Genomic DNA, 72,089 nt, shown 5'->3' with positions numbered 1-72,089 from the left:
TGGGTGGCGTATATAACACAGGCATATAACCCAAGGAAAAATACAAAGGAATAGCATGAACTTTTGAGAGTAAAATTCAAAATGAACTAAGGCATAGGAAAATGCCAAATAAAACAGATTTTTTTAAAAGCGTTTTCATCTGCAAAATTGAGCAAAAATTATTTTTTGTTTTATCTGCAACAAAAACTATGAATAAGAACAATGCAGTACTTGAGTCAAAATGATCTTATATGAAGATTCAAAAGGTGTTTTTCATTATATAAATTATTTATGAATTAATATATTTCTGTTACTTAAGTGAAAAATTTTACAGAATAAAAATATATTAAAATCCTTATTTGATCATTTAATTAATTAATTAATTTTTTGGCTGCATTGGGTCTTTGTTGCTGTACATGGGCTTTCTCTAGTTGCGGTGAGCGGGAGCTACTCTTCATTGTTATGCGCGGGCTCCTCATTGCAGTGGCTTTTCTTGCTGTGGAGCACAGGCTCTAGGCACATAGGCTTCAGTAGTTGTGGCACGCAGGCTCAATAGTTGTGGCTCACGGGCTCTAGAGCCCAGGCTCAATAGTTGTGGCACATGGGCTTAGTTGCTCTGTGGTGCGGCATGTGGGATCTTCCTGGAGCAGGGATCAAACCCGTGTCCCCTGCATTGGCAGGCAGATTCTTAACCACTGTGCCACCTAGGAAGGCCCCTGATCATTTATTTCTAACCCTGAGCTGAACAATGATTTGGTAAAATGTCATATCCTGAGTATGGAATTTGTGATATCCTTTCTAAATCAAAACACTCCCTTGTGTTTACATAATGTCAATCGCCAAAGTGTTCAAAGCACTTGAAAAACATTTCTCGACAAGTCTTGATGGATTTTAAAATTAAATTAAGGAAGAGCATGTCACATTGCACACACGCATGCTTATTCAATATTCATTTCTCCTTCTTGTCAGTGCCTCCTAGTCTTTTTAACATTCTTACCTTCATATTTTTAAAATTCACCCTTAGAGTATTCCTCTGATGGATAAAAATTACAACTGGATCCTAATTTTCCCAAGGTCACAGAGCTAGCAAATAGGAAAATTTAAAACACTACACAATTCTTTCAATAGCATTGAAACACATTCTCTATATCTTAGATGTATATCATGAGAGGATAGGGTGTCATGTACCTTGTAATAGCCAATGCAATATTGCCCCATCACCCTTCAAAAGAGAAACTGTGTTCCCATTCTAGGGAATCTTTCAACTTCAAAAAATGAAAAAGGTTTCATTTCTTTCATCAAGCTGTTTGCTCCTCATAAGGTTTATTAAGACAACTAGAGATGACTTTCACTGTAGTTGTTATTAAAATATCTAATTATAATAAATATTTTTAAAAGGTGCTCATCCACTGACTTCATTGCAGCTTTATTGAAACCTCAATTGTAAGAAACCTGCCAACTCATGAAACAAATATTTATCTCTCTATTTATCTCTCTGTCCATCTATTCATCCATCTATCTATACCCATTATGGGTACTTTCTCCCCATAGGAGCCTGCCAAATTAAGAAAAATTACAATCAAGTTGTCAAGAGCTGACTGTGCTTCCATTAAAATAAAATTCATCTGGGTGCCATAGTCAAATAGTTATTTTATCTTTTAAAGAGATATTTTATAGAGTTGCCATATGATCCAGCAATCCCACTCCTGGGCATATATCTGGACAAAACTATAATTCAAAGAGATACATGCACCACTATGTTCATAGCATCACTGTTCACAATAGCCAAGACATGGAAACAACCTAGATGTACACCAATAGATGAACAGATAAAGAAGATGTGGTACACATACACAATGTAATACTACTCAGCCATAAAACCAAATGAAATAATGCCATTTACAGCAACGTGGATGGACCTAGAGATTATCATATTAAGTGAAGTAAGTCAGAAAGAGAGGGACAAATACCATATGATATCACTTATATGTGGAATCTAAAATACAACACAAATGAACTTATCTACAAAACAGAAACAGATTCACAGACATAGAGGCTCTGATAATCAATGAAACATCCTGTGTTTGGTCTATGTTATGTTCCTCCTTTGTGGTTGCCAAGGGGGACAGGTGGTAGGGGAGGGGTGGATTGGGAGTAGGGAATTAGCAGATGCAAACTATTATATATAGAATGGATAAACAAGATGGTCCTACTGTATAGCACAGGGAAATATATTCAATATCCTGTAATAAATTATAATGGAAAAGAATATGAAAAAGAATGTATATATATGTATAATTAAGTCACTTTGCTTTACAGCGGAAATTAACACAACTTTGTAAATCAACTACAATAATTTTTTTAAAAAGAGATATTTTAATACAAAATTAATTGGAAATTACATAGAAAAATCAGTGATCACGTTAACCCCAAAGATATATGGATAAGCTTTACTTTAAATTTTATTTTCCCACATGCAAAGCCTTTGGAAGTTTAAGAGCATTTGAAAGTAAGTGAAAAGTTATGTACTGTACTTCTATTGTTTACAACTAAAATGATCTTAAACAGCTCTTATTAAGACCTGAAACAACACTCTTCCAAAATATATATCCAAAGCCCCACCTACAGTAAGGAACCATTTGCTGATGCCCGATATTTGGCCTCAGTCTTTCCTTTAGATTAATTCTTATCAGTATTTACTGCCTTTTAGAATTTCCTGGGAACTATTTTAAAAACTCTCATGTTCAAGCTGCCTCTCAGACCAATTCAATCAAAATCCATGAGGTGGGACTCATGTCTCAGTCTTTTTCAAAGGAGGACACTAAGTAAATCTAATGTCTATTCCATGTGGACAGAGTAAGTCTGTACCATGCATTGTCCCTTTGTATTCTCTGTGACATTTTAAGTGTCACCAAAGAGATGTACTACTTGGATTTAGCCACAGATTCTTAACCTTTTATTGGGCAATGGACCACTGTGGCAATCTGGTGAATCCCATGGATCCCTTCTAGGAATAATATTTTTTTTATAGGCAGCACTTTCTTTAACAGTGAATAGACTTGAAAATGCTCTGATAATCAACGATACATCCTGTGTTTGGTCTATGCTACGTTCCTCCTTTGTATGGGAGCAATTCACATTAATCTTCCTGTTCTGAGTAAATGTTAAAACAGTGTCATTTGAGAATTCAGGGAATGAATACACTGCAATGATCACTTGAATTAAGCTAAAAAGCAAAATATCTGAAGAGATGTCTACTGACACATAAACCCTCGTTCATGTCTTAAAGACAACCTCACAAAGCCAGAAAATACATTGAGTTCCATGTGTCTGGGTGGAGAAGGGGTGCTATTTCTAGAGGACAAAAAGATCATTTTTCAAAGTCATTTTCTGAAATGAGTATGCCTCTACTGATGGATCACATCAGAGTTATTCTTTGAAGCTTTAAGAATAAGTGAGAACTTATGTGAAAAACAGATCATGTGTGTGTGTCCGTTGTGTTGGCGATTCTTGGAAAGATTTCCCTTCCCTGCTTTCCAGAGCTCAGCTGAGCAGGTGTCCAGGATTTATCTGTTTCAGACAGTAGCTGCTATTACTCCCCCATTCCAACCTCCCAAGAGCCAGTTTTCCAGCTTCCAGATGTAAGGCCACTCCTCCCTCCCACCCACCTCACCTTCCCAAGGAAGAAAAATCTCTTGCAGAGAACTTATAGAGAATGGCGGTTTCTAAGCTCAGCCAATCCACTCACACTCCTCTATGTTGTAGTACATCTGTAAACAGCTCTTTGCAGGAAAGTGCCCTCAGCAGGAAGCCCCTTTTATTGTCACTTTAGCAAAGCTATACTGTTACTACATTTTAAACCAGGCACCCCCATGCTCTATTCATCTCTGGCCCAAGCACATCTTTCCAATCTTTTAACCACACAATACATGGCCTAACTTGTCAGTTCTTTCCATAGATCAAAGAAGTAGAAATTGTTGGGGTCCGAGCACAGGTTGGAAAAGAATTTCCAGACACAAGGCAGAATATAAAGAAAATAGAGTTTATTAGAGAGAAGGGATGCTGTAAAGACAGAGGGACAACTTCCTGGCAGACCAGGGAGAGTCGACCCTTTTGTGGGCTTGTAGCCAATTTTTATACCCTCAAGACAAAGAAAATTCTTGCTAGGAAAATGGCATTAATCGATTGGTCAGTATACCATAAGGCAAAGGGTGTCATTAGGTGATTGGTCAGGTTGCTAAATGTTGGATGCTTTACCTAGCAAGGAGTTGGGGGGCTGTTCTATTCAGCCAAGGTCTTGGGGTGGACGGGGCTGTTTGGCCAAGGTCAAGAGAGCCCTTGCTGACAGCTGCTATTGGACTTAGTCCAGAGGCTTCTTTTGTTCTGTGTCTTTGCCATAGGGCTCCACAGAAATGAAGAATAAGTAATTAACAGATGACCAGATATCTTTCCTAGCTTCCCCTTCAGTAGTCTCCTGAATAAACTGTGTGACCAAGATAACGTCTAGAAGAAGATCACAAGGAGTCCACAAGCCTTCACACAAGTCTACACACAGTGGGGGATGGTGATGACTCTGACCCCCTAACTCAATGATGAACTGAGATTACTTACTTGTTTCCCTTTAAAAGCTTTCACCACCAAGCAGAATATTTGGAGGTGGTTTTTGGGGGACACTGAGTCTACCATCTCCCCAGATTGCCAGTATTCTGATTAAAGGCACCTTTCCTTTGTATCAACTTCTGTGAGTACTAACTTTGTAAACATGGAGCAGCAGAATCCAAGTCATTCAATAACACATCTGTTCCTAATTATATGTTAATGTAAGATATCCAGCACATGGGATATCCAACAACGAGGGGGATTTGCATAGGAAACCATTCTGTTCCCTGTCTGTAGGTTTTATTATCTGGACTGTCCCTGGGTTGGCTGCCTTCACCTTTGGCATGTGTGCAGGAGGTGACTACCAGCTGTGCCGTGGACACAGGGCCAGCACACAGTGCCAAGGAGGTCCCAATGTGTCTGGGGGAAGACCTCATCCGAGGACCTTTTTAAGAAAGCCATTCTACTCGTTCGCCTAAGAGAAAAGCTTGGCCAAACCACCTGAAGGGAATTAGTGACCTACCACAAACTCAGCTCTTCTCAAAGGACTATCTCGGAGACGCTGCCCATAAGTTCCGGAGAAAGTTTGAGTTCACGTCTTCACTGCTGGCTTCTCAATGCCATTTCACATAAGGAATTTGGAAAACCAGACCTCGATGGTAAACAAGTGGTGGCTTGGGAAGTGATTCCTTAAAGAAGATGCCAACCCTCCCCCCGCCTCAAAAAAACAAAACAAAACTCCAAGCCCGATGGTTAGCTCTGTGCAGAGCCCCGTCTGGAGCTGGCTTCTACTCCTCCCCATGCGTTCTCAGGAGCAGAGGACGAGAGGACCCAGAAGAGAAGGGTGGCTAAACTAACAAAAGAAACGGTTAAGTACCTCCGAGCCACTGTCCTGACGGTGGCATTGAGGCCCACGCCGCCGCGGACGGTAGGATCCGGCCTTCTCCCTCTCCAGCCACTAGCGGGGCCAGACGGCGGCTGCGGAGAAGCAAAGGTGCCTCATTTATATAGCACCGCGCACGAGCCGCTCGCGAGAGGCCCGGTGCCCCAAAACGCCCACCCCAGGACGTTTGACTTGACCTGGAGCGGGGTACCTGACCCTCCGTGTCCACCGTGTCCCCCAACAACGCGACCTCTGGGTGGTCGCCCTGGAGAAGCCAAGCTGGACCAATCCAAGATCGAAGTCAGAGAAACAAGCACGACCCACCCACTGCGAGATGCCAGCCTGAGAAGAGACCCTCAGCTGACCCTCAAGTCGTCCCCCCATCGCCCCAGTCTCCCTGAAAGCTTTGGGAAAGCCTGGGGTTGGCTCTGGGGAGACTTTCTCTAGGACGTATTTGCTAAGCGGCCTCAGAGTAACAGGCCAGGGTGTGCAGCCCGGAGGCCAGGCAGGGTGGGGAGGGGGCGCCAGGACACAGAGGCTCCCAGGGGCGACAGCAGGAAGTTTTCCTGGGGACAAGAGAGGAGTCATTGTGCCAAAGTGTCAGACTTGTTTCAGGAGAGTGCATTTGTCCGAGTGCGTGAGAGAAAGAGAGAGCAAGAATAATATTTTAAATGCATAAAATAAAATACATGGAATGGCAATGTAAGAAATCTGTTGACATAATTATCAAAATGTTAAATATTGTCATATAGTTATATATATATAGCAATTAACTTGCTTAAAAACATAACAGTGAATCTACTATCAGAATTTTTAAGAAGTGATGAACTGACATTTTTATGGCATTTATCTGCAACAGCTATAATGAATTAGAACAATATCCTTTCTGTCACTGAGGCAATCACAGTCCTAATAATGTGTTAGACCGTTGTCAACTTTTATAATAGAAGAAAATACTGAATTTCAGTGACATTGCAGAGAAAAAGAGATGTAATTTGTTCCCACCACCCAAGTTTATGAACATTCTGAATTTTAAAATAGGTCTGTGAATCCTAAATAATAACCCCTGGTGAAAGGTGTTTTCTTTGATAAACTGCAAATGTGTCTCTGTAGATATCACAAATAACATCTTGACACAGAAACTGACATATAATTTTTAATCTAATTTGAGGTGGAGGACCTTACATCAGTGAAATATAGAAAATTACTTTTCAGCAGCAAAAATGCTTAAATTATAAAGCTTTATCCAGAACAAATAGGTATTGGGAGAAACTTTTATTGGTTGGCCTTAAGGTAGCATCAGATGATATGATGACATAAATTCACAATTGAGTGGGAAGTCAATTAGGGATAGAAAGGAAGTTGACAAGGTACTGAAAATAAACTTTTCCTGGTTTACAATTTTTGTTCCGGGTCAGACCAAGTCAAAGTGGTTTACTCTGGCAATTATGGCCTAGTGTAAAACACAGAATGGAGCTGGGTAAAAGGCGGATGTTCAGGAGAAACATTTATATTCACTCTTCCATATCAGAGGTTAGGAAAATAAAAAGATAGGTGATAAGAAGAAAAAATTAAGTATGGTAATTAAACAGAGCAGGACCCTATGGTCCTTGCCCCCTATATCCTCAGGCTGCCTTTTGTCTGTTGAAAAACTTTAACCCAAAAATTAGTTTAATCAGAGAAGTGTGAAAATGCAGAAACAAAGAAAAACAGTCAAAGGAGACCAAACAATAATAGTTTAGTCATTAAGCATAGTCAAGGACCTTTAGTTCCTTCTCAAGGGCTATAGATAATATTCTGAGCCAATCCTGTGAGCCGTCTTGTAGAGACTGAAACCCCCACCAGGTGAAAGAAGTTAACTGCATGATGACCATGCTGTAGTCATGACATAAGCTGCCACAATTCCGAGAACTGGGCTCAAAGAAATGTGTACAAAATGACCCTAGAATTGAAGGTTAGCTGTACTTACAAGATGACACTGGTCAGAACACCGCATGGCCAATTTCAAGATGACTGTCAGAGCTAACTGCTGTTTCTGCCTGTACCCCCTCCCTCTGTCTATAAAAGCTCTTCACTACGGATTGTCAGTGTTGGCGAGTCGTCCTTTGGACAGGGGTACACCCTCCCGCCCCCACTCCCAGCCCCTGACACTACCGGCATCCGAAATAAAGCAAACTTTCCTTTCTACCAACTTTGCCTCCTTATTGGTTTTCGAGCAGGGAGCTGCCAGACCCCACTGCGAAGTGGTAAGTGTAAATCTTTTGTTGCATGCTTCGAATAGCAGCTTCCTCTTAAACACGGTTTAATGTCCTCTGCAACTGTTATCTGTCTTTCTATGACTTGAGGACCAGGAGCAAAGATTCGCATCCCTGGCTTTAATATATTTCACAGATTTATGAAAAGGTCTTTTAATTAATTCACAGATTTATTAAGATCTAACAGAATTTAGAGGCTAGTTGAATAGGGACAGTCATTGCTATTCTCTAAATCTATGTTTATTTGAGTCATTTAGAGGTAAATTACCAAATTAATGATGTGTTTCTATGCAAAAATGCATGAATTACTTGTGTTTAAGCAGAAATAATGTAGGTTGGCTAGAATGATGTTGCTGATTGATCAGGGAGTAAAAGATGAGGAGCATGGTAAATGGAAATTCTAGATAAAATGGGGGTTATGTTGAATATTTTTTGGATAGCTTATTTGTAAATCCGAAAGCAACTCTTTTGCCCCTTTCCTGTTTGCCCATTTCTGTTCCCCTCTAACCTTAAAAGAACCTAATTACAGGAATGAGATCACTAAGCAATTGAAACTAACTCCTGACTTATACTCTCCTGAATGCACACCATGCCTTGTCTAACATGTTGATTCTTTTCCTAGATAAAAAAAAGTAAGAATGAAGAATTAAGCAGTTAAAAACTGACTGGCTCTCTACCCCCAACAGCCCCCCTAAGCAACCCTGCAGGCAGATCATTCAGGCAATATAACATCTGAAGAGTTGGTCAGTCTGCATGCAATGGAGAATGATACAGAACCCAACCTCCTGCCTTGATGATTCACTGAGATTCTTCCCTCTGTTTTTCCCTTTACAAGCTGTCATGGCTGAGCAGAATCTTTGGAGTTGGTCTCTGGACACGAGTCCACCATCTCCCCGGATCGCTGGTCTTCTGATTAAAGCACTTTTCTACTGACACCTGGCTCTCAAATTATTGGCACATGAGCAGCAAGCAGCCGAACCTGGGTTTGGTTACAAATCAACCTGTTTGTAAAATCACATTGAATATCAGCTTTGTGCGTTGATATTTATTTCTTCTTCCTAGTCGTCTAAACTTGTATACAACTTCTTAGAAGATATGAAATACCCATAAAGTGAGAGCAAAAAGAAAATTTGACATTTGGTGATATTCTGTTACAGTCAATGATTGCATTTCATGCCACTTTATTATCTCAGAAATGGACAGGCTACCCCAAATTCTAGAGGTATTATGTGAAAAAATGTAAATAATTGTGCAGAATTTATTGCTTTTATTAAAATGTATCATTTTAAATAAGAAAAAATCTTTATTCTGTATTTTTCATTCTAATGCACATTGGTAATTCCATATAACTTCACTGGTTAATCTACCAAATGTTTGAAGAAAAAATAAATACCAATCCTTTGGAAACTTTTTCATAAAATAGAGGAAGAGGGGATATTCCCTAATTCATTCTATGGGGCCACTAACAGTCTGATACCAAAGCTAGAGAAAGATGTCATAGGAAAAGGAAACCAAAGACCAATATCCCTTTGAATTGAAAAAATCATCAAGAAAATACTAGCAAACCAAATTGAGGGTATTAAAAAGGCTTTACACCATGACCGATGGGGATTTAACCCAAAAATGCAAAAGCGGTTCAACATACAAAGCAAAATCAATGTAATGCATTATATTAATAGAACAAATGAAAAATAATCATCTCAATAGACACACAAAAATGCATTTGACAAGATCCTACACATTTTAATTATAAACACACTTAAAATATTGGGAATATAAGGGTACTATTTTAACCTCATAAGGGGCACCTATGAAAAACTCACAGCTAACATCATACTCATTGGAGAAATACTGAAATATTTCTTCCTAAGGTCAGAAAAAAAGACAATGTCCACTTTTGCCACTTCTGGTCAATAGTTACTGAAAGTTCTAGCCAAAGCAATAAGGTAAGAACATGAAAAAGAAGATTCAGATTGGAAAGATATTCAAACTATCTTTTTACAGAGGCATGATATAGAAAACTCTGAAGATTACACACACACAATGTATTAGATATAATAAATGAGTTCAGGAAAGCTATGGTATACAGGAAGAATATACACAAATCAGTTGTATTTCTACACAATACCATTAAACAATCAGAAAGAAAAAAATTTAAACTGATATCTATTTACACTAATATTAAAAATAGAATAAAATACTTTAAAAAGTTTAAGCGCAAGAATTTTACACTGAAAACAAGGAATTTTTGAAAAAAAAGTTAAAGACCTAAATAAATGGAAAGACAGTGTATGTTCATGGGCTGGGAAATTTAATATTGTTAACATGTCAATACAGCAGAAAGCAATCTAAAAATTTATTAAAATTCCTATCTAAATGCCAATCGAACTTTTTGCAGAAACAGAATCTAATCGTAAATTCATTTGGAATTTCAAGGTCTTTTATAGCCAAAACAGTCTTGAAAAAAAAAACAAAGTTCACAGCTTCTACTTACCATTCTCCACATAGCAGCCAAAGTTATTTCTATAAAATATATACCATATTACTATTTTATACAGAAGTCTCAATGTATGACAATTTAACTCAGAATAAAACATGAACTTTATGTTTTTGTGTATAATGTGGTACATAGTCTGGTCCTCCATTACCTCTATTACCTGATCTACTGTTTACTTGACTCCAGCCACTAGCCTCCTTGAAATCCCTTGAATATACCAAGCCAGCTCCTCAGGGCCATTGTACATAATGCATTCTTTGCCTGTAATGCTTTTCCTCAGATAGCTTCAGGATTTGCTCTCTCACTTCATTCCGGTAGCTGGTCAAATGTCACCTTTTCAGAAAGGACTTCCCTATCTACTTTCTCTAAAATAGCACTCCCAATTCCCATACCTTCCATTGGCAATCCATTTCCTTTTCTCTACTTATTTTTCTCCATTATTCTCTCACATATATGAAAATATTTATTGTTTATTTATCTTCACAAAATTTAAGCTACATGAGAAAGAGGGCTTTCTTTATTTGTTTATTGTTGTATCACCAGTGCACCAGTGGTAAGTGCTCAATAAATATTTTATGAATCGATAAATGGATATTAGTAAATGAGGTGATATGTACCTCTTCATACTTTGAAAAATATTGAAATATTACATCTGCCTCTTTCCCCATCTCCTTTCTTCTCTAACTCTTTCCCATTAATTTTTTTCTTCCTTATATAAGGATAATATAGCTATGAAGTGTATATTTTAAAGATTTCTTTTAGGAATTGTAAGGAGCTTCATGTTACTGTCATTTATGATTCAAACTGAATGTTTAATATTTATTTTCTCCCATATTTGAAACATAAATGTGTATATTTTAATGATATGTATATACATACTTATATATATATGAATATATACATACAGTTGGCGCTCTGTATCTGCAGGTTCCACAATCATGGATCCAACCAACTGTCAATCAAAATATTTTTTAAAATTCCAGGAAGTTCCAAAAAACAAAACTTGCAATTGCAGTGCACCAGCAAATATTTACATAGCATTTACATTGTATTTACAACTACTTACATAGCATTTACATTGTATTAGGTATTATAAGTAATTTAGAGATGATTTAAAGTATACAGGAGGATGTGTCTAGGTTATATGCAAATACTCCACCATTTCATATGAGACTTGAGCATCCATAGATTTTGGTATCCTCGGGGAGTCCTGAAAGAATCCCCTACAGATACCAAGCAACAACTGTATATATACACAAACACACACACATATGTGTATTTATATATTCTCAGGTTATAAACTTTTTTTGCATATTGTATGATTCCATTTATATAAAATTCAAATCAATTCATGGGGAAAAAAAATAATATCAATGGCTGCCTAGGGTTGAAGGGGTAGAGAAAAGGATGAATTGCAAAAAAAAAAAAAAAAAAAAAAGGAACCTTTTGGGGATAATGTAAATGTTTTTGATAGTTGTGATGGTTTCATAGGCATACACAATTTCCAGCATTCATTAGATTATACAGTTTAAATAGATGTAGTTTGATGTATGTAAATGATCAGGTTATAGACTTGGGTACTATGGTAATGAAGCCATTTTCTCTGATTTTATGCTGAATCTTATTGGTTTACTTTGTTCAGAAAGGGGAAAAAAAGGCAAGGAAATCCCTGCTCAGCAGTTCCAGGTGGCTTACTTAACCCAGATCAGCCATCTCATGTGCTTATATTGAACAAAAGAAGCAAAAACATATGGGTAGCTTAAAAGTAAACATTCTCTCTAAGAGCCTCTCATTTACCATACCTGTAATCTCTGTAATCTCTGTTAGCCACATAATCAAAATTCACAGAACATTTTCCGACTTTGTATTATTTATTCTTGACACTTGTATGAAAAAGGAGTGATAGCCTTTTCTCTACGAGATGTCACTAATCCTAGAATATACATTAATGATATGAGATAGAATTCTGTCCTGAATTCAAATAAGCACTGACTGACCTCACTTAGCAATCGTTCATTTTCCTCTGCTCCACTTTTATTTATTCATTTATTTTTAGGTATATGACTAGGAAATCTGGCCATCTCTCTCCAATTGCAATCATAAATTCCATCGTTGAAATTCTGAGAATCTGATTTTCCAATGGACGATTTAAGGCTTTTAGAAGATCAAATATGAATCAGTGCCATGGCACAATTATGATATTCTAAAGGCAATTAGGAACCTTCTCCCATCAGCAGCTTTTCAATGTAGATCCCTTTGGTCTTCTCTTGGATGAGCTGCAGCTTTGCTCTTTAATACCGATCAGCCTCTTTTTTAAGAGAGGAGGCACTTTGAAATTGGCAACCATTTAAAATCACTGATCACAGTGTGCCATGGATTGTTTCCAACAAACTGCATCTGCATCTATGACCACTAGCTTCCAAAAGATATTTCCTAATGCAGTAGCAAAATTGGCTCTGACACTGGTCACAGGCCAACTACCCTTAGCTTTGCTCCTATGATGGTTTCTATCAAAGGCCATTGAGTGTTTTTTGATGGCACTTTGGCTTCTTCCATAACACAATGGAAGTGTCATCTTCTATAAATAACTGCATCTATTTAAAAGTACCAAGCCAACTACTTTTCAAGCCAAGCAATCCTAATATATGCATATATATCAAGCGGTCTTCCGATGTCGAAAAGTGATTCAAGAGAAAAATCACATTTTCTGGAAAGAAAATTATTTTCAAAATTAAATTAATATGTTTGTTTTTTAATTTATTGTAAGACCTATCTAGAAATCCACAAAGTTTTAAATTGTGCTTCTATTGAAATTGCGTTCCCAGATTATTGTTTATTATTTTGACCAATGACCACTATTCCATCCATATCAGTATTAAGTCAATTAACTTTTAGGAAGAACAAGTGAAAATGATATATCAATTTTCCAGAATGAGAAAGACAATCAAACAAAAATGACCCTGAAAATGTAGTCTCTAATAAGGAGAGTAAACAACCAGAGATTAAATTAAATATGTGGGAAAATGTAGGTCACTTATAGGCATATTCTACATGTCTGCTGATGCTTGATATATACTGACCAAAGTAAATACAAATAGGCATGTAGATACTCTATCACTCTGGAAAACAAATGATTAAGACACGTATTCTGTTTTTATATATATTTTAAATGAATATTGATATATTTTGAGCTCTAAGATCTCTATAGATAGCATGCAAGTAGTGTTCCACTGAAGAGTTATCCTGATTTTCAAAGTGATGGTTCATTCTAATAAAATTATTTGGAGAAGTCAATATACAAAGTAAAACCTGTCAGTAAAAATGATTTTTTAAAAATTTAACTTAACTCAAGCTTTCCTTTCAAGCTTCTAAATATCCTGTCATATTTCATCAACTGAAATGTGTATGTCAAAAGCTGTATGTTTTAAACATATGAATAAGAGAAACAATAATGAAAAGATTTGGCCTTTAGTTTTTTATGGATGGAATGTTTCCCCTCAAAATTCATATTTTGAGCCCTTAACCCACAATTTTTTGGTATCTGGAGATGGGAATTTGGGGAGGTAATTAGGGTTAGATGAAATCATAAATGTGGGGCCCTCGTGATAAGATTAGTGTCCTTTCAAGAAGAAACATCAAAGACCTAGCTTTCTCTCTCTCTCCCTCTCTTCCTCACTTCCTCTCCTCTCCTCTCTGTCTTTTCTCCTTTTTTTGCAAATAATATTTGCAAATATTTGCAAATAATGTGACTGACAATGGGTTAATCACTAAAATATATAAACAGCTCGTGCAGCTCAATATCAAAAGAATAATATAACCAGAAAATGGGCAGAAGACCTGAACATTTTTCCAAAGAAGACATACAGATGGCCAACAGGCATATGAACAGATGCTCAAAATTGCTAATTATTAGAGAAATGCAAAATCAAAACCACAATGACGTATCACCTGGCACTTGTCAGAATGGCTATTATCAAAAAGTCTACAAATAATAAATGTTGGTCAGGATGGGGAGAAAAGGGAACTTTCATACACTTTTGGTGAGAATGTAAATTGGTGGAGCCACTACGTTAAACATTATGAAGGTTCCTCAAAAAATTAAAAAAGAACTACCATATGATACAGCAATTGCACTCCTGGTATATATCCAGGATAAAAAAAAGAAGAGAAAACACTAATTGAAAAAGATGCATGCACCCCAATGTTCATAGCAACACTATTTACAATAGTCAAGACATGAAGGCAACCCAAGTGCCTATCAAGAGATGAATGGATAAAGAAGACGTGGTATGTATAGACACACACACACACAGTGGAATATTAGTCATAAAAAACAATGAAATAATGCCATTTGCAGCAATGTGGCTGGACCTAGAGAATATTATGCTTAGTGAAATGTCAGACAGAGAAACACAAACACTGCATGGTTTTACTTATATATGGAATCTAAAAAATAAAACAAATGAATGTGGGTGCAAAACAGAAACAGACTGGGGCTTCCTAGGTGGCGCAGTGGTTGAGAATCTGCCTGCCAATGCAGGGGACACGGGTTCGATCCCTGCTCCAGGAAGATCCCACATGCTGCAGAGCAACTAAGCCTGTGAGCCACAACTATTGAGCCCACATGCTGCAACTACTGAAGCCCACGCGCCTAGAGCCCGTGCTCCGCAACAAGAGAAGCCACGGCAATGAGGAGCCTGCGCACCGCAACAAAGAGTAGCCCCCACTCACTGCAACTAAAAAGAAAGCCCGCACACAGCACAAAAAAACAAACAAACAAAAAACAGAAACAAACTCACAGATATAGAAAACAAACTTGTGGTTACCAAAGGGGAAATTTGGGGGAGGGATAAATTAGGAATATGGGATTAACAGATATAAACTACCATGCATAAAATAGATAAGCAACAAGCATTTACTGTGAAGTACAGGAAATTATACCCAGTATCTTTTAATAACCTGTAATGGAATATAATTGCAAAAATACTGAATCACTATGCTGTATACCTGAAATTTACACAATATTGTAAAGCAACTATACTTCAACTTTAAAAAAAAGTAAGCCAGAATTAAAGCTCTCATCAGGAAGCAGATGGGCTGGCACCTTGATTTGGGATTTCCCAGCTTCCAGGACCGTGAGAAATAAGTTTCTGTTATTTAAAACATCCCATATATGGTATTTTGTTAGGACAGTCTGAGCTATTACAGTTTTCTGAAAAGTATAGAGGAAGAAGTAACCAGAACACCTTTTCACTTAACTGAGAAATGAGAGTTCCTATTTCTTTGTTTCCACACTCTTCACGGGGTGTTTTTGTTTTGTTTTGTTTTTTTTAAATCGATGGTAACTCCTTAAAATGCTGTTCTAAGAAAAGCCACTAATACTATTTTATTATTTCATGAAAAACACTGTAGCTTGGTGTGGTAGGAACAAAAGTGACACTTTAAAGGTAAGTATTGGATACAGATAACTTTAAGAAGCAATGGAAGAAACTGATATTAATTCCCGTTTCAGATACTGCACTCATATGTAATATATGTTTAATCCTTAAACAAACCCTGAAGATGGATATCTCCTTTCAGAGATGAGGAAACTAGAGTAGCTTGCAAAATCATAGACCTAATATATGAGAATCCAGAATACAATTTATGTTATCCATAGCCCTGTTTTCTTTCCACCACGCCATATTACCTCTCAAATCATGCAGACTATTTTTTTGTGCTCAATCTATCATACCATTGAGAGACTCTGTGGGGCTTAATGTCTTCATCTTCTCTGAAATGAACACTAGATTTAAGGTGACTTGGGATACTACTTTTCATGTTTCATTGTATTGATTCTCAATGATCCTGAGTTTATATTGTCCGAAGATATTATGAATGCCATTTAATGTAGTAGTTAAGAATAAGGCCTGATACAGACCTCCTGGGTCCAAATCTCAACTCCATCTTTATTTAAATAACATTTTATGCCTCTTGGTTCACATATGTAAAAAGCATGTAATAATAGTACATAACTCAGAGAATTTCTGTAAGGATTAAGGGAAGTAATACATCTGAAGTATTTAGAAGAGTGCCTCTTGGCACATAGTAAGCATTGATAATATATAAAAAACTAGTCATTGTCATTGTTACAAATGATGTAAAAGGTATTTCCTCTTCTTATGGAAATAAAGAAGATAACTACATGATTTAGAAATAGATGGATTTTAAATAATGAGTATTTTGATCTAAGATTCTTAGACCGGTTAGGGAAAACATAGTATTGGTAACATGAAGATTACGAGCTCATGCAACTGAACTCTTTCTTGTCAATTCAGTTATTCCATGCAATAAGAAAAGAGACTTTGTTTCACTATTTTATTTCCGGGATCTCAAACAGTGCCTACTACATCTGTATTTTTGAATGAATTTAATCCAAATGCTTGTTTTTATTACATGTAGACAATGTAGATTTGTACGTGCATGTCTGGTGAGGATAACTTGAAAATTGTTGAACACGTCTCATAAGACTTTGATTCCAAAATTGGCTCTGCTTTTTGCTTTGTGTTTGTTTTTAAGCAAGTGGTTTAACTTCTCTAAGCCTCAGTTTCCCTATATATAAAGTAGAAATAATATCCATCTCTGTTAACCATGTTTCTAGATTCTGTATTGGCTATTTGACATCAATTATTCCCAAGCTCTGCATAAATCCATTGGGTCACAGGGCCAAAGTTGTTAACATCTTCATTGCAAGGTAGCTTTCACAGAGTGAGAAAGCCATATTACAATTCCCAAACCAGTGACCTGCCTGTTTCCCCTTTACACAACACGAGACATCTCCACCTAATCACGTCCTGCCATAGTCATAAAGGCAGAATTCCAGCTCCTCTGTTTGCTTACTGACTCCTTCACGTGATAGGCTTTGTGTGGTCCTGCATGGCCTGTTGTGCCTCTCATTTCTGCAGGAACTGTTTTTAAAATCTTCTTTCAGCAGAATTAGCCTCTCTATGTCATCATTCAGTCACTTTTATAAATTAAGATCCTGGTACAATACACTATCCTCTGTTGTAAATATATCCCAGGTGGGGTGTTTACAATTAAATGAGAACTGAAAGCACTTGATAAATGGTAAACAGCTTTGTAAATGTAAGTTGCTCATCAAACACCTGTTGAACTAATTCCCCAGTCAAGAATGTATATTTTAATCTCTTTACTACATAAACAAAATTAATGACGTCTGAGAATTAACTCATTATAAATATATAAATATATATATATATATATAGCATCTGCTCAAACCTCTTCAAAATCTGGTGATAGCAACAGTTTACTACCAATAATATAATAGTAATTATTTTATTACATTTTTATATAATAAAATAAAAAAATTATATTTTTGTTATATTTTTCAAAACTCAGTTTACTGAAGTATAATTTACATATACTAAAGCTCACTCTTTTTAGATGTAGTTTTATGAATTTTGACAAACACATATAATAATGTAACCTCTACCACAGTCAAGATTTAGAACATTTTCATCATCACAAAAATGTTCTCTCTGCTACTTTGTAGTCAGCCCTCTCTTCCATCCACAACCTCCATTTCCAGCCTCTAACCAGGACTGCTCTACCTCAGGGGAAAGAATTTCTGTACCCTATGTCTCTTTTTTGGAAAGGTTTGTGTCTCTTTGGAATTCAGAACTCTTTGATAAGTTCAAGAAAATAAATCATACTTTAGATTATCTGAATGTTATCATTTTATTGTGCTAGCAATACTCCTTCTGCCTTATACATCCTACATGGAAATAAAACTATGTTACTTTTTTGGACATATATTACCATGTTGGAAAGATTTATGTGAAATAATTCAAATGCATCATTTAATCTTCAGAAACTAACTCTAATCAACCAATCTTTTCCTTTTTCTTAGTTGTCCTATTTCTATCATGCCCTCCAAGTCCAAATTTTCTTCCAACTTTGTTTACATATTGCACATATGTGTCTATTTTCTTTATAGATTTGCAGATTTAAAATTTTTTTGAGATTTAAATACACCGCATGAAAACACCAAATTTCCCTAATGATTTCAAGTTTAAAAAGATATATCAAAACTCTTTTAAAAGCCCAGTTTGGCCTAGTAAATATTCAAAAAAAAGAGAGAAAAAAGAAAGGAGAATGGGGGGAGAGAGAGAGAGAGAGAGAGAATGAGAGATTGTAGCCTGGTACCTGTTCATAAGGTGGTATATTAAAGTTATTTTTTATAGCTACCACATTTGCATGAGTTTAATCTTTTTAGAAATTCATGAATTTTTTAATGCTTATTTTAATGTCTATTTTCAAACTTGCAATGGATATGTCCTACAACTTAGAAGAATATTCTACTTTCTTTTTTTCATAGTCAATTGAGCTTGGCTTATAATTTAGAACAATATTTTACCACAACAAAAGTACTAAGAAAATTTCCACATGAAATGACTGCTCCTCCAAAATGGAATTTATTATGAGCTCTTGTATATAAACTCCATTAATTTAGGTTGTGAAGAAAAATGAACTTAAAAAGGTGTTTCCTTCAGCAAATAATAGAATTCTTTGGCAAACTGACTACTTTCCTAACATACAGCCATATGGTTCTCTTTTAATCTAGAGAATAGAATGTCTTTTATTCTCTTTTTATTCTCTGTGTATCTCTATCATTAATTAAGGCTCTGATATCATATTCTAAATATAAACACTCGACTTTTTTCTGAATATTTTTAAGGTTCATCACAGTCATCATGGGTATTGAATAAGCACTCAAAATACATTATAATTACATAATTCATGGATTTGATTTGTATTTTGTTTCCAGATAGGCCAGAGTTAAAACATAAATTTTTGTAAGCTAATTTTAAACCACATAAAATGGAAGAAAGAAATTTGTATTTTCTTTTGGAAATCTGCTATTCTGTGGAATAAAAATAAATAATAAATCCAAATGCTCCAATTATTTCCCCATTCTCTAGATGACTTTTAAAATGATTGCCCACCAGCATATCATTAATTCGCTTAATGTCCATCTTGAAAGTTATTCAATATTTTTATCTTTAAGTATACATGGAATATGGGAAAGTGTGTTTAGGTATAAAATATTAATTGTCAGTTACTTTATGATGGTGCTGTGGGACCATTCATTTAAAAACTGTTTAAGCACACCCCTATGGTTAGCTAACAGAGGTTACAATATAATTTGGATAAAATGGTATTAAATTCAGGACTTGTAATTTAGCATGTGCTTGTGAACTGTAAACATATTTTCTGGCTGGGACAATTGGAAAAGTCACTTCTTCATTAAGCCTCAGCATTTTTTTTAATCTAAAGAAAATTTGGAACTTGATTATCTCTTGAGAAACTTTCTAGCCCTAGGAGTCCTGAAACTTAATCTAAGGACTTAATTAGGTGAGTCTATCTGTAAAATTAAGCATAACATTGCTTTGCTGATTCTTCTTTATTGTTATCGATACTTGATTTTTAGGGATGATGTGTGGTGACAACAACTGCAAGAACTCTACCTGCCAGTCCTCAGTTTTATGAAAAACACTGAATTGAGGCTAGCAGCATTCCCTGAGGAAATAAAGAAGCTTGTATGACACTTTTCTGATTACTTCAAGCAAAGAAGATATTCCCTAGCTCTGTAAGAGACACATGTTTACTTCAAAACAGAACCAAAACCTTGCTTATAGGATATTTTTTCTTCAACATGGATTTAGATTGTGCTATTTCTGATGAAAAGAAAGAAAAAATGTTTTACCTTCAGAAATGTGCACATTTTATAGGCCAAATAATAAAAAGAAGTATCAGGCTAAGAATTTCCACTGTTTGGGATATTGAAAATAAAATCATTATTGAAGAACCTTAGAAAACTACTAATGCCCATCCAGCTGAAGCCATTTGAGGCTTCTGGGGTTACTATTTGCTATGGTTTGAATGTGTCCCCCAAAATTCATATACTGAAATCCTAATGCTCAATATGATGGTATTTGGAGATGGGGCCTTTGAGAGGTGATTAGGTCATGAGGGTGGACCCTCAAAATGGGATTTGTGCTCCTGTAAAAGAGGACCCTCTGAGTTCTCTAGCCCTTTCCACCATGTTAGGACACAATGACAGGTCTTGAACCTGGAAGAGGGCCCTCACCCAATTATCCTGGCACCTTGATCTCAGGTTTTCAGCCTTCAGAACTGTGAGCAATAAACTTCTGTTGTTTAAAAGCCACCCGGTCTGTGTTATTTTGTTATAGTAGCCGGAACAGAGTAAGACACTATTCAAATGTCAAACTGTAGGATTTGGTAAGGATAAGAAACAAACACTCTTTTTTACCTCTGGAAACAGGCAGAATTTTCTTAAGGATGGGGACAGTATTTCTGACTAAAATACTTGGATAAAAGAATGCTTTGAAGATATGAGTACAAAACTGAAAGGAGGAGAGCTACAGTTGGAGTGGAGAAAGTATTCATGGAAAAGCTTTCTTTGGAAAAACCTAAATTATTAGACACCTTCCCTTAAGAACTTAAAGGGAAGTTAAAGTTAGTACAATACTTTTTCATTTTTCTCCCCATCCCATCATAATGTTGATATTAAAGTTTCCTGTCTCTATACTAACAAAATGGAAATAAGGGCATTAGCCTTGTATAGGCTGAAAGGTCATTGTAGCAGATGAAAGAGGGCTTGTTTTACATTCCATTTAAGCTCCAACTGGACAGAGTAATTTCCCATAAAGTTGTTACTTAAAATTACAAGTGGTGATAGAATGTGTCAATGGTGTTAGGTAAGTCTGGATAATTCCAATTCTGAGGCACATATAAGTGATAAATCAACATAAATTAACTAAAGATTCTCCCTTAAGAGTGGAAGAAGTAGCCTCTGAATTATTATGCATTAGATTTTCTTGAGAATAGACACACTAAATGACTTTCATGATGACCAGAATTAGCAACTATAGGAAACTTCTGTCATTCTTATTGAATGCTGACAAATTCCATATATTTGGGAATGTTCCACCTTATGATGCAGAATTTTCTCTTATTACAAAGATTTTAAATGCTGGATATTCACTTTCCCAGATTGTCTTGCAGCTAGGGTGCAGGGACATGACAATATTGACAAATTATATCCACTATTTCAGATTTTGAATGGGAAACAATGGGCTAGAAGAAGCAGGGCCCAGCAGAACTGACTGTGATGATGGTACAGCAGAGGCAGTGGATACATTCAATGTCTAGAGCCTGGAGTGGCATCAGTTCTAGCAGTAGCATTAGCAGGTGTTAGTGACTGTAGCAAGCTGTGATGTCTCTGATCAGCAGCAATAGCAATGTTGTCTTTAGAAATCTAATACTGTGGCATTATTTGGAGCATATTTTCTGGCCATAGATTCTAAGCCTGATTCTCCTGTCTTTCTGGAAATCCTTTGAGCTTTCAGATATCCTCAAATGATATTTTTTGCTTAAATTAATCAGAAGTGGTTTCTGTTGCTTGAACCTAAAAATCCTGATTGATATAATAATCAAGAGGTAGGATCATCTGTTCTTAGTCCATACATACCATATTGCTGATATCTAAAAGTCTTACTATACAGTTATTTAAAAATGACTGATGGTGAATTGAGTCCTATAATGTAAACATTAATTGTAACTCTGCCTTTAACCATCCCTTATAATCTTTATTTATGAATTATCTACATGAACTGCATGTAAGATTGCACATGATAAGCTATGAGGAATGAAACCCATAATGCTTGCAAGCTTTTTGGTCTTAATACTGTTAATCCTCTCTAGATGTTCGGTAGTGAAACTTCTCAGTCAATATCTCTCTTGATCTCAATCTCTCCCCTCCCTCTTATATTCCAGATTGTCAATTTTTATCACACAAATATCAAATAATTCTATACTCTTTCAAAAGAGTTATGCTAAATATTACTAGTTCCAGGGAGCAGGGCATAGAAAGAAAAAGAAAGAAAGGAAAGAAGAAAGAAAGAAAGAAAGAAGAAAGAAAGAAAGAAAGAAAAAGAAAGAAAGAAAGAAAGAAAGAAAGAAAGAAAGAAAGAAAGAAAGAAAGAAAGAAAGAAAGAAAAGGAAGGAAGGAAGGAAGGAAGAAGGAAGGAAGGAAGGAATTTGTCTCTAGGTAAATTGTTGAAAATCACTGAAACTCAAGATAGTTTCTAATAAGGGCATACCTATGGGAACCTATCAAAAAGAGGTATAATTTCTAGAATCATAAAGTTTCTGTTATTCTTCCAGGAATTATCACTAAATTTCATTTCTTTAGTGATTTCAAAATCTTAAGAGATAGAATTCAGAATAAAATTACCATCCTTTAAAGGAAATAAAAATCTTTATTCCTAAGACATTCTTCTCTATAGCCAAAGAAACGAAACAAAATTAAAAAAAAAACATCGCAAGTTTTATTAAAAATAGTAAGAAGATATTTGATTCACCAGGATTTGATTTTGTTCACCTCACTCTCACTTTTCCGTGGCCTTCAACTTTACCTTCACAGTCCGAGGTGTCTTAATACTGGTAGGGTAGTTTGGCTTAAGCACAAACTTAATATTGCCAGTTCCATGGGTATAGAAAGGGTCTCTTCTCAAATGTAAAAGCATTAATTCTATCTGTTGGCATTGGTCTCTTCTCATCCTCTTTGTCTTACTGCACCTTCTAAAAGAGGTGTTTGTCATCTATTGTCAGGTTTTTTTTTTAAGATTTTTTTGATGTGGACCATTTTTAAAGTCTTTATTGAATTTGTTACAATATTGCTTCTGTTTTATGTTTTGGCATTGGAAGGTGAAGTCTTAACCACTGGATCACCAAGGAAGTCCCAATTCTGATTAAAGAAAAAAAAAGCTATCCTTAGCTTTCTATCAATCAATAGCATGCTCATGCTTTGGTAACATGTATTGGCTGACTACAAACCCTGACCTAGATATTTTAATGGAACAAAGAATATAACACAGAAAATCATCATGCATGTATGTACAATGATGAGGATAGCAGCAGCTGCAAATGTACTTGTATCCCAGCTGTGATATGAATGAGGATCATAATCACTCCCCTGCCACAGAAGTGCTATGAGCTGCAGGCCATGGACAGTTCTCATTTCAAAAAAAAAAAAATTAGCTCTTCTTCTAATAAGAGCTCTCCAAGGGGAAGAGTTACGGGCTTTGCATATTATGCAAAGCATAATTCTTATGCTACTCTAGGTACATGAGTACTTAGTGTATGTGAGTAACCCAAATCCCAATTCTGCTATCAATTTATTTGGTACACTCTATAAATCTCGAGTTGCCATTTCCTCATTTTCTCATTTGTCAAATGGAGATAACAAAATTTACCATATGTAAGCATAATTTCAAGGGTAAAATGATAATAGGTGTTAAAATATTCTGACATTATTGAAAGCATTATATAAATATTCTGACATTATTGAAACCATTACTATTACTAGAATCAATGAATGTACAGAGGGGAAAACGATGCTAATTTAATGCAATAAAATGAAGCTCCGCCAACCCAAAACTACATACCACGATCATATTCAGTTCATGAAAATTTGGAAAACTTCTGGCTTGGCTGTGGTAAAAAAAAAAAAAAATCAATGTACTTTAACTATTATTGGTGAGTTTTTGTTTATAGTTTCTTTGTTTAGAAGTAGCAATTTGCTAAATGCAAGTCAACACCAATCTATATAGTTTGATCCACACATACACACATGTGTGTATGGCTAATTTTTAGCCTACTACTATATACAAATTATACATTTGTGACTGTAAATTCATTCTATAACCTAAAACTTAGATTGTCCTCCTGCATACTACCATCAGCTTATTTGAATCTTAACATTTATCATATACCAATATATTGCTTGTTTATTTGTTAGCTTTCCCCACAAACCATAAGATGTGTGATTATAGGGACTATGACTGTCCTATTCACCATTAAATTTTATTGCATAGTACAATATCTGAAATATAGAAGACACAATACATTTTAATGGAATGATGAAAGAAACAAATGAGTGTCATAATGCCTTTCTGCTGAGTGAGAAATCCCATGTTCAGTTTCAAATAGAAAGTTTAAACAATTTTAGATACAAGGTTTGATTTTTTTAAAGTCATCAACTATCTTGTAGAAAATGAGGAACTATGTACATTTTTCTGCATGATCAAAAATTATAATGTTATAGTAGCATATATGACATTGATTATTGTGATTAGTGATACAAATTATTCAGTTATTATAGAAACAACGAGATAGCAATTACACTTATCCTAATATATGTTTCATGGAAGTGATGACAATTATGGTAAACTACTGGAAAAGAGAAATACTAAGAGCATGAAGTTGTGAGTAGGTAGAGAAACTACTGAAAGCTGTAAACAAAGCACAGTAGCATAATGAAGACGATACAAATAAGATTATAAATGATAGCCCATGAGCTCCCAGCAAAACAAGCATAAAACTGAAAGGGTAAACCCTGGGGTGGGAAAATAGACTGAGGAGTACATTTAATTGAGTCTAAAGGTATACAAGAGAGACAGGAGATGAGACATTATCAAAATGCCAACCATGAATAAGAAAAGTATATGAAATATTAAATTTTGTATCAAACAGCCATGAAGGAGACCTTACCTCAGTCAATTAAATCTACATTGAAAACTACCTCCCACTTTTCTACAACCAAATTTGGCTACCATTAATGAACTATCCTTGCTTTGGATTATCCATGAAGAAGAGAATTTCTATATGATTGGACAAATGCCTGTGGATAAGAAAGAGTTATTAATAACGTATGAGTCTATTAAAAATCAAAACTGATGCATGTTGGTGATTTTTCACTAAACTCTTTTCCCTGATTCCTCTATCTCTAAAGATTAATTTTTGTTTCTATCTGATGTCTAGGAGCAAGGAAAAGTACAAGGTAGCATTTTAGGGTCTCTTCTAATGCCATGATTCAATAGCATATAAATCCAAGTGTGTTTATGCATATGTCTCATATTAGTCAACAACCAACAAGCCAACAACTGTAAAACCAATTTCAGAATTCATCAAGTGCTGGAAAAAAGACTTGATAAATTGGAATGATTCCCAGAACAACTCTGAGAATTTGCTGAGGTCTATTAGGAAATTTTCTGTCACAATCAACTATAAACACATCATTTCTATCCCTTACATCACCATCTAGTCTACAGTCTTGATGCAATATTATTTCAAATCTAGCCTTTATATACTATTTAAATAATTTCCCAGTAGATTTATTAAATAACTCAAATGGAATGCTACCAAGCAATGCTTGGTATTTAATGACTAAAAATTTCACGAGCCCCAATTCTTCTAATTATTTTTTACCTCATTGCATAACATCACATATTTAATTTTTGAATAATTTAGTATTCTCCCTCCTTATTTATCAAAGAATGAGAAAATCCCTCAGACTTTTGCATAGACAGATACTCAAAGTACACATCTCATTTTATACAGAACAGCAAGGAGGTGGCATATGTCTCAGCAAGTATAAAAGAAAATCTATAGAGGTGGTAGGTATCTCCCTGCCAACTGACATGGAGGAATATTTGAGGGGACAATATGGCAAGTAGGGAGGCATGCTGCCTTTCTGAATGTATTTCTAGAATGTAATGGAGTAATGGAGTACTTGAGAAATTTGTCAAAAATTTGGACTGCTTCTCACTCTTCTGAATTCAAATGGGATAAACATTCCCGCTAGAAGAACTGTAGGAAATATCTTTAAGGACAATGTGAAAAACTACAATTGAACTGTCTGCTATAAAATTCCAATTTTACTCTAGTTTAAAAAGAGGAAAACATAGTGCCACAAAGTCATTACTGCTGAAATTTCATGTCTAACAGAAATACTCAAATTTATAGATATGCTACACTTCCATATATCCAATCTCTCAGAAAAGTTACTTAAGTATCAATGAAAAAATGAGTAGCAGTAAGATAAAAGCAATGATATATCTTCAATTATTGTTCAGGAGTATGTATGACCTCACCAATGACGCACAGGTAGAGGTGTCAATATCAACTAAACAAGATTAAATACAAAACACAAAGAAAACAATAATATGATTCTCATCTTTTTTAGTTATATGGATCATCATTTTTTATGGAACCTGAGCAATGGACTCTTAGCTAAGAATCAAGTAACACCAGACATGCATATATATTTTGAGTGGCTTGTTGATCAGATGAAGGGAATTTCAACTAAAAAGGGAAGTGAAGAATATAGGACTGAAATTTAGCTGTGAAAAGAAAGAGTTGTCCATTAAATACAAATGTGTTAGAGAAAATTAAAGTACACTCTATATGTCTAATTGCACAGGTATTTAAAGTCCTAAGAATGAAATAAGCAGTGTGGGGAAAATTGGATAGCTACATGTAAAAGAATGAGATTAGAACATGTATTCGCATCATATACAAAAATAAACTCAAAATGGATTAAAGACCTAAATGTAAGACCTGAAATCATAAAACTCCTAGATGAGAGCATAGGCAGAACAATTTTTAAACATAAACTGTAGAAATATTTCTTGGATCTGTCTCTTAGCAAAAGAAATAAAAGCAAAAAATAAGCAAATGGGATGTAATTAAACTTAAAAGCTTTTTCACAGCAAAGGAAACCAGTGACTAAGTGAAAAGACAAACTACTGAATAGGAGAAAATATCTGCAAATGTTATGGCTGATAAGGGGTTAACATCCAAAATATCTAAACAGCTCATGCAACTCAATATCAAAAGAAAAAAAAAAACATTCTAATTAAAAAATGGGCAGAAAACCTGAATAGACATTTTTCCAAAGAAGACATACAGATGGTTAATAGGCATGTGAAAAGATGCTCAATATCACTAATCATTAGAGAAATGCAAATGAAAACCACAATGAGGTATCATGTCACATCTGTCAGAATGGCCATAATCAAAAAGTCTACAAATAACAAATGTTGGAGAGGACGTGAAGAAAATGGAACCCTTGTACACTGTTGTTGGAAATGTAAATTGGTGGAACTACTATGTAAAACATTATGAAGTCTCCTCAAAAAACTAAGCATAGAAGTACCATATAATCCAGCAATTCTACTCCTGTGTATATATCTGAAGAAAATGAAAACACTAATTCGAAAAGATACATGCACCCCAATGTTCATAGCAGCCTTACTTACAGTAGCCAATATATGGAAGCAACCTAAGTGTCCATGAACAAATGAATGGATAAAGATGATATTTTATATATATATGATGGAATATTACTCAACCATAAAAAAGAATAAAATTCTGCCATTTGCAACAACATGGATGGACCTAGAAAGCATTTTGCTTAGTGAAATAAGTCAGACAAAGATAAAAACTCTATGTTATCACTTATATGTGGAATCTAAAAAATAAAAGAAATGAATATAAATAACAAAACAGAAAACACACTCACAGATATACAGAACAAACTAATGGTTACCAGTGGGAAGAAGGAAGGGGGGAAAGGCAAGATAGGGGAATGGGATGAAGAGGTAAAGACTACTATGTATAAAATAGATAAGCAAAAATGATATGTTGCACAGCACAGGGAACACAAAACAAAACTAAATCCTTAGGTATTTGGCATTTATTGTAAGAGATCACATCATTGCTTTACATAAATCAAGGATTTCAGTTTACGAAAATAGTTCCCAGAGGATATTGCCAAAGCACTACTTACAATGTTTTAGGAGTCATGGTAACTGGAAGAAGTGACAACAAATTTAGGTAATCAAATGCAACAATATTTTTCTAAAAAGGTGAAAGTGCATCATGCGATGGGTCAGTGTGTTTTATGTTAACTATAAGAAAGATGTCAGAATATGTATATATAAATTAATGAGTTTTAATTATGTAATACAATAAGGACTTTGTATTGGAAGTCAGTTATGTCATAAAAACAGCATCCAGACATTCTGAGATGTCAGTGGCAAATCAGCAGGGAGAGGGAAAGGTGAATCGATTCATGCTCTAGATCTGATCTCCAACAAAGGTAGTGTGTATTCCAAAAAGAACTTCCAGAACTCAGTTCTAGTTTGAATGGCATCAATATCCAAGAGATCTTCACAGTGAAATTACATTGAGGAGCCCAGCTCCTGGATAAAAACTTATAAGTAATTTTTCAAGTCTAACCATAAACAATTACAAAGGCTTTACCTGGCAGTCCTTATGGGGGGAAAGCTGCCCTCTGCATACCAGATTTGATGTACAGCCAATGCACTGTAGTCTCTGAAGTGAGTTGCAGTCAAGTTCTCAAGCCCCTCTGGCTGGTCTTGCTTTTCACTTATTTGCATTTCTAGCCCAAGTGCCTTTATTCCTGTCTTTTTACCTGAGGCCATGGGCAGAGCTCTTCTATGGGCACTTCTGCTAAGGCCTCCTTAAGTGGGGAGGAGAAGGAGAGGGAAAACTTGAAGATGATTTTCCACACTCTGACTCAGTACCCAGTACTTTTCAATTCCTAGTCTTCCCCCTCCTTGACTTTCCATGGTCCCAGGGTTGATAAAACTGCCAGAGCCTTTTGTTCTGGTCTCTGTTATTGGCTGAACTGTGTTTCCCCCAAGTTCACATGTCTAAGTTCTAACCCTGCAGTACCTCAGAATGTGACTGTATTCAGACACAAGGCATTTAAAGAGGTAATTACGATTAGATGAGGTCACATGGGTAGGACCTAGTCCAATCTGACTGATGTCCTAAGAGAAGATTTGGATATAGAAACTCTTAGAAGACCATGTGAAGATACTAGAGGAAGATGGCCATCTACACTGCAAGGAGAGAGGCCTTAGAAGAAACCACCCCTGCTGACACCTTGGTCTCTGACTTCTAGCCTCTAGAATAGTGAGAGAATAAATTTTTGTTGTTTAAGACACTCATTCTATGGTACTTTGTTATGGCCACTATACCCATTTGCTAGGACTGCATAACAAAATGATACAGACTGGGTGTTTCAAACAACAGAAATTTATTTTATCACAATTCTGGAGGCTGGAGTTCCAAGATCAAGGTATTGGCAGGACTGGTTCCTTCTGAGCAGCTCTCTCCTAGGCTTATAGATAGCTATCTTCTCCCTCTATCTTCCCATGTTCTTCCCTTTGTGTGTATATGTGTCCTAATCTCTTCTTCTAAGGACACTAGTCCTATTGGATTAGGATCCACCCTAGTGACCTCATTTTAACTTAATCACTTCTTTAAAAGTCCTATCCCCAAATAGAGTTACACTGTGAGGTACTGAGGGTTAGTGCCTCAACATATGAATTTTGCGGGGTGGAGACACAATTCAGTCTATGACAGCAGCCCTATCAAACTAATACAGCTTCCTTCAACAGTAAGATGACCCCCACATCTGCACTGATCTACTTGACCTTCTATCAGCATGCTAATAGAAAAAAATGAAAAAAATGAAATACAAGGAATCTGCATTTTCTCCAGTTTTAACCTCTTCCTTACACAATTATAGTAAATGACTAAAGTCTTGATTGTTATTTTAATTTTTGATTTGTTGCTTTAACTGGATATTCTGATGCCTGACATCATAGCTCACTCTCCAGCTCAGCTGAGCTCCTTACTACATATTCTGGTTGAAAAAGATCCCAGATGATAAGAGTAAAAGAAAAATGCTCCAATGTTCAGCTCCACACTAAACAGGGTCTGGCAAGGCTTAAGAAAATGTTCAGAGACACAGTCAAGCAAGTGGGGACTCAGTGCAGAAATAGACCCAAGCAAATGAGACTTAGTCCTGGTGACTGGCAATGGCTACATTAACCAGTAACTTGGAGGGGAAGGTGTACAAGATATGCGCAAATAAATCAGTACAAATAAATCAGTGAACAAGATATGTTTCTAGAAGACACTCCAGATTTCAGACCAGGGAAATTAATTCCAATATCTACCTTCTAGTGGAGACTCGTCATGTATTATCATATTGTCTCAGAGGTGGGGTGAAGCAGAGCATGCCTTTGCGAAGGAAGGTCTGAAATTGACATTTATTAAGAAAATTATCTAGTTCAAATTAATTCAATTTGCTTTTATTACAGAGTAACAAGTGTTTTGAACTATAGGAATTCTACAAAAATTATTGCATTTCTGTAAACAATAATTAGAACTAGATGTTTCATGATAACATTTTGGAAAGGATGGCAAAGTGGAAAAAAAGAAAGTTTTCTAGAGTTACACGTTAGCAGTAGTTGAATGTCTGTAACTATGGGGATCTGATTAAGGGATCACTTTTAGGCTGGAGAAATTTTTAAGTAATTTTGCTATCAGCCCTGTCCTATTAAATATTTTTTATTAGTGACATGGACAAGGACATTAATAACTTGCTGATCAAATTTGTGGAAAACACACACAAAAAAGGGATGAAGAACTGACATGTTGAACAGCAGGATGACAATCAATAGAGATCTAATGGGCTAAATCTAACAAGGTAAAATTTAACCAAAATAAAGTTAAGTATTTGAGTCCAAAACATGCAGAAATTGAAGGAGATGTGGCCTATCTAGTATATGTGACTAAAATAAATTTCCAGACATTGCTTCAAAGAAATGAATTTATAAGGAGATTTGATTGATGTTTCCAAATTAAAATAAAAATTAAATGATTATGTATGAAACAAAGATTATATTTATTCTATGTTACCTTATCCAACAAAACTAGGACAAATGAGTAGAATTTGAAGGGGAGAAAATGGCTAAACGAAAACTTTCTGAGAGCCTGAACTGTTGAAAACTATATGGAATTTCATTTTTTCAAGAGTTAGTGAGTTCCCGTTTGCTGGAAGTGTTCATGCTAAAGATGAATAATAAGGTGTGGTAGTGCGTGGTAGTTTTTCTGAAGAATTATATGTATACACGTTAGTAGTTCAGGAATGGCTTAATTCAATTGAGAATTAGATACACTCCAGGAGTTGGCTAACTCAGGAAACTTACTGACAATCAGTAATGTTTCTATACCACTGACAAGACTTGGATTTTGAATAGAGTGATTTTTAGGCAAGGGTAGCTAAGGGCCCAGTAATTAGGTATAATAAAACCATGTTATGGTATTTCACTTTCCTATGACTCAGCTGAGTTATAAAATAAATTGTCTGGCATAAATATTACATAGAAAACAGAGGTCATCTCACAAAAAAAGTCATAAATAATACTAAGTCAACTGAAATGAGAAAGCCATAAACATAATTTTTCATACTTCTCTTTTAAAATTGCTCTTAAGATGAGAGAAGTAATGGTAAAAATGACACTAGGGGATTCAATGTTTTTCTTCAATGAATTTCATATAAAATTGTCTCAGTTTACTACTAAAAAGGTGATTTTCTCCTTAAATTGCAATGCTAAAACCTTGATTTTCAAATTACATCTATGTTCTTTCTTGTCTTAGAAAAACAATGAAATTCAAATTCCCATGCCTGATATATAGCTGTCACTATTTTTATTGAGGTAAAATTCACATAATATAAGATTCACCGTTTTAAAGTATACAATTCAAGTGGCCTTTAGTACCTTCATAGTGTTGTGCAATTATTACCACATTCTAGAATATTTTTATCATAAACCCACATACCCATTAAGCAGTCATTTTCCATTCATCCCTCCCTTCAACCTTGGTGGTCACTAAGCTGCTTTCTGTCTATATGGATTTTGCCTATTCTGGGTATTTCACACAAATGGAATCATACATGCAGCCTATTGTGTCTGGCTTCCTTCACTTAACACAATAATGCTTTGAAGTTTCATCCATGTTGTACCATGTATCAGTATTTCGTTCCTTTCTGTGACTGAATAATATTCCATCATATAGACATACCACATCTTTTTAATTCATTTATCAGTTTATTGACATTTTAGATTATTTCTACCTTTTGCTTATGGTAAATAGTGCTGCTCTGAACATTTCTGTGCAGGTTTTTGTTCTAACATATGTTTTTAATTCTTGGGTACTGCATGAGTTTTCTAGGGCTGTTATACTGTAATAAAGTATTACAAACTGGACGGCTTAAGTAATAAAAAATTTTGTCTTGTAAGTTTTGGATGCTAGAAGCTAGAGATCAAGATGTCACCAGGATTGTTTCCTTTTGAAAATAGAAATATTTATTCTGTGTCTCTGCCCCAGTTTCTGGTAGTTTTCTGGTAATCTTTGGCATTTCTTAGCTTATAGAAGCATCACCCCATCTCTGTTTTCATCTTCACATGTCATTTTCCCTATGTGCATGTCCGTGACCAAGTTTCTCTTTCTCATAAGGGCACCAGTCATATTGGATTAGGGTCCACACTAATGACCTCATTTTAACTTGGTTACCTCTGCACAGACTGTTTCTCAAAATAAGGTCACATTTTGAGACAATGGGGGTTAAGACTCCAACATAGGTATGAAGGAGTGGAATTGCTGAGTCATATGTTAATTCCATGTTTAACTTTTTGAGAATTCACCAGCAATGTATGAAGTTTCCAGTTTCTCCATGTCCTTGCCAGCATTACTTTCCTTTTTTAAAATTATAGCCATTCGATCTCTGTCACTTTTATAACATTACATATAGAATTATTTTCAAACACTCATACAAATTATAGGGTTAATATATTATCATCAATAGTGGAAATATATAAAAACTAATGATGAATAATGCATTCTTCTTTGAACATCAATATTTTTCAGACTTTCCTATACATAGATTAATGAGCAGAAAAATAGCCCTCCACTTATTTATTTTCACAACCATAAAATTATATCATTGAGTGGTTTAGAAATAATTACTGATAAATTTATTACTCATTTAAAAATTATTCCAATGTCATTTTTTTCTTTGACGACAAAAACTTGTAACGTGGTGCCTTCTACATGAAAATATGCCATTGATATAAATCTTACTTTGAGTGTGGATTTCCATTTATTTTTTATAAGGGTACTCAGCAAGCCCAATTAATTTCTCTCCTAGGTCTCATTTAAGCTGTACTATCGGACCCTCCTCTATTATACAAAATAGATACAAGTAATATGAAAATTAAGGGAATTCTTCTTTAATCCTTCTTGAATAAGAATTGTGACCATGAGGAACAGCAAGTTGCTGTTTATATTAACATAAATATTAGTGTTATAATAGTGAAATGCAATGTTAACTTCAGTGTGAGGAAGTAGACTAGTCAGAACTTGGTTCATGATTCTTAGTAGTGCACCCTATTTTATGCCCAGTTTTACATTTAACAAATAGATAATGGTGATATTTCAACCTATATGGGGCAAACCTACTTTGTATTTCAAGTACAAACCTACTTTGTACTTAAACCTAATTTGTACTTAAATGATGAAGAGATGGCATAGGGAAATGGGAATATTTGTCTTGATAAATTTGTCCAAAATACTCTATTTTGTGAGGGCTATGCTTTCCCCTTATACTACACAGGTAGTTTTTGTTAGCATCAGACAAAGAGACTGTCCAATATATATAAAGAAACGTATATAATTCTTCAAATGTTGGGAACCTAGCAGGATAACCTCTATTCCTGAATTTCTGCCACATAATCTGATTATTTACTAGAAGACATATCATTTAGGTATGCATGTAATATATCTTGCAAAATTCTAGGCAATTGAATTTTAGAGAATATTTTCAAGTTATTTATTTTAACATATCTACAAGTTTGTTGGAATAATGTTTAAAATTATAATGGATTGAAAAGTTACACTGAGTTTGGTAGATAAACTAAGTGACTTCATCATGAAAAGCATAACATGTTCAGGAAAATTAACCAATATATAGGTTGCATGTAGAGCAATGGATCACTTAAGTCATGGAAGAAAATCTACCAGAAGTCTTTACACTGTCAAGTTATTTACAGAAGCAAATCTGAGAAAACAACAAGTTCCATCCAAGAGACACGTTGTCTTTTTCATAAGTGTACATGAAACAATATTGAAAAGAGAGTCTACTTGTTCATTTGCAGGATGCATACGCACTTCTATTGCATCTATTTAATTTTTTCAAAAGAATCAGGTAACATGTAAGTTACACAATAATATTCTCAAGATCTAAATTCTTCTCTGGTCTTACATTACTTTTTTCATTTTTCTCTTTTCCTTTTCAATTTCAAGAAGTGAAATTTTTTCCATTTTTTCAATTTCGGTCTCCTCGAAGATAAAACTAATTTTACTATTTTACTTCCTATGGACCAACAAAATAGATTGTGAAAGTCCATTCAGCCTGGTGAGTTATTCATCACACTTTTATTAGCTAAACTTACATGCTTAATCCTTGAGTTATTGAACAAAATACCTTTATCTGATATTGCAAGTCTTTTTTTAAAGAATAAAATGGCCCCCCAAAATGACATCACTTTACTATTCTGCCCCTCTTATGGCATTAAAACAGAGAACAGAATAGCATCTATCAGACATACCTACAAAAATATTAAGACACTGAATATCCCTGTAAGTTTTATACCAGTCCTCAATATTCCAAACTTCTATTACCTGGAACAGTAAAACAAAACCAAAACCAAAAAACTTTGATGATTACCCTGTGAACATTTACAATTGTTTAATAGATAAGAAATACACTAACATTCCCTCTACCTTACTATATGTTATTTTAGCAATTTAACATACTAAATTAAGATGGCAAACCTACAGATAAAATAGATATATGTGACCACATATATAATTGTCCATTATTTATAGGATATGAGTTGAAAAATTTCTTACAGATCTCACAAAGCTCTTCCATCACCCTACCTGAAAGTCTACAATTGTCCCAGTTATTCACATATTGGGACCCAGTCATTAAAAACCGCTGTTAAAAGTGCGACTAGTATGTATGCTTTATTATTCAGTTAAACTTCCATTTGAATATATATATCAGATTAGTAATGAAGAACACAAATTTAATCAGTAGCCCAGGGAATCTAGATTTCTAGGAAATGGAGTGAAGGTATAGGGGAATTTTGCAGATCTTTAGCTATTTCATAATAAGTTAACGGCAAAGAAGACTAAAATTCTTAGGTATGGGATGGTATATTCTCTTCATTTTTCCACTTCATTATAGTCTCTGGTTCTGGAATTTGTGAGTGCCTTTGTGTATATGGGCATGTGTATATAGATATGCAAATATACATTCTATAGATGACTTCTGATTGCATGCAGAAAATTTAGAATATCTCCATTGTGAATACTCTAAAGACCAACCTTAATTTCAAAATTTTATGGACATTTTTATACATGATTTCATTCAGGATTTTGTTAACTTTGCCACAATTTGAAAGTTAGAACTAAGATTAGTAGGTGAGAGTTAATAAAAATAGCTAACATTTACTGGGTTGTTACTATTTTCAAGTCACTTGAGCTTAGCATTTGTGAGTAAATTAGCTCACTGAATTGTCACAACAGTAGGAGGCAATGCTATTATTATTCCCATTTTGCATAGAAGAAACTGAGGTCACAGAGAGTAAGCAACTTGTCTAGCTTTGAGAGTTAATACTCATGACTAGGTTTTTCTGATTCTAGAACCAAAGCACTTAAGTGTACGCATGTAATCTGACTTTGCTCAACATAAAACAATTGACTTGTAGCCAGAAAGGTTCAAAGGAATCCAAAGGGAGTTAATGATCCTTATTACTTGAAATGTTACAGCTGAGGTTTACTGGCCAATTGACAGAGATGTAATGGCGATTAGAGCATTGTACACGTGGTAGCCTCTCCAAGTTATGAGATTTTCTTGTACTGGACATGAAATCAGGTCCTGCATAAAGGAAAGGGAAAGAGAAGAGGCTGAGCAAAGAACAAAAGATGCAGAAGCTATCTATTGAAATTTTTTTTTTCTGTGTGAGATTAGTTTTTGGATTGCATTGTTGGGAATTCCCAGACTCCATGTTTGAGTGGAAGAATAAAATTCTCTTCCAAATACAATGTATTTAACGACACCCATCGTTCAGTTTTATATGAGCCATCATTATCTTTCATTAATGCAGATAATCAAAAATGAATAAATGAACAGTACTAAGATGAGTCCAAGAACAATAAAGCAGCTTCGTGTGAGATGTTATATCTTTTTATTACACACATATGTTAGGCATTGTTGCTTTTAAATACATGGAACACGAGGTGTTTATTTGCAAAATTATAATTTTTACATTTAAACTTTATAAATTCTGTAAGTGTATTTTTTTCTTACTTGGGGGAAAGGGCTATAGCACATGCGTAATTCAATTCCAATAGCCACCTCTGTGGAATACTGCTACTTTATTTAGCAGTCACTGTGTTGAAAGCATTAATAGGTCATAATGAACTAAGAAACTAATGGTTAGTTGCTTTTCATGACTGGTTTCTTGGCGATGATAGCCTAAATGTATTTTTAAAGTTGTATGCTTCTTGCCACAACAAAGATCCTGCCTACGGCAACGAAGACCCGGCACAGTCAAATAAATAAATAAATACATATTTTTTAAAAGAGTTGTATGCTTCTAAATAACTCCTATGCATGCACAAAATTTATAGCAAAATAAATATTGGCTCTTATCCCCTGAATTGCAAAGACAAATATGAAAACAAAAGCCTTACTTCACAGTCCTATCATAAAATACACATTTTTTATTTTTTTGTGGCTGTGCCACACAGCTTGTGGGATCCTAGTTCCCCAACCAGGGACTGAACCGGGCCCACAGCAGTGAAATCTGGACTCCTAACCACTGCACCACTAGAGAATTCCCCACATATAATATTTTATTCTTAATTTTATTCACACATTAAATGGATTATCTTTATATATGGCATAAATCTCTCTCTACAGACATATGAATCAAAACAGTTGGTCATGGGACTTCCCTGGTGGCGGGCGCAGTGGTTAAGAAACCGCCTGTCAATGCAGGAGAACAGGTTCCAGCCCTGGGCCATGAAGATCCCACATGCCGTGGAGAAACTAAGTCTGTGAGCCACAACTACTGAGCCTGCGCTCTAGAGCCTGCGAGCTACAACTACTGAGCCCGTGTGCCACAACTACTGAAGCCCATGCACCTAGAGGCAGTGCTCCACAATAAGAAAAGCCACTGCACTGAGAAGCCCATGTACTGCAACGAAGAGTAGACCCCACTTGCCACTAGAGAAAGCCCACGTGTAGCAATGAAGACCCAATGCAGCAAAACAAAACAAAACAAAACAAAAAAGAATGCAGACAACATCGAGAAGCTGAAAAATACAAGAAAACAGATTGTGTCGATAATGGGATGAACAGTGACCCCCCAAAAGATATGTCTATGTAAAATCCCTGTGCACTCTGTAAACTGAATGTTACCTTATTTGGAAAATATAATTTTTCAGGTGTAATTAAACTACATATCTTAAGATAAGATTACCCTGGATAATATGTTACAGGTGTACAATACAGCGATTTACAATTTTTTTTTCTAGTCAATCCCAAACTCCCTAGCTATCCCTCCCCCCTACCCTTCCCCCCTGGTAACCATAAGTTCTAAGTCTCTGAGTCTTTTCTGTTTTGTAAATAAGTTCATTTGTATCATTTTCTTTAGACTCCATTTTAATAAATGCAGATTGAAAACTCACTTTTCTAACCTAAACCTAAAACATAAAGTGAAGGCTTGAGTGACATTAAGTATACAAATCAAGTTAAATATGAGAAATAAGAGGAGAGCTAAGAAAAAAATGAATATCAAATTAAGAATTTTTGTAATAAATTGTTCACTAAGAATTTTATAAATGAAGCATGGTAAAGTGAATAAATTCAAGAATGCCTTCCAAATTCAAATCCCAATAGGTATAGGGAATGGAAAAGCATATATTGTTAAATGTATACAGTAGAAAATGAGAAAGACATCAATCTTTTTTAAGAGAAACAACTACCACTAAAGAAACTCAGTGTTGAAAAACTATGAAAGAAATATGCATAAAGTCTTCAGAAAACCAAAACAATATGCTAAGCTGTAGCATATCTTTGAGTACCCTAAGCCACTGTCACCTATTGTACAGAACAAAACATATGGTGATACGTTTTATAGAAGCTATTGCAAAAGTGTTCCTACATAAGCAGAGCAGCTGTTTCTATAATTACAAAACAGCTAATTTTTACTAATTTGGGACATGAGTTCATAGATAGGAAACAGCTGCACTTTTGTCAGCTGCATCCTAATATTCCACACACCTCTGCTCAAGAAAATAGAAGTAGAGACTGCCTCCTTTTTATTGTGCTGTCTCCTCTCCTTTCCAATAAATATCCTGAAGGTCATTAGTAATGATGTTTCACCAAGGGCTTTTTCATTCAGGAAAAGGTAGATTACAGACACCAGATCTCTAGAGGTCAGCACTAGGACTTTAACAGAGAAATCATGGTTTAGAAAAATTAAAGAGGAGGCAGAAAGGATTTCCTACCTGGTATAAGTTGCTACTTCCTTTCACAGCTTGGAACCCTAGTTGTTGGCTCTTCTGGTTTAATGGCTGGGATAACACTTTTTTTTTCTAGTAGCAAATGGTAAGGAAAAAAATAATTTTATTGGTTGTTACCTTCTTAGAAAAGGGTTATTTAATTCCCCCCTTTCCTGATGCTCTCTCTGTCTTTTTTTGTCCCTATTTATTTTCTCTTCCTTCTAGAAAACTAGTTAAGATGGAGAGTATCGGGGTGTTTATTCTGGCTCGGGGGATGCACATTTGTGTGATAACTGCTTGCTGCCTGCAGTATAGCTGGCAGGATGTGATGTGCATACCAAGGAAGGTTGCATTAGGCAAGTCTTAGCTAAGCCAGATTTCCATTCTCAACATTTTCTACCACTGAGTGAGTGGGCTTGCTTTGTGAAAAACTGGAGTATTGTATTGATACAAAAATGGCTCAGTGTTTTAATAATTGCATTTGTGGGTAAAGGGTATTTGGAATGTATTTGCATCCAGTGAAAGCAGATCTGTCCTTTCCCTTTCAACCCAGTTATCAGTGTCACAGTAAGGCAGGTACTCTCTATAGCTCAAATGTGGCAATAGTTTTTGCGAGTAAAATATCACTGACTTTTGCTTGCTGTTTTCATATGCTGAATTTTTAAAAATCGGTCTTTCAGATTTTCAGTAATCATCTCTCATACAAAGTTGAACCCAGGAAACATCAATATTCCTTCAAGCCTCATGCATAGACAATACTTAAGAAGGTAGGGGAAAAATATATGCTGTTGCACAAATCTTGGGGAAAGCGTAATATGGATAAAACCTTCAATACTGGCATGTAAGTAGAAAAAGCCTCTACGTTTGTCCCAACACTTACGTATAAATTTTAGAAAATAATAACTATAACAATCTAAATTTATGAAATAACTTAGTTTGCTGGTGCTATGCTCTGAATGTCTGTATTCCAGCAAAATTCATACATTGAAGCCTAAGTCCCCAATATGCTTGTATTTGAAGGTGGGACATTTGGGAGGTAATTAAGTCATGAGGGTGGAGCCCTTGAGAATGAGATTAGTGCCCCTTTATAAGAGATTGAAAAGACCAGAGTTCTCCCCCTTTGCCATGTAAGGAAACAGCAAGAAGATGGCCATCTATGAACCAGGAAGCTGACTTTCAACAGACAATGAATCTGTGGGTGCCCTGAGGGTAGACTTCCCAGCCCCAGAACTGTGAGAAACAGATGTTTCCATGGTATTTTTGTTAAAGCAACGCAAATGGACTAAGACAGCTGGCATATATCAAACTCAAAAAAGTAAAATAAAGGTAATTAATAGTGATTTTTTAAATGCATATGGCTTAGAGGACAGCAAATAACAGTCCTGATTTTAGAAGGAATTTAAGTGTTGTTAATATATCAAACTCAAAACAGGGAATTATCAAGAAAAGTAAACACAAAGAATTAATTCCCATAGGTTATACATAAGAAGATGCACAGAATTATTTGATATATGCTTCAGTTACAACTGTATTTATTTATCTCCATAGATCTTTCTAATATTATTTCCCTTACTATTATTCAAGGATTGTTGTTTAAAGTGCCATTCTACTCTGGATCGGGAAGCTAAAACTGCTTTTTGACATCGTTGTTGTGCTGTCTCTCAGAGACCAATTAAATTCATTAGTGAAGCTACACAGAAAATACATAATTAAACCAGAATCCCTTTTCAGTTTTTGCATTATCTATACTATTATTAAACACCTAGTAACTGAGACTTCATCTATCACCAACAATACAATTTAAATTCATTAACTTGCAGATTTTTGCACCCAGTTCTCATCATCCATCTTCCGTCAGACTCATACAAATTAGGGTGTATACAATACACATAATAATGGCATATGTTCAGTTTCTGGACTTTAATAATATTGACATATTTTTAATGTTTTCAGTTGCTTATAATGGGCCCATTTATCAACTCTGACACATCATCAGACAGACAGACACTAACTGGGCATCAGACAGGTTTACACCAGCAACATCAAATCAGAGAATTAGTCTCAACCTAACAACAGTAAACTCTAAATATTTACAGAGTCTCAGTACAGTACCTTCTTTCCAAAGTCAATCTTTAAACTTCAAAACTAAAAATGCCTCATAAGATAAAATATTTTCCATTGCAGCGGGGAAGATATGTAGTAGTAATAATGAAGATCATGTGACAGGAAATTTCCAGTTTGAGCCTTACATGGACAGAAACTAAAAATAAACACTCTCCCTCACTACCCTCTGTCACTAGGCACATATAACGTGTTTATGATTCACATATACAAGTGATAAAAACAGGGTCTTCCCTGAAGGAAATGATCATCTTTCAATGGCTAAAGGCTACACCCTAGTTTGTTTTCATATTAGGATTACTTTACCAGTGCTCAAAAATATTTTGCAATAAATAACCAGGAGACAGCAAAAATGAGAACCTGATTTTTGTGTTGTTTTTCACCTTTAGAATAATATATTAGATTGAATTCTAGAAAATTGCTGCAGGTAACTTGTAGATTTCTCTTGATAATAAATATGTAAGACACTTAGGCCAGTGGAATCAATATTTGCAAAAACTGACCTATACGAACATGAAAGGCCTACTTAATGACACTATAAACAGTACTGAAAATTATGTCTCCTTTTGGAGTTTTCAAGATGGGGAAGTATTTAAAGCTGGGTTATTTCTGGAAGTTTTTAAAAGCTGTGTTATCTGTGGAAAAAAACTTCAGTTAATTAGAAAAAATTTTAAAAATTCTGTTTTGTGCCACACTATCATCAGCAGTCAGTAAAAAGACTAACAACATAAGGTGTTACAGGGTGTTCAATTTCATTGCTTTCCATGTAGCTGTCCAGCTTTCCCTATGCCACTTGTTGAAGAGACTGTCTTTTCCCTATTGTATATAATTGCCTCCCTTGTCATAGAGTAATTGACCCTAAGCAAGTGGGTTCATTTCTGGACTCTCTATCCTGTTCCATTGAACTATATGTCTGTTTTCCTGCCAGTACCATAATATTTTTTTTTAAACTCTTTATTGGAATATATTTGCTTTACACTCGTACCAGTTTTTGAGGTACACCAAAGTGAATCAGCTGTATTTGTACATATATCCCCATATCCCCTCCCTCCCAGGACTCCCTCCCCCCCTCCCTGTCCTGACCCTCTAAGGCATCTCCCATCATCAAGTTGATCTCCTTTTGTTATACAGCAACTTTCCACTAGCTATCTGTTTTCCAGATGGTAGTGTAAATATGTCTATGCTACTCTCTCACTTCATCCCAGCTTCCCCTTCACCCCTCACCCCAGCCCCGTGTCCTCAAGTCCATTCTCTACTTCTATATCTCCACTCTGGTAACAACCATACTATTTTGATTACTTTATCTTTGTAGTATAGTCTGAAGTCAGGGAGCATGATTTGTGCTTTCATATATTTTAAAATTATTTATTCTAGTTCTGTGAAAAATACCATTGGTATTTTGATAGGGATAGCATAGAATCTGTAGATTACCTTGGGTAGCATGGTCATATTAACAACATTGATTCTTCCAATCTAAGAACATGGCATATCTTTTTATCTATTTGGGTCTTCCTCAATTTCTTTCATTAGTATCTTACAGTTTTTGAAGTACAGGTATTTTGCCTGCTTCAGTAAGTTTATTCCTAGGTATTTAACTCTATTTGATGTGATAGCAAATGGGATTGTTTCTGTAATTTCTCTTGCTGATACTTCATTGCTAGTGTACAGAAATGCAACATATTTCTGTATATTAACTGTGTATCTTGCAACTTTACTGAATTCATTGATGAGCTCTAGTAGTTTTCTGGTGGTGTCTTTAGGATTTTCTATATATAGCATCATATCATCTGCAAACAGTGACAGGAAGAAGTAACCTTAGTTTCCAATTTGTATTCCTTTTATTTCCTTTTCTAAACTTATTGCTGTGTCTTTCCAAAACTATGCTGAATAAAAGTGGTGAGAGTGGGCATCCTTGTCTTGTTCCTGATCTTACAGGAAAAGCTTTCAGCTTTTCACCATTGAGTATGATGTTAGCTGTGGGTTTGTCATATATGGACTTTATTATATTGAGGTATGTTTCCTCTATGCCCACTTTCAGGAGAGTTTTTATCATAAATGGATGTTGAATTTCATCAAAAGCTTTTTCTGCATCTATTTTGATGATCATACAGTTTTTATTCTTCAATTTGTTAATGTGATGTATTTCAGTGATTGATTTGTGGGTATGAAAAATCCTTGCATGTGTGGAATAAATCCCGCTTGATCATGGTGTATGAACATTTTAATGTATTATTGGAATTGGTTTGCTAGTATTTTGTTGGTGATTTTTGCATCCACATTCATCTGTAATATTGGCCTATAATTTTCTTTTTGGGGATATCTTTGTCTGGTTTTGGTATGAGGGTGATGGTAGCCTCATAGAATGAGTTTGGAAGTGTTCCTTCATCTGCAAATTTTTAGAATATTTTCAGAAGGATAGGTATTCACCCTTCTCTAAATGTTTGATAGGATTCACCTGTGAAGCCATTTGGTCCTGGACTTTAGTTTATTGGGAGTTATAAAATTACTGATTCAATTTTTTTGCTGGTAATTGGTGTGCTCATATTTTCTATTTCTTCCTGATTCAGACTTGGGAGATTGTACCTTTCTAAGAATTTGTCCATTTCTTCTAAGTTGTCCATTTTATTGGCATATAGTTGTTCATAGTAAATGCAAACATACAGTAAAGGTAGCAAAACATCCACACATAAAGCTAGTGGGGAGGTCAAAACACAAAGATAGTAAAATCATCTATATCCACAATAAGCAGTTAAGAGACACAAAACAGATATAGAATATGATATCAAAAACAGTAATCATGAGTGGAAAAGAGTACAAATGCAGGGTTTTTAAAATGCATTTGAAATTAAGAGATCAGCAACTTAAAACAATAATGTGTATATATATATATATATATATATATATATATATATATATATATATATAGGCTGCTATACAGAAACTGCATGGTAACCACAAATGAGAAAGGAAATAAAAAAGATCTACAAAATAAATTCTAAACAATTAACAAAATGTCAATAAGAACATACATATTGATAATTACCTTGAATGTAAATTGATTAAATGCTCCAACCAAAAGACATACACTGGCTAAGTGGATACAAAAACAAGATCTGTATGTATGCTGTCTACAAGAGACCTACTTGAGATTTAGGGACACATACAGACTGCAAGTGAGGGGATGGAAAAAGATATTCCACGCAAATGGAAGACAAAAGAAAGCTGGAGTAGCACTACTCATATCAGACAAAATAGAATTTAAAATAAAGACTGTCACAGGAGACAAAGAAGGACACTACATAATGATCAAGGGATCAATCCAAGAAGAAGATATAACAATTGTAAATATATATGTACCCACATAGGAGCACCTCAATATACAAGGCAAACATTAACACCCATGAAAGGAGAAATTGACAGTAACACAATAATAGTAGGGGACTTTAATACCCAGAACGTCAATGGACAGATCATCCAGATAGAAAATCAATAAGGAAACACAGGCCTTAAACAACACATTAGACCAGATGGATTTAATTAATATTTATATAGAGCATTTCATCCAAAAGTAGAAGAAAACGTATTCTTTTCAAGTGCACATGGAACATTTTCCAGGATAGATCACATGCTAGGTGACAAGCCAAGCCTCGGTAAATTCAAGAAAATTAAAATCATATCAAGCATCTTTTCCGACCACAACTCTACAAAACTGGAAATCAACTACAAGAAAAAAACTGCAAAAAAGCCCAAACACGTGGAGGCTAAACAATATGCTATTAAACAGCCAAAGGATCACTGAAGAAATCAAAGAGAAATAAAAAAAAATACCTAGAGACAAATGAAAATGAAAACACGATGATCCAACACCTAAGGGATGCAGCAAAAGCAGTTCTAAGAGGGAAGTCCATAGTGATACAAGCTTACCTCAGGAAACAAGACAAACCTTAAATAAACAACCTAAACTTACACCTAAAGGAACCAGAGAAAGAAGAACAAATAAAACTCAAAGTTAGTAGAAGGAAAGAAATCATAAAGATCAGAGCAGAAATAAATGAAATAGAGACTAAAAAAAAAAAAAAAAACAGAAAACATCAATGAAACTAAAAGCTGGTTATTTGAAAAGATAAACAAAATTGGTAAAGCTTTAGCCAGACTCAGCAAGAAAAAAAGGGCAAGGGTCCAAATTGATAAAATCAGAAATGAAAAAGGAGAAGTAACAATCAACAACACAGAAATATAAAAGATCATAAGAGACTACTAAGGCTAAAAATACAAAAACAAACAAACAAACAAAAAAACACCAAATTTCAGTCTGTTGCAGATATTCATGCAACCTGTTATTCTTCTGATTCTATGACAGACATACCTTTTGAGTGAAATAGAAGTAACATTTGGCCACCAGAAACATCTTTACAGGCAATTGTGCCAAAAGATGTTCTACACTCTGCTGTCTGTATCCACAGTTTCTGCATCTGCAGATTCAACTGACCATGGATTGAAAATATTTGAAAAAAATTCCAGAAATTTTCAAAAGCCAAACTTGTATTTGCTGTATACTGGTGATTATTTGCATAGCATTTATATTGTACTTACAACTATACATAACATTTACATTGTCTCAGGTATTTATTAGTAATCTAGATATGACAAAGTATATGGGGGATGTGCATAGGTTAAATGCAAAAACTATGCCAATTTACATAAAGGACTTGAGCATCCATAAATTTTGCTATCCACAAGAAGGGGGTCCTAGAACTAGTTCCCTGAGGATACAGAGGGACAACTGTGTATTAACAGTGAAAATGTCTGACACTCACTATGCAAACATCCTCCTTGAGCTTTAACAAAGAGCCATGATTGAGTGTAAGACTTCTTTAAAGTAGGGTAACAACAGAATTAGGGTTTCATGGGCCCATGGATTAAAAGCTCTAATGCTCTTCAACAGATTTAGGTGAGAATCCATTAGTATCAACCAATTTTAAAACAGAATTGAAGTGACTACTGCAAATTTTATAGCATTTTTTCTAATTCAATGAAGACAGAAGAAATTTATTTATTACAGCAAAAAAAGGATAAATGTCACAAATTTCCAAGATGGAGTCATCATTATATTTTGATAAGGATAAATGAAAACATATTTGAGCATTTTACTTTACTTAATTAGGATTTATATCCCACTTATTACCCCCAAAACTTGAGGCTGCATTATCATAATTTACAGTGGAATCAGTGATGATAAAAATATAACTGGAACCCTGCAAAAGAGGACATATAGGGAAGAAGAAAAAAATGAGATGTGTAGCTTTACTTAGTGTTTTTTTCTTCAGAAAAGGAAATAAGAAAATTAATAGACAGTTTTTTTCTTGATTTAAAACCTATTTACTAAAATTGAGATATAATTGACATACAACATCATATTAGTTTTAGGTGTACACCATAACAATTTGATATATGTATATATTTTGAAGTGATTACTACAATAGTTTAGTTAACATCCATATATAATTACCAACTATAGTAACCACATATAGTTACAAATTTTTTGTTGTGATAACTTTTAAGATCTACTCTGCAACTTTCTGATATATAATATAGAATTGCTAACTATAGTCACTATGCTGTACATCACATCTCCCGGACTTACTTATGTTATAACTGGAAGTTTGTACCTTTTGATAGCCTTTACCTATTTGGTCCAACCCTCTCCCTCCACCTCTGGTAACCACCAATCTGTACACTGTATCCATGATTTTAGGGTTTTTTATTGCTGTTTGTTTGTTTAGCTTCCACATGAGATCATACAGTATTTACCTTTCTCTAATTTATTTCACTTAGCATAATGCCCTCAGGGTTCATTCATGTCATAAATGTCAGGATTCATTTCTATTTTATGTATAAATAATATAGCTATATATCATACATTATTAATATTAACTTAAATTATTAATTAATATTAATTAACATTATTAAATATGTAATATAATATATAACATCTCACATTTTCCTAATCCATTCATCTGTCAATGTAAACTTAGGTTGTTTCCATGTCTTGGCGATTGCAAATAATGCTGCAATGAACATTGGAGCACAGATATCTCTCCAACAGTGATTTGATTTCCTTCAGATAGACACTCAGAACTGGAATTAATGGACCATAATATAGTTCTATTTTTAATTTTTGAGGAACCTTCATACTGTTTTCCATAGTAGCTGTGCCAATTTACATTACAACCGACAGTGCACAAGGGATCCCCTTTCTCTATTTCCTTGCCAACACTTATTATTTCTTATCTTTTTGATAATAGCCATTCTAACTGGTGTGAGGTGATATCTCATGTTTTTGATTTGCATTTTCCTGTTAATTAGTGATCATGAGCACCTTTTCACGTACCTGTTGGTCATATGTATGTCTTCTTTGGAAAAATGTCTATTCACATTCTTCATCCATTTTTTAATTGACTTGTTTATTTTTGTATTGAGTTGTACTAGTTCTTTATATATTTTGCATATTAATCCCTTATCACATATATGATTTGCAAATATGTTTTCGCATTTCATACATTGCCTTTTCATTTTCTTGTTTCCTTTGCTGTATAGAAGCTTTTAAGTTTGATGTAATCCCACCTGCTTATTTTTGCTTTTGATGTCTTTGATTTCAGTGTCAAACCAAAAAAAATCATTGCCAAGACTGATGTCAAGGAGCTTAAACCCTATGTTTTCTTCTAGAAATTTTATGATTTCAGGTCTTATGTTCAAGTCTAATCCATTTTGAGTTGATTTTTGTGTATGGCATAACATAGTGGTCCAGTTTCATTCTTTTGCATATGGCTGTACAGTTTTTCCAAAACCATTTATTGAAGAGACTATAATTTTTCCATTGTATATTCCTGGCTCCCTCATCATAAATTAATTTGCTGTATATGTATGGGTTTATTTCTGGGCTCTTTATCCTGTTCCATTCATCTATGTGTATTTTTATGCAATCACCATAGTGCATTGATTACTATAGTTTTGTATTATAGTTTGAAATCAGGAAGTATGATGTCTCCAGCTATGTTCTTTCTCAAGTTTGCTTTGGTTATTCAGGGTCTTTTTGGATCCCATACAAATTTTAGAATTGATTATTCTATTTATGTGAAAGGTGTCACTGGAATTAAGATAGGGATTGCATTTCATCTTTAAGTGCTTTGGGTAGTATGATCATTGTAACAGTACCAATTCTTCCAATCCACAAGCACAGGATATTTTTCCTTTTTTTGTTCTTCAATTTATTTCATCATTCCTTTTACTTTTCAGTGTATGGGTCATTAACTTCTTTAGTTAAATTTAGCTCTAATTATTTTATTCATTTTGATGCAATTATAAATTGGATTTTTTAAAAAAGTTATTTTTGATTGTTCATTATTAAGTGCATAGAAATGAAAATGATTTTGGTGCATTGATTTTGTATCCTGGAAATGTACTGAGTTTGTTTATTAATTCAACAGTTTTTTGTGTGTATTTTTTAAGACCTTCTATATAAAATAAATAATCTGCTAATATAGACAGTTTTACCTATTCCTCTCTAATTTGGAGGCCTTCTGTTTGTTTTTCTTGCCAAATTGCTCTGGCTAGGATTTCATGTATAAGCTTGAATAAAAGATGCAAGGGTGATCATCCTTATCTTGTTTCTGATCTTAGAGGATAACATTTCAGCTTTTTACCATTTAGTATGATGATAGCTTTGGGCTTATCATAGATGGCCTTTATTTTGTTGAGGCATGTTCCCTCTATACCTGCTTCATTGACTTTTATGATGAATAAATCTTGAATTCTGTCAAATGCTTTTTCTGCATCCATTGACATGATCATGTGATTTTTATTCTTCATTTTGTTAATGTGGTGTATCACATTGATTGATGTGGATGTTGAACCATCCTTCCATCCCTGAAATGTCTCATTTGATCATGGTGTATGATCCTTTTATTGTATTGTTGCATTTAGTTAGCTAATATTTTGTTGGAGATTTTAGCATCTATGATCATCTGGGATATTGGCCTGTAATTTCATTTTTCTTTTAGCTACCTTGTGTGGTTTGTATCAGGGTAATGCTGGTCTCATAAAATGAATGGCACCATTCCCTGAAGTGGTAGCCAGTTACCTGTTGGCAGGTTGATTCCGTTGGACTGTTTCCATTATGGAAAGGGCAGTTTTTTTTCTTACTGGAAGAGACACTTTGAATATAGATATGCCTTCCCTGCATGTAATGCTTCTGTCAAAACTACCATCCTTGGGCTTACAAAATGCCTTATCTACCCTCATGTATTCCACATAGCACTACTTCTGATTACCCTCCAAAATATGGATCAGACTCAACAAATCATTTAAAGGTGTGAATAGAATAAAACTCTGACCTCCCTCAAATAAGAGAGAATTCTGCCAACCAATGCAATGATGCTCACACTTAAACTCTAACATCAACTCTTCCATGGGTCTTCAGACTGCCAGCCCACTCTGAGGATTTGGACTTGCCAGACTCCATAATCTCATCAGCCAATTTCTTTCTTTCTTTTTTCTGTCCTTCCTTTCTTTCCCTTCCTTCTTCCTTCCTTCCTTTTCTTTCTTTCCCTTCCTTCCTTTCTTCCTTTCTTTTTCTTTTTCTTTTTCTTTCTTTCTTTCTTTCTTTCTTTCTTTCTTTCTTTCTTTCTTTCTTTCTTTCTCTTTCTTTCTTTCTTTCTTTCTTTCTTTCTTTCTTTCTTTCTTTCTTTCTTTCTTTCTTTCTTTCTTTCTTTCTTTCTTTCTTTCTTTCTTTCTTCTTTCTCTCTCTCTCTTTCTTTCCTTTTTCTTCCTTCTGTCTGTCCGTCCATCTGTTCATTCTTTCTTCTTTCTTTTTCTTTCTTTCTGTCTGTTTGTCTGTCTCTGTCTGCCTTTCTATGTTTCTGTCTGTCTACTTGTCTGTTGGTCTGATTGTCTTTCTCTCTGTCTCTCTGTCTGTCTTTCTGTTTGTCTGTTTCTCTCTCGGTCTGTCTCTTTCTTACTGTCTCACAGTCTGCCTGTCTGTCTCTCTGTCTTATGACTGTCTGTCTGTCTTTATGTCTGTTTTTCTGTCTCTCTGTCTTTATTTCTGTCTGCCTGTGTGTTGGTCTTTCTGTCTTTCTTTCTGTCTGTCTTTCTGTCTGGCATTCTTTCTGCCTGTCTGTCTTTCTGTGTTTCTGTCTGTCTGTCTTTCTGTCCTAGTTTCTGACTGTCTTTCTTTCTGCCCTTCTTTCTTTCTGTCTCTCTGTCTTTCTGTCTGTCTGGCTGTCTGTCTCTCTTTCTTTCTGTCTGTCTTTCTCTCTTTCTGTCATTCTTTATTTCTCGTTGTCTCTCTTTTTATGTTTCTGTTTGCCTGTCTTTCTGTCTGTTTGCCGTTCTGGTGTCTTTCTGTCTCTGTGTGTGTCTGTGTGTGTGTGTGTGTCTGTCTGTCTGTCTTTAGGTTTTATGTCTATCTTTATGTGTGTTTTTTGGTCTGTCTGTATTTCTGTCTGTCTGTGTGTCGGTCTTCCTTTCTCTGTCTTTCTGTCTGTCATTCTTTCTGTCTCTCTGTGTCTTTCTGTTTGCCTGTCTTTCTTTCTGTCTTTCTGTCTTTGTTTCTGATTGTCTTTCTTTCTGCCTTTCTGTCTGTCTTTCTGTATGTCATTCTTTCTTTCTCTTTGTCTTTCTCTCTGTTTGTCTGTCTTTTGTTCTGTCTGTCTGTCTGTCTTTCAGTCTGTCTCTCTGTGTTTCTGTCTGTCCTTCAGTCTGTCTGTCTTTCTGTATTTGTTTCTGTTTGTCTTTCTGTCTCTCTGTCTTTCTGTTTTGTTTTGTTTTTTTTTTTGGTCTCTCACTCTTTCTGTCTTTCTTTCTGTTTTTCTGGCTGTCATTCTATGCCTTCCTGCCTGTATTTCTGTCTGTATTTCTGTCTGTCATTCTTTCTTTCTCTGTCTCTCTGTCTTTCTGTTTGCCTGTCTGTCTTTCTGTCTGTCTGTCTGTCTGTCTCTCCGTCTATCTTTCTATCTGCCCATCTGTCTTTCTTTCTGTCTTTGTTTCTGACTGTCTTTCTTTCTCTCTGTCTTTCTGTCTGGCTGTCTGTCTCTCTTTCTGTCTGTCTTTCTGTCTGTCTTATTTCTTTCCATCTTTCTGTGTGTGTGCGTGTGTCTATCTGTCTCTCGGTCTTATGTCTGTCTGTCTGTCTGTCTTTATGTGTGTTTTTCTGTCTTTTATTTCTGTCTGTCTGTGTGTCAGTCTTTCTCTCTTTCTGTCTGTCTGTCTTTCTTTCTCTCTGTCTGTCTTTCTGTTTGCCTGTCTTTCTGTTTTTCAGTCTGTCTGTATGTCTTTCACTCTATCTCTCTGTGTTTGTGTCTCTCTGTGTTTGTGTCTGTCTTTCTGTCTGTCTATGTTTCTGCCTCTCTGTCTGTCTGCCTTTTGGTCTTATGTCTGCCTGTCTGTCTTTACGTATGTTTTTCTGTCTGTCTGTATTTCTGTCTGTGTGGTGGTCTTTCTTTCTCTCTTTCTTTCTGTCTTACTGTCATTCTTTCTGTCCATCCTTCTGTCTGTCTGTCTTTCTGTCTGCCATTCTTTCTGTCTGTCTGTCTGTCATTCTTTCTTTCTCTTTGTCTCTCTGTCTTTCTGTTTGCCTCTCTTTCTGTCTGTCCGTGTTTCTGTCTATCTTTTTGTCCCTCTGTCTTTCTTTCTTTCTGTCTTTCTTAGTTTCTGTCTTTCTTTCTGCCTTTCTATCTTTCTCTCGCTCTTTCTGTCTGTCATTCTTTCTCTTTGTCTCTCTTTCTTGCTTTTTGTTTCCCTGTCTTTCTGTCTGTTTGTCTTCCTGGTGTCTTTCTGTCTGTGTGTATCTGTGTGTGTGTGTCTGTCTGTCTTATGTCTGTCTGTCGGTCTGTCTTTATGTATGTCTTTCTGTCTTTATTTCTGTCTGTCTTTCTGTCTGTCTGTCTGTCTTTCTTTCTCTCTGTCTTTCTGTTTGCATTTCTTTCTGTCTGTCTGTCTTTCTGTCTCTTTTTCGGTCTGTCTGTATGTCTTTCACTCTGTCTCTCTGTGTTTGTGTCTCTTTGTGTTTGTTTCTGTCTCTCTGTCTGTCCGTCTATGTTTCTGTCTGTCCATCTGTCTGTCTCTCTTTCGGACTTATGTCTGTCTGTCTGTCTTTATATAAATTTTTCTGTCTGTCTTTATTTCTGTCTGTGTGTTGGTCTTTCTCTCTTTCTCTCTGTCTGCCATTCTTTCTGTCTTTCTGTCTGTCTGTCATTCTTTCTTTCTCTTTGTCTCTCTTTCTGTCTATTTGCCTCTCTTTCTCTCTGTCTGTCTGTCTTTCTGTTTACCTGTCTGTCTCTCCGTCTGTCTTTATCTGTCTGTCAGTCTTTCTTTCAGTCTTTGTTTCTAAGTGTCTTTCTATCTGGCTGTCTGTTTCTCTTTCTGTCTGTCTTTCTGTCTGGCTTATTTCCTGTCTTTCTTTCTGTCTGTGTGTCTGTCTTTCTGTCTGTCTTTCTGGTGTCTTTCTGTCTGTGCATGTGTCTGTCTGTGTTTCAGTCTTATGTCTGTCTGTCTTTCTATATGTATGTTTTTCTGTCTGTCTGTCTTTATTTCTGTCTGTGTGTCAGTCTTTCTTTCTTTCTGTCATTCTTTCTGTCTTTCTGTTTGCCTTTCTGTCTGTCTGTCTGTCTTTCAGTGTGTCTGTATGTCTTTCACCCTGTCGCTCTGTGTTTGTGTCTCTCTGTGTGTCTGTCTGTCTGTCTTTCTGTCTTTCCTCTGTGTTTCAGTCTATCTCTTTGTCTTTCTTTCTGTCTGTCTGTCTTAGTTTCTGACTGTCTTTCTTTCTGCCTTTCTTTCTGTCTGTCTGTCTGTCTTTCTTTCTCTGTCTGTCATTCTTTCTGTCTTTCTGCTTGTCATTCTTTCTTTCTCTTTGTCTCTCTGTCTTTCTGTTTGCCTCTCTGTCTGTCTTTTTTTCTGTCTGTCTGTCTTTCTGTCCGTGTGTCTGTTTGTCTATCCTTCGGTCTGTCTGTCTGTCTCTTTCTGTCTGTTTTTCTGTCTGTCCGTCTATCTGTCCATGTGTCTGTCTATTCTTCGGTCTTTCTGTCTGCCTTTCTGTCCTTCTTTAAGTCTGTCTTTCTTTTTCTCTGTATGGCTTTCTGTCTTTGTGTCTGTCTTTCTTTAAGTCTGTCTTTCATTCTTTCATTTGTGTGTCTTTCTATTTTTCTGTCTGTCTGTCCATCTTAATGTCTGTCTTTCTGTCTGTCTTTCTGTGTTTCTGTCTCTCTGTCGGTCTGTGTGTCTTTCTCTCTGTCTTTCCATCTTTCTGTCTTTCTGTCTGTCTTTCTGTCTGTCCCTCTGTCTTTCTTTCTTCCTTCCTTCCTTTGTCTTTCTGTGTGTCTCTCTTTCTGTCTGTCTTCTTTCTCTCTTTCTTTCTTACTTTTTCTCTTCCTTCCTTCCTTACTCTCTCTCTCTCCTTACACACATGCACACACACACACATCCTATTGGTTCTCTTTCTTTGGATTGTCTTCACTAACATAGTACCATCTAATACAGCTTTCAATGTACTTATATAGTTGATTTACATTTTTGTGATCACTATAATAGAATCTCTGCTGTAGCCATGGTATTTCCTCTACTTTTATACTAATGTAGCCCAACTACTGATTTTTAAGAACAAATTTGTTGCTCCATAAATACTATTGATTTATTATTAAATGATTGAATGGGATATTAGCTTTAGTCACCTCCAGTATTTATTTCTTATTACAAGGCAATCATATATTATAATTTCAAAATATAAACCTAAAAATGCCAGAAGTCAATATCCTAAAATGTGATAAAGTTAATTATAAATTGTGGGAATAAAAGAATATAAAGTTTTTTTCTTCTACATACTGTCTTAAAAAGTCAATTGCAAAAATATTCTTAATGTCTTTAGAAAGGATATGTCTGTTTGAGAAATTTTACACAGATGCGTGGGTATGTATGCTCACACAATCACCATTCACCCATGGATTCAAGAGAAAATAGCCCACATACAAACACATCCTGGCAAAATAAAATATTTCAAATATTTACAAAATAGTTGTTTATGCATTGAGACCTGAAAGATGTGTTGCTTCATACAAACAGGAAAACATAAGAATCAAGCTGTCCTTAGATTTATTCTTTTGCAATATTCTGTGCAAGACAAAGAAATATTCCAAGCATTTGAGCAGATAAAATATGGAACACAAGTAGTTCTACCAACGAAATTGTTTTAATGAATGTAAACAACAGAAATCAACTCTGAATATGTAAGGAATTTGAAAATAAACTATCTACTTATCATGAAAATTAAAATTAATTAAAGACAAATCTATTAACTGAGAGATGAAACAAAATAATGAAGTTATAATATGGAAGAAGTGAGAATATAAACCAGGTATATATAAATTTTTAAAATAATCATACATTCTGGTTACTAAAATGGATGCAAACAATTTGGGGGAATAATAGACAATAGTTTTATAACAACAAAATTATTTATTTTGATTGTACTTTATATTCTCTTTCTGTATGCCTTTGGTATCATCATGGTGATTTTGCTTTTAATCTATTGCCTCATACAAATGTGCTTCTTTCTATTTTATGGGTTAGAGTCTTCCAATTATGACAAGATTTTGGAACTTGTGGATCTTTTCTCTTTTCCTGTTACTTAGTTCCAGGTGAATTACTTGAGGATTTAATTTGTTGGAAATCTGACCACCCTATCAGTGAAGAGAATTTTCCTATGAGGCTCAGAAATTTTTATACAAGTTTAAGGATAAGGCAAAGCCAGGACTTCCCTGGTGGCATAGTGATTGGGAATCTGCCTACCAATGCAGGGGACACAGGTTCGAGCCCTGGTCCGGGAAGATCCCACATGCTGCAGAGCAACTAAGCCCGTGCACCACAACTACTGAGCCTGTGCTCTAGAGCCCGTGAGCCACAACTATTGAGCCCACATGCCACAACTACTGAAGCCCATGCACGTAGAGCCTGTGCTCCTCAACAAGAGAAGCCACCGCACCGCAACAAAGAGCAGTCCCCACTCACCGCAACTAGAGAAAGCCTGTATGCAGCAACAAAGACCCAACTCAGCCAATAAATAAATTAATTAATTTTAAAAAAAGGATAAGGAGAAGCCATGAAGAACAAGATGATCAACAATGCCTTTTGAAAACAATAACGCCTTAGGTCTGATTTTTACCTCTTCTCTAAAGGGACAGTTTAGTTTAATCCAAAATTACATAGTCCTGGAAAGAATTACTAGAACACTGTAGCTGGTGCTTCACTGTTTTGCTTCTTAATTTGTATGGCTTTTCTTGTTGTTGCTTCCAATTTTTCCTATGCAGTCTTTTGAGAAATACATGTTTAATATTCACATTATGTTTTAAAAAGACTACTGATTACTCAGTTTTCTCATTTCCAGGAAGATAGGATTATATTATCTGATTTCTATAGTCTTTGGCAATTCTAAAAAACTATGATGATTATAGTTTGACAGATATATTTTTCATTTACTATTCAATGTATTATATCATTATTTCTATAAGTCATCCAATCTTTCAGTTAATTCAGTTCACAGAAAGAAATGTGTGAAAAAGAGACACAGTTGACTGAATTTTTCAATTTTCACTTTTCAACAAGTTGTATTTATATCATGCTGACACAATAAAAATAAAGGTAAGTAAAAATAAATGTTAGGTGAAATAGAACTGGTTATAGAAATTATATATATTATATATAATACAGAAATGATAATATATAAATTATATAATACAATATAGAAATCATAAAATAGAACACAGAATATAAATTATAATATATAATACAGAAATTATATATTATATAATATATAATGCATTATTATATATAATTATTTTAATACATATATAATATTTAACTCAGTCTTTTTTCTAACTTTGATAATATTATTAATGCAAAAGTAATATGTGCTAAGGGAAGAAAAATTTGAAAATATAGATAAGCAAAGGTAACAGATCAAATGAAATAAAATTTTATTTTAATTACAACATCCAGGGACAATCATTATTGTTTTATGGTGTATTTTCTCTAATGTTTCTCTCTCTTTTACTCCCCACCCTTGCATACTATACTTGCAAATTTGTATCTTGGTCAATTTTCTCAGCATTATATTATAATGTTTTTCATGTCAATAAAATTAGATGCTATTCTTACATCTCAGTAAAATTAGATGCTATTCTTACATCTCTTCCATAATAGTTTTTGATTTGATGTACCTATATAAAACATCTTCTACTTTTGATATTTTAGTTTGTCCCAATTTTTTCAAGTGAACACAGCTGTGATGCATATTTTGAGAGAGCAGAAAAAATTACTCCGACATGTATCTCCTGTCTTTAAACCACTGCTTTAGTCCATATAGTATCTATTGAAGCAAAAAAATATGAAGTAAACATATAGATGTAGTTATAGAAATTATATATATGTTTCCTAAATCACTATTTATCCTAAGATACTGAGTAGTAACCCTTTTTCATTCCAATTTGATATGCTCTATTTATCATATACTAAATAATTAACTTCTCTTTGTCTTTCTATAATTGCTGTTTTGTTCAATTAATCTGTATGCTCATACTTGCAGTAGTATCACACAACTTTTATTATAGCTTTATGCCAACCGATTTTACATTGTGTAGTCAATTGCAATAATTGTTGGTGTACACATTGCAGCATGAAAAATCAACCATGATAAACAATTCATACATATGATATGTGAAAGTCAAGATTGGTAATGTCCTGACAGACACACTGATAGCTAACAAATCCACTGACTTTAATTCATTTTGATTTGACATTTTTACTGGTGGTCTTTGTACTGTTGTGTTACTTGGGCTGCTGCTCTCAATTAAGAATGACAAGCAAGAAGAGTCTCCCTAGATATAGAAATGCAGTTCTCTGGAAATAACTCTGATGGTGAATTAAAACTCAGTGAGTCAAGAACATGGTTTTTTACTCACTAGTCAATCCAAGGGTAATTTGAGAAAGTAGAACTCTTTAAGTATTTCCCTATGAGTTTCTTTCCTGTTTTTGGAATATAATAAATAAGAGTAATGTTTAGTTTGGTTCAAAAGTATGGCATTCAAAGATACTCAGAAATACTGAACAAAAGGGGTTATTTTTAACCTTGTCATTCTATCAGTAATAATAGAACACAGGAAGATGGATAATAAAAACAGAGAAAAAATATGATGATTCCATTACTCCACTAAGGAAAAGATATAATGACTAAATAATTGAATTTTTTTGTTGTTTCTTAAATGTGACCAAAAAAAGCACAAGACTTAATAAGATGTGATGTTAGCATCTTTATCCATAAGGGCAAATCTGAACTACACTGTGAGCTTAATTTTTTCACTAAAAAATCAGGTCTTGAGCCTCATTACAGCTTATATATTTGACTTTAAAATGCACTTTTTGTCCCTTGGGCTCCAGCAAAAATGTGTTCAGTGACAAAAGAGAGAGCAAAAGAAAGAATAATGAGGAAAAAAAAATCAGAGAAGTTAATTTTGTCCTTGAAAAATTGGAGAAATGTAGGTAATGAGCTAGCTTTTACTGGACTAGATGATAGGGTGTACACTTTTACATTGATTTTCTTAAATATAAAATGGTCTGTCATAAACCATTTTAGGTCTGAGACCCTATCTCGAAGGCTCCACTTTAGCTTGAAGGATTTCTCAGTTCTTACTGCTTATTGGGGATTCAATAATAGGAAAAATTTGTTAAAAAAACAGTGAATTGATCAACGATATCATTAGACAAAGTATACAATGGATAGAAATTAGGTCAATTATACAAACTATGGGCATTTTTTTTTGAAAAAACAAAAACATTAAAAGTATAATAAATTAAGGTAACTAACCATGGATGAGCTCATAAAGTCATATATTAACATTTCTCATTATACACAGCAGAATTTCAAAAAAATATTAATTTTGAAGGAATGGCTCTGGACCCTTGTCTGAAGAATTTCAGTTATTAAGTACCTAATTTTTGTTATAAACCAGTTGTTTTGTATCACTCTCAGCCTACCAACAGTGATTGGCAGTGTCACCACCAATAGTGCCATTGGCTAGGAATGTCTGATGTACTCACCTGGGCCTATAGTACTTGTGGGATCCCCCACAGATATTTTCCCAAACAAAGCCAGTGTTGTGGCTGGACAGGCCCCTGTGGTTCTTATTATGATTGCAAGATGTACATCAGTAAAAAACCATCAGGGAACTTTAGGGGGAAGAAAAGAGATCTATTACTCACAGGTCCTGGAGGGTACATGGCACATCTAAGAGCCACACAGCAAATCCATGAGCAGAGATACACAGAGAGAGAGAGAGAGAACCAACATGGGGCTCTGCCCTTATCAGGATCCAAAAGAGGGTGCTTAGGCTTCACAGGTTCACTCTTTTTTGGAGAATTTAAAGCATAAGAGTGGGAATTAGAGCATGCGAAGGAAAAAGCAAGGCCACTCTTAGTTAACCTAAGTTACTCAGGGTTTTCTAAAAGGGAAACCTCATATGCGGGGCATTCTGGCTTTTTATTTAGCTGAGCTGTGTCACAGATGGCAATGTGTTTATTCGAGATAAATGTCTTTGAACTGGATGCCTTGGCAATCAAAAGCTAAATATTGGGGACTTCCCTGGTGGCACAGTGGTTGAGAGTCTGCCTGCCAATGCAAGGGACATGGGTTCAATCCCTGGTCCAGGAGGATCCCACATGCCATGGAGCAACTAAGCCCATGTACCATGGCTGCTGAGCCTGTGCTCTAGAGCCCACAAGCCACAACTACTGAGCCCACACACTGCAACTACTGAAGCCCGCATGCTCCAGGGCCCATGTGCCACAATTACTGAACCCGAGTGCTACAACTACTGAAGCCTGTGTGCTCTGGGGCCCACATGCCACAATTACTGAGCCCATGCTTGCAGCCCATGCTCCTCAACAAGAGAAGCCACTACAATGAGAAGTCCACACACCACAACAAAGAGTAGCCCCCACTTGCCACAACTAGAGAAAGCCTGTGCACAGTCAAAAAAAAAAAAAAAGCTTAATATTGGACACAAATTACAATCAAAAAGCTTAATGCTAGGCACTTACACTATAGCAGTTATGCCAATGAGGCAAGTCACCTTTGCAAAATGGGCAGTAAAGACAAAGCAAAAGAAGGACATTGGTATTTTCAGGACACCTATTATTCTTCCCTCTATTCCATAATTCCCGTTACCACTGGAATCCTCTCTAAATTCAACTTTGATCATGTTCTCCACTGCTAACTCTCTTTCGTTGGCTCTTGAATGCCTAGAGAATAAAATTCAAACTCACCCTGAGAGCATGCAATTTATACACCAATATCATGAAATATTTTTGATTACCTAATAGCTCTTTTATTTTGATGCATTTATATCATTTTCTAGCTGTTCTGTTTGTCCAAAATGTCCTTCCTCCTCTTTAGCCTTGATTGAATTCAAATTAGGGGCAGACAACATTTCTATTCATATGCCAAGGTTTATTCAACTTTAGATGCCGAACAAAACCTTTTGCTTATGCTATTGTAGTATTTTTTTATACTTCTATGCTGAGTTCATCATAACCTAAACTCAATTATAATTTGTCATGACTATGCCTGCCCTCACTACTAGATTGTGAGCACACTGGGATATTGACCATATTGTATTCATCTTTGTAACTCTGTAAATAAATCTGGATTTTTGTACACAGAAGAACATTATGTTTATTAAGTAAATGGTAAGGTTTATAATGCAATCAATTCTTATAATATGATACATTATGCTGTGGGATAAAATAAGACAATCTTTTACCTAATCCAAGTGTCTTTATTACAAAAGAAGCCTTGGTTGCCAAAGACCAAGGATTACAATTTCTAATACAAGAGTGTAAGCATAAAGCATGTTATACAACATTCTTACAACACCAGGATATAGCATGGTGTTCAGAAGATAGTACAGGCATATCTTGTTTTAATGTACTTTGCCTTATCACTCTTCATAGTGTTTTTTACATAATGAAGGTTTGTGGCAACATTGCATTGAGCGAGTCTATAGGCACCATTTTTCCACTACCATTATTATTTTTCAATTGAAGTATAGTTGATTTACAATGTTGTGTAAGTTTCAGGTACACAGCAAAGCGATTCAGTTATACATAAACCTATATTTAATCTTTTTCAGATTCTTTTCCCTTACATAATATTACTGAATATTGAGTATAGTTCCTTGTGCTATACAGTAGGTCCTTGTTGATTATGTATTTTAGTGTGTATATGGTAATCCCAAACTCCTAATTTATGCCTCCCCCCAGCATTATTTTTTAATTAAGTTATGTACATTGGGGTTTTTTTGGTACATTTTTTAATACATAATGCTATTGCATATTCAATGGACTATAGTATAGTGTAAACATGACTTTTATGTGCACTGGGAAGGCCAAAATTTGTTCAACTCACTTTATTGCAATATTTGCATTAACTCTAGTGGTCTGGAACCAAACCCTAGTATCTCAGAGGTATGCCTGTAGATGGTCAATGAGTAATTGTTTGTAACTCACATGTGCCCTAACATAAGCTGATGCAAGGGTAAAAATGAACTTTAAAAAACAATAAAAACACACATACTTGCTGAATTGAATAACTCACCTAAGAAAATGTAATTGGACTAGTTATGTTTGCTAAAAGTAATTTCCTCAAACATTATAATATTGAGACTGTATCAACATGATGTGGGATATAAAAATCATTCTAGGTATTTCTTCCGAAAAGGGATTTAATACAAGAAATTAAGTGCTTAAAACCATTGGAAGGCTTGGAAGTCAGTTGTGGAGCACCAGCAGCTTTCAGATTCACTATAGCAATTTTGGTAAAGACAGCATAGGAAGCAACTGAAAATGTCACACTTTTCCTGCAGGTCTGACATATGTGACTTACAGGGAGGGAAGAACTCTGGCTGACTGTGACAATTAGTCATGTCTGGCGAACACAATATCAACAATCGCTGCCTCCTGTAATAAAGACAAATGACTTCTTTTAGTCTTCTGCTTTCTAAGTCTCTTTCTGGTGCTCCTCATTGGCAGAAGCTAGATTATATCTAGAACCTTACCGGCAAAGACGTAAAAATGGTTCATTAGGGCAAATAGCGAGTCCTTACACGACAATGTAGTGACAACTATTTCACTTAAATTTGAAGAGCAGGACCCAAGAGAGGCCTGAAGCAGCCCACCGCTGCTGCTGCTGGCCTTGTTACCACCACAACCTGGGGGTGGGGAACCTCAGCTGCCAGCAGCCAGCCCCAGTCACCATCACCGTAGCCATGAACAGCAAGGCCGAGACCCAGCATTCACCTGCCACCACCACCCTGAGCACTGCAGGCACTGAGCCCAGCCTGACTGGCAGCAGCACAGGGAGCCATGGCCCTGGCGGCCTCACATTGGCGGTGCCTGCGAGTGCAACAAGAAGGTCATTGCAACAAAGGCTTTGGGAACAATGTAAAAAACGGGTATGGTTTCATCAAGAGGAATGACACCAAGGAAGGTGTCTTTGTATACCAACTGCCATAAAGAAGAAGAACCCCAGGAAGTACCTTCACAGTGTAGGAGATGGAGAGACTGTGGAGTTCCATGTTATTGAAGGAGAAACGGGTGTGGAGGCAGCACATGTTACAGGTCCTGGTGGAGGCGCACTCTCAGGTCCCTCATTACGGTTTGCTATACATTTACTGCCTTGGTAACCGTAACCGTTATAGATGCTATCCATGTCACAGGGGTCCTCTACAAAATTACCAGCAGAATTACCAGATTTGTGAGAGTGGGGAAAAGAATGAGGGATCAGAGAGTACTCCCCAAGGCCAGGCCCTACTGCAGGCGAAGGTTCCCACCTTACTACATGTGGAGATCCTATGGGTGACTACCACTGTATTCCAGCCCTCCTATGCAGGGAGAAGTGATGGAGGGTGCTGACAACGAGGGTGCAGGGCAACAAGGTAGACTAGTGAGACAGAATATATATCGGGGTTATAGGCCATGATACCACAGAGGCCCTCCTGGCCAAAGAAAGCTGAGAGGACGGCAATGAAGAAGATATGGAAAATCAAAGAGATGAGACCCAAAGTCAGCAGCCACCTCAAGGTCAGTACTGCTGCAACTTTAATTACCAACGCAGATACCCAGAAACCTTCAACCACGAGATGGCAAAAAGACAAAAGCAGCCTATCCACCAGCTGAGAATTCATCTGCTATGAGGCTGAGCAGGGCGGGGCTGACTAAATGCCCACTTATCATCTCTACCATCATCTGGTTTCGTCATTTCATAAGAAGAAATGAATATGAATAAGAAATGAACAAAGGATTGGAGTCAAAGCATCCTAAGTGCTTGCTTTTCGCCTGTTGACCAGATAACTAGAAGTATCTGTGTTATCTATGCAGCATGGAGTTTTTATTAGTTTTACCTAAAGAGGTCTCTTTTGGGTAATGAAAACATTTTTTTTTAAAGTCTTGTTTTTCGCAATACACTTTTAAAGGTTTTAAAATTGTTTACTATCTGGTCAAATTTGAGAACCTCATTTTTAATCTGTAATAAAAGTTTTTTATTTTTAAGAATCTCATTATTAATTTGTAATAAAAGTTTACAGCTTGACTTTTCTTAAAAAAGTCAACAAACTGCAAGCACCTATTAAGGTTTTAAAAATTAAATTAAAAATTAAGACAGAGAACCAGCTGAACACCAGCAGACAGCCTCGGACACCAGAAAGGACTGCGGGGAGCCCGACATAGCCGGTAGGGAGGCATCTATGAGGGCTCAAAGTGGGTGAAGCGGCGGAGCTGTGGCAGACGGGAGGGAGTGAGAAACATATGGAGGGTCCGCAGTGCAGCTCAGCATTCCTGGACCGAGACATCAATCCGCGGCTGAACGGAGGGTCCAGGAGCGGGAGCCTGGGAACCGGAGACCTGGTTCAGGGTGAGAAATATTGTTGCTGGTAGGGTGATGGATGGACCGAGAGGACAGGAGGGAGGAGGTCCGCGGAGAGGAGTGCCCATCCCTGAGAGCTGCCCGGCCATGATGGCGGCTGGAGGCTGCAGGCTCACGGGCAGGGGGGGGCGGGAAGGAGCCGCGTGTGTAGCCTCTCTCTCTCTTTCGGCGCCTCTGCAACAGGCAGTGGAGAGACGCCCTGCGGGCCACCTAAGGCGCTCAGGGATAACAAGCACCCTCAGGCACTTGGGCGGGGCTAGATTAAAACCCCTTGCAACGCCAGCAGCAGGGAGGCTGCAGAGAGAGAGAGAAAAAAAAAAAAACAACAGCATCAAAAAGAAAAAAACCCCGAGAGAGGCCCAACTCTAAGACTTTCTGTTTACGCCTGAGCCACCAGCGCCCTCTGCAACAGGCACCTCCAAGCCTGACTGAAACAACAGTGCGCCACTGCTCACTCACTCCCAGGAGAAGGAGCCACTATTGTACCCTCTTCCTCTCCACACACCGACGCTTACAGACAACAATAAAGGAACCTCTGCTGGTCACAGAATAATGCAAAAAAACCCAAGGCAAGGAGAAGGACACTTACAGCTGAGACGCTAAGGAAACAGAAATAGTAGTATCAATACCTATTGAACTGGTCCATTCTGGGATCAGTTCTGGATTTTTTTTTTCTTTTTCTCTCTCTCTCTTTTTTTTTTTATTAAATACGATCTTAGCCCTAAGGGATCTACAAGTTTTATAACAATTTTTTAATGATATTTTTTATTCTATTTTTTTTGCCTTTTTATATACTTCTATATATAGCTAAGTTTTTGGTAGTACGGACAATATATCTTTCATACTTTCCTTTCATCTCTATCTTTTATACATTTCTATTCCTTTGTTTTTATTTGCATATTTCCAACCACATTACGCTCTTCTGTTCCCCTTTCTTCCAGCCTTTTTAAGTTTATTTTATCTTAACATACTTATAAGCAACACTATCGGTCTGCTCAGACTCCTTGCTCTATTCTCCAGATGACGCACTGCCGTGGTATTTAATATTAGGCTTTTGTCTTTATCTTAGTTCTTAGTACAGTTGTCTAATTACATTCTGAGAATCTCCATTCTCTCTGGTGGTACTCTGGCTCTTTTCTACATTTGATCCTAGCTTACAAAATCTCCCTGGATTAATGTTTGTATGTGTAAGGTGTTATTTGTTTGTTTGTTTGCTTTTGCTTTTGTCTCTGATTTGTTCTGTTTCAGTTGTCAATTTCTGCTGGGTTTCTCTTTGAATATCTGATAGCACACTGGGGTTCTGTCAGGTCTTTCTAGAGCCTTATGTCCTAATGGAGTCAGCAATTGTGTGTCTTATACATGTATGTGTTTCCTAGACTTAATATTTGTTTAATCCAATACTTGGACATTAGTCTGAGGCTTGGACAGTCTTCTATAAACACCTCTATCACCAGGACAAGCAACCCCAAAAGTTTGGACAACCATGAGGAAACAAAGAAACACCATGCAGGCAAAGGAGCAGGAAAAAAACCCACAAGACCAAATAAATGAGGAGGAAATAGGAAAAATGCCTGAAAAAGAATTTAGAGTAATGATAGTAAAAATGATACAAAATCTCGATAACAAAATAGAGAAAGTACAAGAAACAGTTCATAAGAACTCAGAAAAACAAACAACAATGGATAACAAAATAACTGAAATTAAAAATACTCTAGATGCTATAACCAGCAGAATGACTGAGGCAGAAGAACGAATAAGTGAGTTGGAAGATCGAATGGGGGAAATAAACGCCACAGAGCAGGAAAAAGAAAAAAGAATAAAAAGAATAGAAGACAGTCTCAGAGACCTCAGTGATAAAAGCTCTCCAGAAAATGGGCATAGAAGGAAATTACCTCAACATAATCAAAGCCATATATGAAAAACCAAAAGCCAACATCGTTCTCAATGGGGAAAAACTGGAAGAATTCCCTCTAAGAACAGGAACAAGACAAGGGTGTCCACTATCACCATTATTATTCAACATAGTTTTGGAAGTTGTAGCCACAGCCATCAGAGAAGAAAAAGAAATAAAAGGAATCCAAATTGGAAAAGAAGAAGTAAAATTGTCACTCTTTGCAGATGACATGATATTATATATAGAAAACCCTAAAGACTCTACCAGAAAACTGCTCGCACTAATTGATGAGTTTAGTAAAGTAGCAGGATACAAAATGAATGCACAGAAATCTCTTGCATTCCTATACACTAACAACGGAAGAGCAGAAAGAGAAATTAAGGAAACTCTCCCATTCACCATTGCAACAAAAAGAATAAAATACCTAGGAATAAACCTGCCTAAGGAGGCAAAAGATCTGTATGCAGAAAACTTTAAGACATTGATGAAAGAAATCAAAGACGACACACACAGATGGAGGGACATACCATGTTCCTGGATTGGAAGAATCAACATCGTGAAAATGACTGTATTACCCAAAGCAATTTACAGATTCAATGCAATCCTGATCAAATTACCAAAGGCATTTTTCACAGAACTAGAGCAAGAAATCTTACGATTTGTATGGAAACACAAAAGACCCCGAATAGCCAAAGCAATCTTGAGAAGGAAAAATGGAGTTGGTGGAATCAGGCTTCCTGACTTCAAACTATACTACAAGGCCATAGTTATCAAGACAGTATGGTACTGGCACAAAAATAGAAAGGAAGATCAATGGCACAGAATAGAGAACTCAGAAGTAAGCCCAAACACATATGGGCACCTTATCTTTGACAAAGGAGGCACGAGTATACAATGGAAAAAAGACAGCCTCTTCAATAAGTGGTGCTGGGAAAATTGGACAGCAACATGTCAAAGAATGAAATTAGAACACTTCCTAACACCATACACAAAAATAAACTCCAAATGGATTAAAGACCTACATGTAAGGCTGGACACTATCAAACTCCTAGAGGAAAACATAGGCAGAACACTCTATGACATCCCTCAAAGCAAGATGCTTTTGGACCCACCTCCTAGAATCATGGAAATAACATCAAGAATAAACAAATGGGACCTCATGAAACTTAAAAATTTTGCACAGCCAAAGAAACCATAAACAAGACCAGAAGACAACCCTCGGAATGGGAAAAAAATAGTTGCCAGTGAAACAACGGACAAAGGATTAACCTCCAAAATACACAAGCAGCTCATGAAGCTTCATACCAAAAAAGCAAATAACCCAATCCACAAATGGGCGGAAGACCTCAATAGACATTTCTCCAAAGAAGACATCCAGATGGCCAACAAACTCATGAAAAGATGCTCAACATCACTACTCATCAGAGAAATGCAAGTCAAAGCGACAGTGAGGACTCACCTCACACCGGTCAGAATGGCCATCATCACAAAATCTGGAAACAACAAATGTTGGAGAGGGTGTGGAGAAAAGGGAACTCTCCTGCACTGTTGGTGGGGATGTAAGTTGGTACAGCCACTGTGGAAAACAATTTGGAGGTTCCTTAAAAAACTACAAATAGAACTACCATATGATCCAGTAATCCCACTACTGGCCATATACCCAAAGAAAACCATAATCCCAAAAGAAACTTGTACCATAATGTTTATTGCAGCACTATTTACAATAGCCAGAAAATGGAAGCAACTGAAATGCCCATCAACAAATGAATGGATAAAGAAGATGTGGCATATATATACAATGGAATATTACTCAGCTATAAAAAGGGATGAGATGGAGCTATATGTCATGAGGTGGATAGAACTACAATCTGTCATACAGAGTGAAGTAAGTCAGAAAGAGAAGGACAAATATTGTATGCTAACTCACATACACAGAATCTAAAAATGGTACTGATGAACTCAGTGACAAGAACAAGGATGCAGGTACAGAGAATGGACTGGAGAACTCGAGGTATGGGAGGGGGCGGGGGGTGAAGGGGAAACTGAGACGAAGCGAGAGAGTAGCATAGACATATATATACTACCAACTGTAAAATAGATAGTCAGTGGGAAGTTGTTGTATAACAAAGGGAGTCCAACTCGAGGATGGAAGATGCCTTAGAGGACTGGGGCGGGGAGGGTGGGGGGGACTCGAGGTGGGGGGAGTCAAGGAAGGGAGGGAATACGGGGATATGTGTATTATAACAGATGATTGAACTTAGTGTACCCCCAAAAAAATTAAAAAAAATTAAAAAAAACAGCATGATGCAAAAAAAGTCTTAATAATGAAAACATAATTATGGAAATTTAAGGTAATTAGAAGATAATATCAGGAAGTTAAAAATAAATACCATTTTCAACCTAGCACACACATAAGATGAATGTGTGTGTGCACGCATCCTTCACACAAGAAATGGAGATATAAGAGCAATGACCAAAGGTTTTAGGAACAATGTAGCTTTTGTTTAAGGAGAGATCCATGAGTGGATATGAAGATTAGAAGTAGTCCTAGTGCTCAAGGTTTTACTGTCTAATGGGAAAGTCAAATCCTATTTAAATTGATAAATCTAGAAAATAATAAACATTCAATAAATTCAACTCTAACAGTAAAAACATACACAGTAAGATCAATGGAATAAGAAGAGTATGACCTGGAAAGAACATATTTTTGTTATTTTAAAATTTCTCTTAATATTTAAGTACAATATGCATATACAATATACAACATACAATATTTTATTGATGCATAAATCACAAGTGTACAGTTAGATGAATTTTCTCCAAGTGAATATATGGATAACCATTATTCAGGCCAAGAAATGTAATAATTTCAGGAGCACTGAAGCACTGTCACCTAAGAATGACCACTATCTTGACTTTAAGCACCATAAATTAGCTCTCCTTAGTTTTAAACTTTATATACATACAGTAGAATGAATACATAAGCTTTAGTATATTCAAAGAATGGAAACTACACAGCAATGAGAATGAACACACTAGGAATGAAATGAAAGTCCCGGGCTATTGAGTTTACATATAGTCAACTATATTAGTTATTGCCAAATGCTATTCCAAAGTGAATTTACCAATTTATTCTCCTACAAGGAGTATACAGGAAATCAGGTTGTTTTACATCCTAACCAAAACTTGGTACTATGTGCTTTTAAAAATTTAGCCATCATTATGAGCATTTAACAGTTTCTCAGTCTGATTATAATTAGCGTTCCTCTTATGACTAATTGATGCTGACTACAGGTTAATACGTTTATTGGAGATTTGGAATCATCTATAGGGAAGAACCTGTTCAAATCTGATTATCAGTCTTTTATTAAATTGATTTGAAGAAGTTTGTTATATACTTTGGAAGGAAATCCTTTATTATATATATATATATATTGCTTCTTTTTATCAGAGCAAACATTGATCTACTGTGCAATTCTCCATCATACCTGTTCTATCATTTTCTTGCCATATGTGCTGCAAAATCTGAATTTCATATTATCATCACATAGATATTAAATAAACCCATACCCTCCCAATTTCCAGGGCTTTATTTTTTACTTCTTTGTGTATAGCATTACAATTTTAGTTCTAATAAAAATCTCATTTTCATCATTTCATTTTCCAACTTAAGAATTTATAAGAGTTGTGTTATCAGAAGGGCAAAAAATTTTATTACCAGAAAGTCCTGTAATGGGGGCAAAAGGTAGGACAGGAAGCTGGAGAGAGGGAAAGTTGTTATTCTACACTGTAAGTCTGGGCTCTGTGAAGGAAAGAATTAGCTAGGAAGAGTCTCAGACTGCAGCACAGTTTTAGGAAAATTTACATCAAGCTAATATGGTTTACTGGGACCAAAGTTTCCCTGTGAGATTAGTCCTACATTGCATAGGAATGGATCTGCCTTAGTATTACTGTAACTTTAAGTCATTTACTGGCAGTCACCTGTTGGTGCTCCTGGGGTCTTCTGTCTATTACACTCCCTGCATCACAAGATCTTAGAGCTGCACTTTCATGGTAGACATAAGAGCTCATTATAAATGACCTAAAGAAATCAAAAATCTCCAACACTTCACAATCTTGACCCACTTTTTAAATCAAGCTTATCACTTACTATACCCTTCCACAAAATTCTTGTTCCAGTCTTTACTGTGCCTCTCTCTTATTCCCCATCTCCTTAGCTGCCATCTTTGTTACTGTTTCTCTATTATATGTTGTACTCATTTACTATAATATTCTTGCACTACATTTCCACTTGTTGAAGGCCAACTCCTTCATCACTACCCTGCTCAAATTCCATCTTCTCCATTAGCTCACTGCTCCAATGACCTTTACTTTTTTCTAAATCTCTTTAGCATTTATATTCCAAATCCCTTATGGTATTTGATTTCTTATTGTTGTGTTGGTGTGCTACTAGATATATAATTTCCTTAACTTTATATAAATTATCCAAGTGAAAAAAATTGGAGGATTATATCTTCTACAGTGTTTTCATGTTCTAGGAATTAGAGCTCCTCATATGTGCACTCTTAGCACCCTGTATATCTCCTATAGCGGCATTTACCAAAATGCATTAGATTGGATTGTTTGATCTATTGTACCTATCACACATAACATGCTCAAAATATATTTATTGAACATATTACTGAATGGTTCTAACTTTATAGTTATTTTATTATTTCATACTCTATGTACTTTGTGTTTTAGTAACATACATTCAACTGTGATTTAATTTTTCTCAGATTTATAGCTCATTTGGTACCCAGCATTTTGGAGTAATATAATTGAACCAGGGAATGCACCTTTATTGATGAAACCTACATCTTATATCTATTTTTATTGTTATGCTTTCAATGTAATTGATTGTAGGGATATCTTATTGTCACACACCTTTTTTAGATTATTGTTAAGCTACTAACATCAGTGAACTTTATACTTTGGATTAAAAGGCAGGAAATGACTTAAGAAAAATATTTCAGTGAATAAATTTTGAATATTTCCCATTATACTATAATAATAATATAAAATTCTATTAAGTTATCTAATCTCCCTATTTATTAAAGTAAGCCTAGTCCAGAAGTTTTGCAAATTCTACCTTTAAAAATTGCTAATGGATACTTCAAAAACAAACAAACTCATAGAAAAAGAGATTGGATTTGTGGTTTCCAGAGTGGGAGTAGGGGAAGGGGAAAATGGATAAAGGTAGTCAAAAGCTACAAACTCTCAGTTATAAGGTAAATAAGTAATAGGGATGTAATCTACAACATGATGAATATAGTTACCACTGCTATATGCAATGTATGAAAATGGTTAAAACAGTAAATCCTAAGAGTTCACATCACAAGGAAAATTTTTTTCTATTTCTTTAATTTTGTATCTATATGAGATGATGAATGTTCACTAAACATATTGTGGTCCTCATTTCATAATGTATGTAAGTCAAATCATTATGCTGTATACCCTAAATTTATACAGTGCTATATGTCAACTATATCTCAACAAAACTAGAAGAAAAAAATATGTAGTGGTATGTACTATAATGCTATGAAAAGTCAACAGTAACACCAGTAATAATTATATTTGCTTGATTAACATAAGGTCATCATTAATGAGAACATGAAAACAAAAATAAAACAAAGAAACAAAAAACTCAGCACATTTCGATTTCCATAGTCCAAGACAAAACAACACTTGACTTTTCTTTTGCAAGAACTTTCTTAGTTAAAACCCCCAATATGACTTCTAAGTTTTTATTTAAAAATTTTTGACTATAGTAAGAACAACGTAATTAAATCAGTATAATCCAGTCAACATTCTTTGACTTATTTACATTTCCAAGGGTGAAAACACTCTGCACATGAGTAAATATTAACAAAATTGAGTACAAAGTTATATATGATGAAATCCAAATGTGATTAAATTTATAAGCAGTCTCTGCTTTCTTGCAGAGAGAATAACATCAACATTGTACAGACATTTTAGAATTATATTGGATAATAACTCAACTGGAAATTAAATATGCCTGATTTTGTTATTAGGGACATGGAACAGACTTATGAAAAATATGGAAAATGTGTCTCTCTAATGAACAAAGGGCATCCTTGCTTTCTATAGAAGTGTTGTAGGCAGAATAATTGTTCCCTCAAAATGTCCAACTCCTATTCCCTTGAACTGAAATTAGGTAATTAAGGTTGCTAATCAACTGACCTTGAGATGAGAATGTTACACTGGATTACTGGGGCAGGGTGGGGGGCAATGTAACCACAAGGGTTCTTATATGTAAAAGCAGGAAAATCAGTCAGAGTGGTATAATGTGAGGGAGACTCAACTGGCTATATCTTACTTTGAAGTTGGAGAGGAACCATGAGACAAAGAATGCAGTCAGCATCCAGAAGCCGAAAAATATAAGAAAATAGATTGTATCTGTAATGGGATGAATGGTGGCCCCTCAAAAAGATATGTCTCTGTAAACTCCCTGTACACCGTGTAAATCAAATGTTACTTTATTTGGGAAAAAAATTTTTCAGATGTAATTAAACAACAAATCTTGAGATAAGATTATCCTGGATTATCTGAGTGGGCCCCAAATCCAATGACAAATGTTCTTATCAGATAAAGAAACAGGGAGATTTGAGACAGACAGAAGAATAGAAGATAGAGGAGAGGAGAAAGCAATTAAAGATGAAGGCAAAGATTGAAGTGATATAGCTACAAGCCAAAGAACACGTGAAGCTACTAGAAGCTGGAAGAGGCAAGGAAGGATTCTCTCTTAGCACCTCCAAAGTGAGGGTGGCCCTTTCTGACACCTTAATTTTTGATTTCTGGCTTCCAGAATATAAAAGGATAAATTTCTGTTTTATTTAAGCCATTAAATTTGTGGTAATTTGTTATGGAAGCCTTAGGAATCTAATACAATCCCATAAAGCCTCCAGAAAGGAATGCAGCTCTGCCAAAACATTAATTTTAGCCCAGTGTGATCCATTTTGAACTGCTAACCTCCAGAACTGTGAAATAATATATTTGTATTGTTTTAAATCACTTACATTTGTATTAATTTGTTATGGTAGCTATAAGAAACTAGTACGCATAGCTATACAAAATATGGTGTTTCAATACTTCTCTAAAAAGAACACAGACTTCTAGTGAGCTTTGACACTCTCCAGAAAACCTACCAAGTATTTTTTTTCTGGTAAATTTCTGCAAGATCTCTAATGATAATTTTACATATTCTCTTTGCTAATCAAACTCCTAACCCTTTTTCTGTCTGACTTATTTCACTTAGCAAACTACTCTCAAAGTCCATCTATGTTGTTGCAAATGGCAGGATTTCCTTCCTTTTATGGATGAATTGTATTCCATTGCACACATATACCACATTTTCTTTATATTCATCTGCTGATGGACACTTAAGTTGT

The 72,089-nt window shown here is 35.5% G+C and overlaps 1 pseudogene; it reads left to right on the top strand.

Moving 5' to 3' along the window:
• The first annotated feature begins 61,089 nt into the window (after positions 1 to 61,089).
• LOC130842340 (Y-box-binding protein 1-like) lies at positions 61,090 to 62,041 on the top strand (annotated as a pseudogene).
• Positions 62,042 to 72,089: the final 10,048 nt, after the last annotated feature.

The sequence above is a fragment of the Hippopotamus amphibius genome, chromosome X (assembly GCF_030028045.1).
Source record: "Hippopotamus amphibius kiboko isolate mHipAmp2 chromosome X, mHipAmp2.hap2, whole genome shotgun sequence".
NCBI classification, from domain to species: Eukaryota; Metazoa; Chordata; class Mammalia; order Artiodactyla; family Hippopotamidae; genus Hippopotamus; species Hippopotamus amphibius.
The sequence above is the reverse complement of the archived record's forward strand: the minus strand, read 5'-3'. Positions and strand labels throughout refer to the sequence as shown.